Below are 72,089 nucleotides of genomic sequence, written 5' to 3'. Positions count from 1 at the left end.
CCATATACTCTTAAGTGCATTATGAACCTCGCGGTTAAATGCTATCTTTGATTTGGCTTTATCAAAACATGTCGAGTAAGGTGTCATACGAACTGGAATACTAGCCCCTCACCAATTCTGGGGACGGGGTTAGCATTCCACCCTCCTAGGGGGACACGACATGTACAGGACCTGAAACCCGGGTAAAATCAGACATAGCCTCAGCTCCACAAAATGGACGCTGCCACCACTGACACAAGTCTGCCCTCCTGCTGCTGGGAGTCCTTCCTGCTTGGGAGACATGGATAAAGGGTTTCCTGCCAGGGGAGGTGCGAGCACCACCCCAGACAGGATTTTGTGTATTGGTCAGTTAGGGCTTGAAAGGAAACAGACATGCCTGAGGCTCACAAGGAGCCTCGTTGCATATGCCAGTTCAATCCGGTCCTGAGGCACACCAGCCCCAGACCTGGGGCGAGCTGGACAAAGGATTGGGGGTGTAACCACCCCCCTTCCTGGTCCCACCCTTAGGGAGGGACCTAGCAGGTAGTCCGGCCCCTAGAATCCGCTTAAAGGTAGGAGTTGTGTCCAAAGACTTCAGACATCCTGGAATCAACTTGAAACTAAGAAGGAGACAGGAACTTAGACGTACTGCTGCACAGAAGACTGAAGGAAATCTCCCCTATGGTCAGGGAGTGACCATCTTGCTAACGCAAGCACCATCCAGCGAATCGACGTCTGCTTTGCCGCCGCATCCCGCCGGAGCCCGAGCCCAGAGACCAGCAAAAACTGGACCTCCAGACCTCTCACCGCCCGATCCACAGTCCCTGCAAAGAAGGAACCCGTGGAGGCACCGAGACACGTGGAGCCAGCCATCTTGGAAGACACCCGACTAGCTGCAAGCGCGACACCAGAGGCTCCCTCCAAGTTGTGCTTTGGGTCCTGAGAAGCCCAACATCCGAGCAGCATCTGCACCAAAGGTGAGCCCTCCAGCATCTCCACGATCTGCGTGGGGCCCATCTGCACTTCGCAACTCGATGCGCCTAACCGGTTACTGGTCCGTTGACTAGTGGCCATCTTGGCGACCCTCTTGAAAAACTACGATGCTGGTCTGGTTGCTTCAGACTGGCTCCTGCTTCCCTCCAAAGGAGCAGCCCCTCTGACCTTGCTGGTCAGAGCTAACAGCTTTCTTCACTTCCTGCGACTCCTGCTGTTGCCAAGGCTTGTTTGCTTCTTCTGAGTCGCCGACACCGCCGACAGCGAGAGCCTGTGTGGGACAGCTTGAGAACCGACTCCTGGATGTCGTCGACTTTCAGGGATCACGTGGCTGCAGAGACAAGCTACACCTCTTCACCTGTTTGCACCCGACATCGCCTGGTACCTACCTGGTGCCACGCCGGTCACTGGCTAGTGACTGTGAACACTGTCCCCTCTGCTTACAGGTCTTCTACACTTCCGATCCATCCTTGGATCCACCGCATCTCTTCTGGACCGACCGCCTGCAGCATCTTTGTCGTCAGGCTCCATTGAACAGATAGACGAAACCCGACGCACTTCGAGCCCTATGCACCCGCTTCCTGTGGGTGAGGTAAAGCTGGCACTCCGGTGCACAAGTGTAGAGTAACATCTCTAATGTCTAGGTTTGAAGTCTTGAATTCGTAGTCCAACCAGAAGATCCTTCTAGCTGTAACTTTTGAACAATTACGCACCCATTGAAAACCTATGGGCGCCCGCATGTAACTTTCCTTACTGCACACGCGACCCGTGGACCTCCTGGTCACTAACTAAAGTTAGCTCCTTGTAGGCCCAGCGATTCTAGAGGCCCTAGGCCTTCTCCCTTTCCTGTTCGTGGTACTTATACCACTATTTTAGTATATGGTTTGAGCGGCCACCAGGGCCTATCCATATAAAGTGCAACTTTCGTATATTGTGATACTTTCTTGTTTAACGATTTGTGCTCCTGTGCTCATAAAGAGTCTAGGGGATACTTTGAGTAATAAATACATATATATTTTGGATATATATCTGTGTGGTGTCCTTTCATTGGTAAAAAGGGGGGTTACATATGGTAAAACAGCTTGCTTACCATGCCTAAACCAGTTTAGCCTCAAAGACTGCTTAGCCTACGCTACCACTAGGGCAGCTGGTCCGAAAAGGTTGACTTACAACCACACCATAAGGGTTGCTTGGCATGGTACAAGGTGGTCACTTTAATTAGTGAACATCATATACCAGGCCAACTTCTCACATCAGGAGCCAAGAGCACGGGCGCCGTGCACATGGCAGTTTTCAGGGTGTCAAAAGCCTTCTGACAGGTGTCAGTCCATATCACTTTTCTGGGCTGCTTCTTCGAAGTCAGCTCTGTCAAGGGGGCAACGATGCTGCCATACCCCTTGACAAACTTCCTGTAGTACCCTGTGAGTCCTAAAAAGGCCCTCACCTCCGTCTGGGTCTTTGGGGGCTCCTAAGCCAGGATGGTTTCGATCTTGGGTTGTAGGGGCGACACCTGGCCGCTCCCTACTTGGTGTCCCAAGTACACCACGGAACCCTGCCCGATCTGACACTTGCTTGCCTTGATCGTGAGGCCTGCCTTGCGCAGCGCCATCAACACTTCCCAGAGATGTCGCAGGTGTTCTTCCCATGTGCCACTGAACACTGCGATGTCATCCAGGTATGCTGCGCTGAACTCGGACAGCCCAGCCAACACCTGGTTGACCAACCTCTGGAAGGTGGCAGGGGCATTCTTCATCCCAAATGGCATAACCCGGAACTGGAAATGCCCATCTGGTGTGGAGAAAGCGGACCTCTCTTTGGCCCCATCAGTCAAGGCGATCTGCCAGTACCCAGACGTTAAATCAAACGTGCTGAGGTACCGTGCAGCCCCTAACCGATCGATGAGCTCATCAGCTCTGGGGATGGGGTGCGCGTCAGTCTTTGTGACCGAATTGAGTCCTCTGTAGTCCACACAGAACCGGAGTTCGGGTGTGGCACCCGGCGAGGCAGCCTTTGGGACCAAGACCACTGGGCTGGCCCAAGGACTGCTGGAGGACTCAACCACCCCTAGAGCAAGCATCTTTGAGACCTCCTCTTTGATGCAGGCTCTGACCCTGTCAGTTACCCTGTAAGCCTTGTGCTTCACAGGTAAGCTGTCTCCTGTATCCACATCATGGATGCACCAATCTGTGATACCAGGAACCAGGGAGAACAGGTCATGAAACAGCCCCAGCAGCTGGCGGCAGTTATCCTGTTGCTCAGGGGTCAGGGTGGGTGAGAGGTTAACGCCATCCACTGACCCGTCTCGCTCTGAGGCTACCAGGAGGTCAGGAAGAGGCTCAGACTCCTCCTCCGTCCCATCATCTGTGGCCAAGAGCATGCCCACTTCGGACCTCTCCAAGTGGGGCTTCAGTCGATTGACATGGAGGACCCTCAAGGGGTTCCTCAGAGACTGCAAGTCCACCAAGTAGGTGACAGAACTCTTGCGCTCCACAATCTCAAAGGGTCCTGTCCACTTGTCCTGGAGTGCACAGGGCTCCACAGGGGCCAGGACCCACACCTTTTGACCAGGTTGAAGCTCAACCAGTGTGGCATTCTGGTCGTACCACCGCTTCATTTCCTCCTGGCTGGCTTCCAGGTTTGCCTCAGCAAGTTGCCTGAAACGCGTAGTCTGGTTCCGGAAAGCCAGCATGCAACTGTATACATTCTGGGGAGGTTTCCTGGGAGATTGCTCCCAGCCTTCTTTGACCAGACTAAGAGGTCCTCGTACTGGGTGGCCATACAAAAGCTCAAAGGGACTGGACCCCAGAGACTTTTGTGGCACCTCACGGTACGCAAAGAGAAGGCATGGTAAGAGGACGTCCCACTTACGCCTCATGGGTTCCTCAAGACCCATAATCATGCCTTTTAGGGTTCGGTTGAAGCGCTCAATCAACCCGTTTCCATGGGGATGGTAAGGGGTGGTGAACTTGTACGTCACACCACACTCTTGCCAAAGGGATTTCATATATATCGATATGAAATTGGTCCCCCTGTCAGACACCACCTCTAGAGGGAATCCCACTCGTGAGAAAATTCCCATCAGTGCCCGTCCCACCACGGGGGGCCTCACTGTCCTTAGAGGGATGGCTTCAGGGTACCGGGTGGCATGGTCCACCAAGACCAGGATAAACCTGTTGCCCATGGCTGTCTTGGGGTCCAGTGGCCCCACAATGTCAATCCCCACTCGCTGGAATGGGGTACTGACCACAGGGAAAGGTTGGAGTGGAGCTCTCAGCTTCCTTCCACTCTTACCACTTGCCTGGCAAGTCTGGCATGTCCTGCAGTGAGTGTCAGAGCTCCTGCGCATTTGAGGCCAATAAAAGTGGGTGACAAGCCTTTTGAAGGTCTTGTCCTGCCCCAAATGCCCTGCTAACGGAACGTCGTGAGCCAGCCCCAGTAGGAAGGCTCTGAATTTCTGGGGTACCACCAGCGCACGAGCTGACCCAGGTTCAGCAACCTTAGGCTCTGAGTACAGGAGGTCGTTCTCCCAGTAGATCAAGTGAGTACCGGACTGATCACCGTTGGCCTGGGCTGCAGCCTGCTGCCCCATACCCACTAGAGAGGGGCACTCATTCTGCTCACTGAAGAATTCCTCCCTGGTGGGGCCTCCTTCTTGCTGCCAATGGGTCAGCTCAGGCAGGTCCCCCAGTTCGGCTATCTGTTCCCCGGTAGGCTCCAGGGCATCCCCCTCAAGGTCTGCTTCCTCCTGTGCCGTGGGAACTTCAGGAGCCGGATTCCCGTGCCTCCTGTGCCCTCTCCCTAAGGCCGGTTCCTGGGCCTCTCCGTCAGGCTCCAGGGTCCCTTCAACACCCCTACTGGCTGCCATCGACCGGGTGGTCACGCACGCCCAATCAGGTAAACCCACCATCCTCAGGTGAGTTGTCTTCTCCATCTTTTCCCAAGGGGAGCTCTCCAAATCGTTACCTAGGAGACAATCAACAGGCATGGCCTCTCACACAGCCACTTGCAGAGTACCAGAGACCCCCCCACTCAAAGGGAACCTGAGCCATTGGACACTGACTCTCTGTGTTGTCGGCGTTGACAACACGGAAGAATGCGTGTGGGACAACCTGCTCTTGAGACACCAGGTGTTGCTTGACAGCAGTCACACTGGCTCCTGTATCTCTAAGAGCCCCCACCCTTTGGCCATTTATGGTCACCCACTGCCCATACTTCTGAGTATTGGGGGGCAGTTGGGCCTCAGCGACCATCTCACTGTCTCCCAATGAGAAAAGGGTCATCTGTACGGGAACCCCCTCCCCGTGGACATCTACCTCCCTCCCAAAGGCTACACTAGCCACCTGCTTGGGGGGTGGAGCACCAGAGGGTACTGGTTTACCATACATGGGGCACTTGGGATCCATGGAATAGTGCCCCAGGTTGTTACACTTGTAACATCTGGGGGGCCCTCTTTGAACAGGGTTGCCTGTCGGGCCCCGGTCTGCTTCGGGGGTGGTGGAGGCTGAGAACTCTTCCCTTGGTTCCACTGGGAATTACTTTGGGGCCCTCTGTAGAACTCCCTCTGTTTACCCTTGTCCCCCCACTCTTCTGCTGGGGACCCTGAACACCTTTGGCGGGGCCTCCCATGGGACCCTTGTGGACCCTGGTGCTGATCCAGCGGTCCGCCTCCTCAGCAAGCTTCCTATGGTTAGTCAGCTTGCTATCGATCAGGTGCTGGCGTAGCTCAGGAAAACAATTATCAGACAAGTGCTCCCATGCAATTAAATCAAACAGCCCTTGGTAATCATTCACTTTGCTACCCTTCACCCAACCATCTAGCGCTCTGGAAAAAAAAGTCACATATTCTACATAAGTGGTACCCGGTTTCTTGGTGCAATCCCTAAACCTCTGCCTGTACAATTCAGGAGTTAACCCATACCTTGTCATCAGAGCTTCCTTCATGTGGGGATAGGATGTGTTGACATCAGAGGAGAGATCCAGCAGTGTGTCCCGCCCCTCACTCAGGAACCTTCCCCACAACCCCGCTCTCCAATCTTTCTCAGGGACCCGGTGGGAGGATATGGCTACTTCATAGGCCCTGAACCATTGCCCAATATCATCCTGCTTATAATACTCTTTCACTACATCTTTAGGAATGTGCACCCTTGACTCTGTTAAATTGCTGCCACCAGAGGGAGAGCGGTCTAAACTCTAAGCCTTGAGATCCAACTCCATCATTTTTACCTCATGCTCCATGGCCAGCCTTTGTCTTTCCATTTCCATTTGCAGTTTTGCCATCTCCACTTCATGTGCTTTTACAGCAATCCTGTCGGCCATCTCCTCTGGCGACAGGCCTCTGCTAGGCTCAGAAACACCTTTTGGGGGTATCACCTCCAGTGCATTCTCTGGGAACTTGGATTCGTACCAGGCCCTCAGCGCCTTTGTGTACTGTTCCTTGTTTTTCAATCCAGTTTGGTTAATTCTGTACTTGGAGAGGTATCCTTTCAAGACTTCCTTTGTGCACTTCATCAGTGCCTCCTCCTCCCAATCTATGTCATCAACCCCAGAGAATATAGAGGATGCTCCGCCTCCATTGACTGAGCTAGGCATGGTTTCTTAAAGTGGAGATTCTTCAGCAAAACAAAAATCAATACTGTGTGGCTGCGTTATTGGTCTGAACTCACTACGTGGCGTTCACTCAATCACTGTACATGAATCACAAATGCAAATTCAAATCCTCACCGCTGACCACCAATGTTAGAATTGGGAATCTCTAGATGGCACAGGTATGCACTTGCGACAAGCAGGGACTCTCAATTCTAAGTCAGGATAAGGGGATCACCCTTTTAAATAACCCCTGCTCACCCTTTAGGTAGTGTGGCGCAAGCAGTCAAGACTATTCTCAGGGTGTCATAGGTTAAGCATTTGTGAACACATACAGTAATACAATGACACACCACAAATGGACACCAGTCAAGGTTATATCAAAAATAGGTTTCTTTATATAAGGCTTAGCACAAGACCAGAATAACGTTTAGAAATGACCACAGTATTATTTCAAAGTTCAATGTTCTTGTAAAAAGGCTTAAAATACAAAAATAGGCTTCTTTTACTCAATACTTTTCAGGCTTTGTACGGTTCGTACCTGGGTGTGCGACTCGTCCGCATTAAAAACAAAGAAAGTACGAGTCAAACAATCGGTGCGGACTCCGGGGTCCGTGACACGCACGCTGCGGTGCGAACAGAACAAAGTACCTTAAGTTCGTGGGGTCCGCGACGGACAGTGCGGGACAAGTTGATGGGTCCGGGTCGTAGTTCGAAGGGTATTCAGGTGCTGGTCGGGTCGCGGCGTCGGGACGCGGCATTGGTACGCAATCTTCAGGGATACGTGCGGATGGCCCGGATCAGCTTGCAGAGTCCGTGGCGTTCGGCGTTCGAGCCGTACCTTCGGTGCGGATAGGCGGCGACACTTCTCGGCGCCGTACAGCGTACGGGGAGGATCAGCGTACTGCAGCTTCTTGGCTCTGAGTACGGCACGGTGCGGTACGTTTGCTGCGTACGGACTGTACCTGCGGGATGATGGAACTTGGGTCTGGCGTACAGGGTTCGGCAGCCAGTGATGTATGTCTCGAATCGGCGGGGGAGGTTAGGTGCAATGCGGCCGGGAGGGATACGGCGCGTACTAACGCTTTTGGATCAGTGTAGACGCACGGTGCCGGGCGGCAAAGACACGGCTTCGCGGCGGATGGGGTACGAGGCGTACTGGGGCCAAATCCAGCGGGAAACAAGCACAAATTGTCCAGGCAACTCAATTTTGGAAGGCAGATGAGTCCAATGGTCCTGGGACTCAGTTCAGGGGGCAAGCTCTTCTTCCAAGCCCTTGGAGATAGTTGAAAAACAAAGTGCAAAATTTCTTTCAGTCTTTTCCTCTCCTTTCTCAGCAAGGCACCAACTGCAGGCCAATCCCCCAGGTCAGGGAAAGTTACTCCTCCTTCAGCTTCTTCCAGGTCCTTCTAGTCAGGCAGAGTTCCTTCGTGGTTCAATCAGGATCTGATTTCTTAGGAGCAGGGCTCCTACATTTATACCAAGTTTCTTTTGTCTTTACAGGCCAGGGGGGCCTTTGCATAATCCCAGTCCAGTTCTTTTCAGTGAGGAGCACTTTGTTGTTGGGACTCTGGCTTCTTCTTTCAGCAGGCAGGGCAGAGACATCAGACGCTCCCCAGGGGGTGGAGCCAGCATTGTGGCGGCAGAGCACTGCCCTCTTCAGAGTCAAGGTGCACTCCTCTCACCCATCCTGGTGTAATCTTTCTATTCACCACCTGGCAGCCCCAGCCTGTCTCCTGGAACTTCCCAGCCCTGTCACTCAAGCTACACACAAAGAAGACAGCCCTCCCCTCCAGAGGCGGACTGAAATGGTTAGGCACGCAAAGGCTAACTTTCTAAAAGTAGCATTTGCAAACCCAGGATATTAAAATAACCTTTACTAAAAGATGTATTTTATTATTCTGAGTCCAAACATACTAAACATGAATTTCTACCATGCTTCCTGAGCCTGCTAGGATTATGGAGTGTTATAATCTAGCAGCCCATTCTGGCCTATGGAGAGCAGGTAGCCTTACAATAGTGAAAAACGAAAATGGCTGTAATTCATTATTAGGACATGGCACACACCTCAGGGCATGTCCTACCTTATCCTTACAATGCACACTGCCCTAGGGCCTACCATAGGGGTGACTAATATGAAGGTAAGGGAAGGTTTAGGGACTGGCAAGTGGAGACACTTGCCCAGCCAGCATGACAGTACCAGACTGCATGCAGGTTTTGCAATGGCAGACCTTAGACACATTTTACCCCGCTGCTTCTGTGGGTGGCACAACCAGTGCTGCAAGCCCACTAGCAGCATTTGGATATACAAGCCCTTGGCACCCCTGGTGCACTCTACTAGGGACTGATAGTAAACCAAATAAGCCAAACATGGAAGTCAATTCACATAATACATTTTACCATAGGGAGAGCATATGCACCTTAGCACTGATCAGCAGTGGTAAGGTGCCCAGAGTCATAAATCAGCCAACAACAGGTCAGGAAAAATACAGGAGGAAGGCAAAAAGTTTAGGGATGACCCTGCAAAAAGGGCCAAGTCCAACACAACCCCCTTCCAGCCAAAACGCAGGGTAGACCAATCACCACCGTGATGGTCTTCCCTGCTTGGGGCGAAAGAACAAGTACCTGGCCCGCAACTGCAGGGGCAGACTCCATTTCTACGCAAATCTGAACCTATTGGAATCCCTCTGTCCATACTCTCAGGGCCCACCAAGCCAATCCCTGGGGAACCCTTCTCCTCACCTGTGGACACCACCTGTGCAGCACCTAACCTTAACTGGCCCACAGGTGTGTCCCAACAGACAGACAGCAAAATGCTACCGTGGCCACTGACAGTAGTCAGGGATGAGACCCAGGCCGTATGCCTCTCAGGGCTCTCAAACCTCTGTGGCGCCAGAAAGCGGGGGGCAGTAGCCCCAGGTGCTTGGCACCCTTTGTCCATTCTCTCCCGTGTCAGGTCAGGTATGACATCCTGGCACTGACCCACCAGCCCCAGGACTGTACCCGGCGGCTGGACTAAAGACTGGGGTGGCCTCTCCCACACCCGGTCCTCCCTCTTGGGGCTCTGTACCCTCCCACCTGGAATGGTACCCCTTTCCAGAATTGCCAGGGCACCTGGGGCAGGTGTCCTGCGCAATTCGCCCACCAGTTCAGGTGTTCTATCCTGCAACTGGGCGTCCAGGTCAGGGGGGACACCCTGAACCCGGCCCTCCAACCTAGGGTCTAAACCCTTCAGTTGAGCCGGGGTCAGAGGCGAGGACTCCCTCCCTCTGCACCCCCTTCCAGAGTACTGCCCACTCCCAACTGGCGTGGTACCCCTAGAAGCAACATGGGTCAGGACACTGCTTACAGTGGTCCCACCCTCCAAGTCAGATAACACCTGAACCTGGCTTCCCAACCCTGGGACCATCCCATGCGGTTGAACGCTTGCCTGGCGCACCAGGACTTCCCGAGGAGCACGCATGCCCCCCCTGAGGGTGACACATAACTCATGTGTCGTGTGACAGTCTGCCTGGCGCTGATCTCCCGACCCCTGTCCACCTGACAGTGCGCGAAGATCCCCCAGGACAGAAGTGGTGTCACCTTGGTCATTCACTGGGGACGCAGCCCGTCTGGCTGGACCCTGACCCACTGGTTTTTCCACTGGAGACTCTTTCCCCCTCTCACCCCTCAATCTGGACTTCTGCACCCTCCCAACTGGAGCGGTACTGCCAGGCACCAGAACTGATGGAGGTTTGATTACAGACACTCCCAGCTCACCAGACACTAGGGGATCCCCCTCAACGGGCGGCCCATCAGGACAGCCTAGGCTCCCCGCCTGGTGTTCCCTTAAAGAACCATCCAAGCTCGGAGACTGGGTTTCGGGCACCTGGGGGCACGCAGCCCCACACTCACTCCTTCTCCACTGAGACCGGACGTGAGCCCCTACACCCCTACCATGGGACCTAGCTGGGCTACTTTGCACCATTTCTACCACTCTGGGTTGGAAGATACCTGAGCCACTCCCCACGGGGTCACTCCCCAATGCCTCTCCAGACCCTCTGGAATCCACCAAAAGGTCTGCCTCCAAGGTGAGCTCCCTGCGGTCAGAGAACTCACTCTCCAACAGGTGTTGGCATAGCTCTGGAAAACAGGGACTTGAAATATGCTCTCCCACAATTGGATCACACAGCCCCCTAGCAGGGTTAACCAAACTATCCTTCACCTGACCATCCAGTGCCTCGCACACATACTCCACACCCCTCTCTTGAGACTGGCAAGACAGTATCTGACTGTCTCTGTCACACAACCCACACTCTTCTTGGCGGTCTTCACACTCACCTACCAGGACTTCAACTTTGGGGGAACCCCTCTCCCTGCACCCCTCATCTAGAGTCAGTAGAGTGTCCCTCCCACCACTAGGACCATGAACCCCTACGCCAGTTACCCTATTCCCTTCAGGGTCAGGGATACTGCGCACTACTGGAGCTACCTCATGCCCTTGAACCTCCTGGTGTATGTTAACCCCCTCCTTCAAGTCAGGCGCCACATCTCTGGGTGTGCGTACTACTCTCTCAGCACTAGAAAATTCAATACTGCTGCCACCAGAGGGAGAGTTGTCTAAACTCTTGGCCTCGAGATCCAACTCCCTCATTCTTACTTCATGCTCCATGGCCAGCCTTTGTCTTTCCAGTTCCATTCGAAGCTTTGCCATCGCAACTTCATGTGCTCTTGCAGCAATCCTGTCGGCCATCTCCTCTGGCGACAGGCCTCTGCCAGGCTCAGGAGCACCTTCTGGGGGGATCACCTCCAGCACATTCTCTGGGAACTTGGGTTCGCACCAGGCCCTCAGCGCCTTTGTGTACTGTTCCTTGTTTTTCAATCCAGTTTGGTTAATTCTGTACTTGGAGAGGTATCCTTTCAAGACTTCCTTTGTGCTCTTCAGCAGTGCCCCCTCCTCCCAATCTATGTCATCAACCCCAGAGAATATAGAGGACGCTCCGCCTCCATTGACTGAGCTAGGCATGGTTTCTTAAAGTGGAGATTCTTCAGCAATACAAAAATCAATACTGTGTGGCTGCGTTATCGGTCTGAACTCACTACGTGGCGTTCACTCAATCACTGTACATGAATCACAAATGCAAATTCAAATCCTCACCGCTGCCCACCAATGTTAGAATTGGGAATCTCTAGTTGGCACAGGTATGCACTTGCGACAAGCAGGGACTCTCTATTCTAAGTCAGGATAAGGGGATCACCCTTTCAAATAACCCCTGCTCACCCTTTAGGTAGTGTGGCGCAAGCAGTCAAGACTATTCTCAGGGTGTCATAGGTTAAGCATTTGTGAACACATACAGTAATACAATGACACACCACAAATGGACACCAGTCAAGGTTGTATCAAAAATAGGTTTCTTTATATAAGGCTTAGCACAAGACCAGAATAACGATTAAAATGACCACAGTATTATTTCAAAGTTCAATGTTCTTGTAAAAAGGCTTAAAATGCAAAAAATAGGCTTCTTTTAGTCAATTCTGCTTCTTTTCAGGCTTTGTACGGTTTGTACCTGGGTGTGCGACTCGTCCGCATTAAAAACAAGGAAAGTACGAGTCAAACATTCGGTGCGGACTCCGGGGTCCGTAACATGCACGCTGCGGTGCGAACAGAACAAAGTACCTTAAGTTCGTGGGGTCCGCGACAGACAGTGCGGGTCAAGTTGATGGGTCCGGGTCGTAGTTCGGCAGCGTATTCAGATGCTGGTCGGGTCGCGGCGTCAGTACGTGGCGTTGGTACGGGACCTTCAGGGATACGTGCGGATGGCCCGGATCAGCTTGCAGAGTCCGTGGCATTCGGCGTTCGAGCCGCACCTTCGGTGCGGATAGGCGGCGACACTTCTCGGCGCCGTACAGCGTACGGGGAAGATCAGCGTACTGCGGCTTCTCGGCTCTGAGTACGGCACGGTGCAGTACGTTAGCAGCGTACGGACCATACCTGCGGGTCGATGGAGCTTGGGTCCGGTGTACAGGGTTCGGCAGCCAGTGTTGTACGTCTCGAATCGGCGGGGAAGGTTAGGTGCGATGCAGCCGAGAGGGATACGGCGCGTACTAATGCTTTTGGATCAGCGTAGACGCACGGTGCCGGGCGGCAACGACACGGCTTCGCGGCGGTTGGGGTACGAGGCGTACTGGGGCCAAATCCAGCGGGAAACAAGCACAAATCGTCCAGGCAACTCAATTTTGGAAGGCAGATGAGTCCAATGGTCCTGGGACTCAGTTCAGGGGGCAAGCTCTTCTTCCAAGCCCTTGGAGATAGTTGAAAATAAAGTGCAAAGTCTCTTTCAGTCTTTTCCTCTCCTTTCTCAGCAAGGCACCAACTGCAGGCCAATCCCCCAGGTCAGGGAAAGTTACTCCTCCTTCAGCTTCTTCCAGGTCCTTCTAGTCAGGCAGAGTTCCTTCGTGGTTCAATCAGGATCTGATTTCTTAGGAGCAGGGCTCCTACATTTATACCAAGTTTCTTTTGTCTTTACAGGCCAGGGGGGCTTTTGCATAATCCCAGTCCAGCTCTTTTCAGTGAGGAGCACTTTGTTGTTGGGACTCTGGCTTCTTCTTTCAGCAGGCAGGGCAGAGACATCAGACGCTCCCCAGGGGGTGAAGCCAGCATTGTGGTGGCAGAGCACTGCCCTATTCAGAGTCAAGGTGCACTCCTCCCACCCATCCTGGTGTAATCTCTCTATTCACCACCTGGCAGCCCCAGCCTGTCTCCTGGAACTTCCCAGCCGTGTCACTCAAGCTACACACAAAGAAGATAGCCCTCCCCTCCAGAGGCGGACTGAAATGGTTAGGCATGCAAAGGCTAACTTTCTAAAAGTAGCATTTGCAAACCCAGGAGGTTAAAATAACCTTTGCTAAAAGATGTATTTTATTATTCTGAGTTCAGGCATACTAAACATGAATTTCTACCATGCTTCCTGAGCCTGCTAGGATTATAGGGTGTTATAATCTAGCAGCCCATTCTGGCCTATGGAGAGCAGGTAGCCTTACAATAGTGAAAAACGAAAATGGCTGTAATTCACTATTAGGACATGCCACACACCTCAGGGCATGTCCTACCTTATCCTTACAATGCACCCTGCCCTAGGGCCTACCATAGGGGTGACTAATATGGAGGTAAGGGAAGGTTTAGGGACGGGCAAGTGGGGACACTTGCCCAGTCAGCATGACAGTACCAGACTGCATGCAGGTTCTGCAATGGCAGACCTTAGACACATTTTACCCCGCTGCTTCTGTGGGTGGCACAACCAGTGCTGCAAGCCCACTAGCAGCATTTGGATATACAAGCCCCTGGCACCCCTGGTGCACTCTACTAGGGACTGATAGTAAACCAAATAAGCCAAACATGGAAGTCAATTCACATAATTCATTTTACCATAGGGAGAGCATATGCACCTTAGCACTGATCAGCAGTGGTATGGTGCCCAGAGCCATAAATCAGCCAACAACAGGTCAGGAAAAATACAGGAGGAAGGCAAAATTTTTTAGGGATGACCCTGCAAAAAGGGCCAAGTGCAACACAACCCCCTTCCAGCCAAAACGCAGGATAGACCAATCACCACTGTGATGGTCTTCCCTGCTTGGGGCGATAGAACAAGGACCTGGCCCGCAACTGCAGGGGCAGACTCCAGTTCTACGCCAATCTGAACCTATTGGAATCTGTTGGACCTGTCAGCCCTAGGGTGGTCTCCCCTTCTATTTTTGATCGTGCCTCATTTTTTCCACCCTCATTTTTATGTTGGACTAGGTCTCCGGGTGCCTTTACATTGCCAATCAGTGTTAAGGTGCAGGTGTTCCCTTCTCCCAAGATGGCTGCCACAGACCCTTGCTACTGCAGAGTGCTCTTTCATTGTAGCACCCTAACTGCCAGGAGCTGGCTGGGACCCCACAACAATGTTGCGACACCAGCCCGCCTTTTTGTCCCATAGGTAGAATGGGGAAGCTCCTGGAATGTGCTGGAACCTTCTAGAAGGGAGGTGTGGTTTTACTTTTGCCGCCTTGGCTAGAGGTCACCTGACCTAGGGCTACTTAAGTGAGGGAGGGAACTTTTTTTAGTTAGTTGGCCAGTAGGGTAAAGCAGAGCTGGAGAATCCACGCAGGAGTGTAGGCGGTAGGGCCTAGCCAGGGACTTATGCCTCTGAGAGTGACAGGATTTAGGTGCTGCCTCTTAAGTGAGTGAGGGACCCTGTGAAACTCACTGATCTTGCCCAGCAGTAGGAGGACCCAGGACACCTCTGCCCAGCCTGACTAGGAAGGACCTAGTCGCCAACTCACTCCCTACCCCCCTGTAACAGAACCCCTTAAGGGCGCCAGATCCATCTGTGCCATCAAGATTCGCTAATGCAACTGATTGCAAGAACTGAGTGCTGAGACTGCGTGTCCAGACTGAACCCTGAAACCATATGCCAAGCGCTGAGACTGCGTGTCCAGACTGAACACTGAAACCCTATGCCAAGCAGATTGTTGAATCGCCGGGGATCGACCAGGTATTAGCGCTGTTACCCCTGCGCTCCCTGACCTGGCCTGGGACCCCCGGCAGCATGCTCCGTTGAGCGCGGAGCTCCCCTGCTTAACTTGAGCCCCCCCCTGTGGCGCGGAGACCAGAGCGCGATCACCGCGGCGGCCCGGAAGCCGGAAGAGTGCTCCCTCATCGTGGCGAGGCCCGCAGAGAAGCCCGGGGTCCCGCCGCTGCCGTCGCAGCTGCTGGAGAAGGTGCGCGAGGCCGTGGACGATTTCCCCCGTCGCCGCCGGAGCGGACGCCTTCCGACGTCGAGAGCAAGGTAAGCCCGGAGGCTGGGATTGACCCCGGTGCGCCCCCTGCAGGCTGGGAGCCACACAGCACCCTGGGCCCGGGTTCCCTCTCCGTGGGAGTCCCCCGTTCACCACGACGTGGACACCCCTCCGAGGGATTTGCCCCCCTTTCCCCAGACTGTTCGGAAGCTTGGTGCGCCACGAACTGCACCGAAGGAACACTGGAAGCTTGCTCGCTCCGAATAGTGTGGCCCCCTCGAACCGCACTTAAACAGTCTCTGCTTTGAATGCTATACGCTGTGCTAATTACGAGTAATGCCACATTTGCAGGTTCTGCTTTGAATGCTATACGCTGTGCTAATTACGAGTAATGCCACATTTGCAGGTTCTGCTTTGAATGCTATACGCTGTGCTAATTACGAGTAATGCCACATTTGCCAGTTCTGCTTTGAATGTTATACGCGTTGCTGATTACGAGTAATGCCACATTTGCAGGTTCTGCTCTGAATGTTATACGCGTTGCTGATTACGAGTAATGCCACATTTGCTGGTTCTGCTCTGAATGTTATATGCTTTGGTGATTACGAGTAATGCCACATTTGCAGGTTCTGCTCTGAATGTTATACGCGTTGCTGATTACGAGTAATGCCGCATTTGCAGGTTCTGCTCTGAATGTTATATGCTTTGCCGATTACGAGTAATGCCATACTTGCAGGTTCTGCTCTAAATGTTATACGCTTTGCTGATTACGAGTAAGGCCATAATTGCAGGTTCTGCTCCGAACGATATATGCTGTGGGTGATTACGAGGAACGCTTTGCTTGCAGGCGCTGAGTGGAATTGTTACAGGCTTCCTTATTACGAGTACCGCTATGGTGATAGGCTCCGCTCACCGGAGTTCCCTACGCCCTTACCACGAGTAGCGCTATGTCTCATGAGCTGCATGTACAATCCCTAAACTGCATATGTCTCGTAAACTGCATGCACAATTCGTAAACTGCATTTGAACCCCATGAGCTGCATGTACAAATCCTGAACTGCATTGATCTTGAACTGTTGGATAAACTTGAGGATTTACATAAAATATACAGTGTGGTGTCCCTTATTGTGTGTGTTCCCCGTTCCATGAGAGGTGCGTATTGTATGGTTGCTTTACACACAGGCCTTTGGGTGCCCAGCCGCTCGTGTCACGTTACCGCCTTAGGGACTGGTTACCCCGGTTTCCTACATTGTTGGCGAGCGGTGGGATTTTAGGACCTGTGAACATACAGCACCCTTCCGTGAAGCGGAGGGCGCCACAATTAAAGGCCTATTGTTTTTTTTCAAAAAGCTCTGCAACCATTATTTGCTGCATTTATTGATTCCACTGTCCAGGCTGAGAGTGTAAGAGAATCCTGGTTAGCTGGTTACTGTGAGAAGTTGGCCTGGTATATGATGTTCACTAATTAAAGTGACCACCTTGTACCACGCCAAGCAACCCTTATGGTGTGGTTGTAAGTCAACCTTTTCGGACCAGCTGCCCTAGTGGTAGCGTAGGCTAAGCAGTCTTTGAGGCTAAACTCGTTTAGGCATGTTAAGCAAGCTGTTTTACCATGTGTAAACCCCCTTTCTACCAATGAAAGGACACCACACAGATATATATTCAAAATAGATATGTATTTATTACTCAAAGTATCCCCTAGACTCTTTATGAGCACAGGAGCACAAATCGTTAAACAAGAAAGTATTACAATATACGAAAGTTGCACTTTATATGGATAGGCCCTGGTGGCCGCTCAAACCATATCCTAAAATAGTGGTATAAGTACCACGAACAGGAAGGGGAGAAGGCCTAGGGCCTCTAGAATCGCTGGGCCTACAAGGAGCTAACTTTAGTTAGTGACCAGGAGGTCCACGGGTCGCGTGTGCAGTGAGGAAAGTTACACGCGGGCACCCATAGGTTTTCAATGGGTGCGTAATTGTTCAAAAGTTACTGCTAGAAGGGTCTTCTGGTTGGACTACGAATTCAAGACTTCAAACCTAGACATTAGAGATGTTACTCTACACTTGTGCACCGGAGTGCCAGCTTTACCTCACCCACAGGAAGCGGGTGCATAGGGCTCGAAGTGCGTCGGGTTTCGTCTATCTGTTCAATGGAGCCTGACGACAAAGATGCTGCAGGCGGTCGGTCCAGAAGAGATGCGGTGGATCCAAGGATGGATCGGAAGTGTAGAAGACCTGTAAGCAGAGGGGACAGTGTTCACAGTCACTAGCCAGTGACCGGCGTGGCACCAGGTAGGTACCAGGCGATGTTGGGTACCAACAGGTGAAGAGGTGTAGCTTGTCTCTGCAGCCAGGTGGTCCCTGAAGGTCGACAACGTCCAGGAGTCAGTTCACGAGCTGTCCAACGCAGGCTCTCTCTGTCGGCGGTGTCGGCGACTCAGGAGAAGCAAACAAGCCTTGGCAAAAGCAGGAGTCGCAGGAAGTGAAGAAAGCTGTTAGCTCTGACCAGCAAGGTCAGAGGGGCTGCTCCTTTGGAGAGAAGCAGGGGCCAGTCTGGAGCAACCAGACCAGCATCGTAGTTTTTCAAGATGGTTGCCAAGATGGCCACTAGTCAACGGACCAGTAAATAGTTAGGCGCGTCGAGTCGCGAAGTGCAGAGGGGCCCCACGCAGATCGTGGAGATGCTGGAGGGCTCACCTTTGGTGCAGATGCTGCTTGGATGTTGGGCTTCTCAGGACCCAAAGCACAACTTGGAGGGAGCCTCTGGTATCGCGCTTTCAGCTAGTCGAGTGTCTTTCAAGATGGCTGGCTCCACGGGTCTCGGTGCCTCCACGGGTTCCTTCTTTTCAGGGACTGTGGATCGGGCGGTGAGAGGTCTGGAGGTCCAGTCCTTGTTGGTCTCTGGGCTCGGGCTCCGGCGGGAGGCGGCGGCAAAGCAGATGTCGATTCGCTGGATGGTGCTTGCGTTAGCAAGATGGTCACTCCCTGACCATAGGGGAGATTTCCTTCAGTCTTCTGTGCAGCAGAACGTCGAAGTTCCCGTCTTCTTCTTAGTTTCAAGTTGATTCCAGGATGTCTGAAGTCTTTGGACACAGCTCCTACCTTTAAGCGGATTCTAGGGGCCGGACTACCTGCTAGGTCCGTCCCTAAGGGTGGGACCAGGAAGGGGGGTGGTTACACCCCCAATCCTTTGTCCAGCTCGCCCCAGGTCTGGGGCTGGTGTGCCCCAGGACCGGTTTGAACTGGCATATGCACCGAGGCTCCTTGTGAGCCTCAGGCATGTCTGTTTCCTTTCAAGCCCTACCTGACCAATACACAAAATCCTGTCTGGGGTGGTGCTCGCACCTCCCATGGCAGGAAACCCTTTGTCCACGTCTCCCAAGCTGGAAGGACTTCCAGCAGCAGGAGGGCAGACTTGTGTCGGTGGTGGCAGCGTCCATTTTGTGGAGCTGAGGCTATGTCTGATTTTACCCGGGTTTCAGGTTTTGTACATGTCGTGTCCCCCTGGGAGGGTGGAATGCTAACCCCGTCGCCAGAATTGGCAAGGGGTTAGTATTCCAATTCGTATGACACCTTACTCTACATGTTTTGTTAAAGCCAAACCAAAGATAGCATTTAACCGCGAGGTTCATAATGCACTTAAGAGTATATGGTATGGCGATATCTGGAAACGGTAGAAGGAAGTTGTTCCGACCACTGCAGACAGGCTCAGCTCATGCCAGAGCACCATCTCACATGAAACCAAGCACTCTGCCTTCAGGATTGTTAAGGCCTGCCATAGGAGTGACTTATAGGTTAACATGTGTCCCATTTAAGGTTAGGTATAGGCATACTACACCTAAGTAAGAGGTGGATACACCAACTTACCCCAGCTGAGTGATCAGCCAGTTGTGTCAAATTGCTAGGCCAGGCCAGGGGTGGCACAATACATGCTTCAGCCCCTGGTAGGCCTCAGACACACCAATGCCCTGAGTACCTAGGGTACACTAGTACAGGGGCTCACAGGGTGATCCAGTTCCAATGGGTCATGCACCTAAAGTGCATAGTGTCAATTTAGCAGAGAGAACAGCAGGCTGGGGGTCTGATTAGCAGTCCCACAGCCTCAATACGTCAAAAACCAGTGAAGCAAAAAGCAAAAATTTGGGGTGACCATAGGATAGCACTACTCTCCTACACAACCCCCCCCCAAACGCAGGGACATTAAACTAGCCTGGACCAGTCGTGTCTTCATGTCCTAAGTGGAAGTACCTGGAGAGACCATCTGCAGTCCCATGGTCTGTACCTGGCTGGTGCTCCACTGTAAAGTCCATCCCCTGTAGGGAAATGGACCACCTAAGCAGTTTGGGGTTTTCACCCTTCATCTGATTTAGCCACAAGAGGGGCTTATGGTCGGTCTGAATCTTGAAGTGAGTGCCAAACAAGTATGGCCTCAGCTTCTTCAGGGCCCACACCACAGCAAAGGCCTCCCTCTCAATAGCTGACCAATTCTTCTCTCTGGGGGTCAACCTTCTGCTAATAAAAGCAATGGGTTGGTCTTGACCATCTACATTAAGTTGTGACAGCACAGCTCCCACACCCAACTCAGAAGCATCTGTTTGGACAATAAACTATTTGGAGTAGTCAGGACTTTTCAGGATAGGTGCAGAGCACATGGCCTCCTTCAGGTCATCAAATGCCTTTTGACAGCTTACTGTCCACTGCACCTTTTTGGGCATCTTTTTGGATGTCAGATCATTAAGAGGAGTCACAATGGACCCATAGTTCTTAACAAACTTCCTGTAGTACCCAGTCAAGCCCAAGGAAGCTCGGACCTGAGTCTGGGTGGTGGGAGGAGACCAGTCCTTGATGGATTGTATCTTACTCTCCAGTGGTTGAACTTGGCCTTCACCAACAAGATGGCCCAAGTACACAACCTTACTCTGCCCTATCTGGCACTTAGTAGCCTTGATAGTGAGGCCTGCCTTTTGCAGAGCCTCAAGTACCTTCTTCAGGTGGATCAGGTGATCCTCCCAGGTGGAGCTAAAGACAGCAATGTCATCAAGATATGCTGCACTAAAGTCATCCAACCCAGTAAGGACTTGATTCACCAACCTTTGGAAGGTGGCAGGTGCGTTTTTCAGACCAAAGGGCATCACCACAAATTGGTAGTGACCTCCTGGGGTTGAAAATGCTGTTTTGGCCTTAGACTCCTCAGCTAACCTGATTTGCCAATAGCCAGCTGTCAAATCAAATGTGCTCAAAAACTTAGCAGAAGCTAGTTTATCTATGAGCTCATCTGCCCTTGGAATAGGATGTGCGTCTGTCCTAGTGACAGCATTGAGTCCTCTGTAATCCACACAGAACCTCATCTCTCTCTTGCCATCTTTGGTGTGAGGTTTGGGGACCAGAACCACTGGGCTAGCCCAGGGGCTCTCTGAGGGCTCAATGACACCCAACTCCAGCATCTTGTGTACCTCAGTCTTTATACAGTCCCTGACATGGTCAGGTTGCCTGTAAAGTTTGTTCTTCACAGGAAGACTGTCACCGGTGTCCACCACATGGGTACACCAGTCAGTTTGACTAGGTATCAGTGAGAACATATGCTGAAATGATTGTAGAACTTGTCTACATTCAATTTGCTGATGCTCAGTGAGGTTGCCTCCCAGGGTCACTCCTTCAACTGAGCCATCTTCAGGGTTCTGAGACAACAGGTCTGGGAGAGGGTCACTCTCCTCCTCCTGTCCCTCATCTGTAGCCATGAGCAAGCCCATGTCTGCCCTGTCAACATATGCTTTTAACCTGTTAACATGGAGTACCCTGTGGGGACTCCTGGGAGTGCCTAGGTCCACCAAGTAGGTAACCTCTCCCTTCTTTTCCAGGATTGTATGGGGTCCAGACCATTTGTCTTGGAGTGCTGCTGGGGCCACTGGCTCCAACACCCATACCTTCTGTCCTGGCTGAAACTCAACCAAGACAGCCTTTTGGTCATGCCAAGCTTTCTGTAAGGCCTGGCTTGCCTCAAGGTTTTTGGATGCCATCCTGGAGCGGAGACCAAGTACATAGTCCACTATGTCTTGCTTAGGCTTTTTGAGAGGCAACTCCCATCCTTCCCTCACCAGACATAGGGGTCCTCTTACAGGGTGCCCAAATAACAATTCAAAGGGGCTGTAGCCAACTCCTTTTTGTGGGACCTCTCTGTAAGCAAACAGAAGGCAGGGTAGAAGGATGTCCCATCTTCGCCTGAGCTTTTCAGGTAATCCTTTGATCATACCCTTAGGGTCTTGTTGAATCTCTCAACAAGCCCATTGCATTGTGGGTGATAAGGAGTGGTGAACTTGTAGTTGACACCACATTCCTTCCACATAGCTGTCAAGTATCCTGACATGAAGTTGGCACCTCTGTCAGAAACTACCTCCTTAGGAAACCCCACTCTGGAGAAGACTCCCAGTAAGGCCCTGGCCACAACAGGAGCTGTTGTGGTCCTAAGGGGAATTGCCTCTGGATACCTGGTGGCATGATCCTCTACCACCAGTATAAATCTGTGCCCAGATGCAGTGGGGGGATCCATGGGACCCACAATATCAATCCCCACTCTTTCAAAGGGAACCCCCACCACTGGTAGTGGTATTAGGGGGGCCTTTGTTGTGCCACCTGATTTGCCACTGGCTTGGCAGGTCACACAGGAGCGACAAAACTCCTTGGTATCTTCATTCATGTGAGGCCAGTGAAAGTGAGGGACAAGCCTGTCCCAAGTCTTGTTCTGGCCTAAGTGTCCTGCTAGAGGAATATCATGGGCCAAGGTAAGAAGGAAGCCCCTAAATTGCAGAGGTATAACCAACCTCCTGGTTGCACCAGGTTTTGGGTCTCTAGCCTCTGAATAAAGGAGCCCATCATCCCAATATACTTTATGGGTACCTTGAGCATTCCCAGCAGCCTCAGCAGCAGCCAGCTGTCTGAGGGGTTCAAGAGATGGACAGGATAACTGAGCCTGCCCCAAGTCAGCCCTAGAAGGTCCCCCTGTCCCCAGAAACTCAAACTGGTCAGGTTCAAGCTCTTTAGGGACAGTTCCTTCAAGGTTCTTGAGATCATCCTCCTAGGAAGACTGATCATCACTTGGAGGCAGGGGGGAAGGCACAGCCTTAACCCTCCTGTTCTTCTTCTTGGAAGGTGCTTGGTCCATTGTTCCAGGATCCAAGACCTGAGGTTCAGTAAGGCACTTTTTGGCCTGTGACCTGGTCACAGCAAGGACATGTGGTGATATACCTAACATCTCTGCATGTGTCCTGTACTACACTTCTGACCATAGAGAACTCTCTAGGTCATTGCCCAACAAACATTCTACTGGGAGGTCTGCACAAACCACAACCCTTTTGAGGCCAGTTACCCCTCCCCACGAGAAGTTAACAATAGCCACACTATGTGAAGTAGTGGTATTGCTGGCATTGGTCACCAGGTAATTCTCACCTGGTATGTACTGTCCAGGATCCACAAAGCCTGGTGTCACCATAGTGACACTGGCACATGTGTCCCTGTAGGCTTGAGCCACTTTTGTATTAATCAATGGAGTCTGTCTGTACTTGTCCAGATTACTGGGGCTCACAGTCAGGGACAAATCCATGTCCCCATCACAGATCAAGACTGCCTGTGTAAGGGTTCTGTCTAGGTCAGAATTTCCTTCAGTTCCCATAGTGATTCCCACTACACCCTTTGTCTGGGGACCAACACTGCTAACAGTACTACTGGGAGCAGGTGCCTTAGGGGCAACAGTGTTGGGGGCTCCACCCTTCTTACAATCACTAGTCCAGTGAGTTGTATTCTTGCAAGATTTGCACCAGGGTTTCTTTGGACCTTCTTTCTTCTTTCCTTTAGATTGTTGGGACCCACCCTCATTAGTACTAGTTTGGGGCCCTGTTGAAGACTTCTGGTCTTTGGATTTCTGGTCATTACCCTTTTGGTCTGTTTTCTTCTGATCACCCCCTTGGCCCTGGTTCTGGTTCTTTGGCTTAACCCTGGTTCTGACCCATTTGTCTGCCTTCTTTCCCAATTCTTGGGGAGAGGTCAGATCCGAGTCAAACAAGTGTTGATGCAGTTGCTGGTTTTGACAGTTATTTAAAATCTGTTCTCTCATCATCAAATTGTACAATCCTGTATAATCTGAAACCTTACTTCCCAGCAACCAACCCTCCAAAGCCTTAGTGGCAAATTCAACATATTCAGACCACTCCTGAGTCTGTGCCTTCTGGGTATCTCTGAACATTAACCTGTACTGCTCAGTGGTTAAGCCTAACCCATCAACCAGGACACTCTTCAGGGCTCTGTAGTTTCTGACATCCTCCTCTCTAACAGTGAGGAGTCTATCTCTGCCTCTACCTTCAAAGGAGAGCCATAAGATTGCTGCCCACTGGTCCTCAGGAACCTGCTGTACTTTGCAGGCTCTCTCAAGAGCAGTCATCCATTTGTGGATATCATCCCCACTTTTGTAGGGGGGCACAACCTTGGACAGGTTCCTATTATCAAAGACCCTAACTTTGTCCCTAGGGACAATGCTGCCACCAGTGGGTATAGACCCACTCTCTCTAGGTTGCCTAGCCTTGTTCAGTTTCTCTTCCATCAGGGCTACTTCTAGCTCCTGTTTCCTGATCCTCAGCTGAGCTTCCTGCATTCTGGCCTCATGCTCCCTCCTCTGAGGGCTGGTCACTCTTCTTCTGGACTGACCCTGAGAGCCTCTAGAGGCATGAGAGGCATTAGAATCACCTGAGTGATTCCTCTGTCTCCCAAACCCCTGGTTAAGTCCACTGGGGAAACTCGATGGGGGGAACCCATTGTCATTCCCAAATAGTCTTACGTTAGCTGGGCAAAGTATAATACCTGGCACTGGGCTATTTCTCCCATCAGAATCACTACTATTATCAGACTCATCCCCCTTGTCATTCTCGTCCCTATGCTGATCCTCATCCTCTGTAGTCTGATTCTCACCTAAGGGGTGACTGTTAGGAAGGGGTGCTTCAGTAGCATCTTCAGAAGGAGGGCCTCCTGTTCCAGTCCCTGAGGGGCCTAACTGGGAGGCTTTCTTGAGAGCTCTCTGATCTTCATCAGTTTGCAAGAGTTCTCTGAGTTCAGCAGAGGTAGGGTTCTTGGGCTGTTTAAGGCCCCTAGAATTAGCCAACTGCCTGAGCTCGTTCTGGTTTAGGGTAGCAAAGATGGATGCTGCCCTCTGGGGGTCACTCTCGACAGAGATGGGTACCTTGGACCCCTCTGCCCCAGCCATTGCTCTTAAGTGTGGGTGGAAGTGTTGCAACTACCTACACTTGGGTTTTCCTACTAAACCTATCTAGTAGTTGTAGTCAGGGTGTGCTACTCCCTTTTCTCTACAACAACTAAGTTCAGTAGAACTTAAGTATATAACTAACTTGTTTTATATGTACCTAAAGGTACCTGTATGATCTTTCAATTGGTAACAAAGAGATTACAGAGGTAAAACAACAGCAAGCTCAAATCCCAACCGCTGCTCACCAATGTGAGAAGTTAGCCTGGTATATGATGTTCACTAATTAAAGTGACCACCTTGTACCATGCCAAGCAACCCTTATGGTGTGGTTGTAAGTCAACCTTTTCGGACCAGCTGCCCTAGTGGTAGCGTAGGCTAAGCAGTCTTTGAGGCTAAACTCGTTTAGGCATGTTAAGCAAGCTGTTTTACCATATGTAACCCCCCTTTATACCAATGAAAGGACACCACACAGATATATATTCAAAATATATATGTATTTATTACTCAAAGTATCCCCTAGACTCTTTATGAGCACAGGAGCACAAATCGTTAAACAAGAAAGTATTACAATATACGAAAGTTGCACTTTATATGGATAGGCCCTGGTGGCCGCTCAAACCATATACTAAAATAGTGGTATAAGTACCACGAACAGGAAGGGGAGAAGGCCTAGGGCCTCTAGAATCGCTGGGCCTACAAGGAGCTAACTTTAGTTAGTGACCAGGAGGTCCACGGGTCGCGTGTGCAGTGAGGAAAGTTACACGCGGGCGCCCATAGGTTTTCAATGGGTGCGTAATTGTTCAAAAGTTACTGCTAGATGGGTCTTCTGGTTGGACTACGAATTCAAGACTTCAAACCTAGACATTAGAGATGTTACTCTACACTTGTGCACCAGAGTGCCAGCTTTACCTCACCCACAGGAAGCGGGTGCATAGGGCTCGAAGTGCGTCGGGTTTCGTTTATCTGTTCAATGGAGCCTGACGACAAAGATGCTGCAGGCGGTCGGTCCAGAAGAGATGCGGTGGATCCAAGGATGGATCGGAAGTGTAGAAGACCTGTAAGCAGAGGGGACAGTGTTCACAGTCACTAGCCAGTGACCGGCGTGGCACCAGGTAGGTACCAGGCGATGTTGGGTGCAAACAGGTGAAGAGGTGTAGCTTGTCTCTGCAGCCACGTGGTCCCTGAAGGTTGACGATGTCCAGGAGTCGGTTCACGAGCTGTCCAACGCAGGCTCTCGCTGTCGGCGGTGTCGGCGACTCAGAAGAAGCAAACAAGCCTTGGCAAAAGCAGGAGTCGCAGGAAGTGAAGAAAGCTGTTAGCTCTGACCAGCAAGGTCAGAGGGGCTATTCCTTTGGAGGGAAGCAGGGGCCAGTCTGGAGCAACCAGACCAGCATCGTGATTTTTTAAGGTGGTCGCCAAGATGGCCACTAGTCAACGGACCAGTAACCGGTTAGGCGCGTCGAGTCACGAAGTGCAGAGGGGCTCCACGCAGATTGTGGAGATGCTGGAGGGCTCACCTTTGGTGAAGATGCTGCTCGGATGTTGGGCTTCTCAGGACCCAAAGCACAACTTGGAGGGAGCCTCTGTTGTTGCGCTTTCAGCTAGTCGAGTGTCTTTCAAGATGGCTGGCTCCACGGGTCTCGGTGCCTCCACGGGTTCCTTCTTTTCAGGGACTGTGAATCGGGCGGTGAGAGGTCTGGAGGTCCAGTCCTTGTCAGTCTCTGGGCTCGGGCTCCGGCGGGAGGCGGCGGCAAAGCAGACGTCGATTCGCTGGATGGTGCTTGCGTTAGCAAGATGGTCACTCCCTGACCATAGGGGAGATTTCCTTCAGTCTTAAGTGCAGCAGAACGTCAAAGATCCCGTCTTCTTCTTAGTTTCAAGTTGATTCCAGGATGTCTGAAGTCTTTGGACACAGCTCCTACCTTTAAGCGGATTCTAGGGGCCGGACTACCTGCTAGGTCCCTCCCTAAGGGTGGGACCAGGAAGGGGGGTGGTTACACCCCCAATCTTTTGTCCAGCTCGCCCCAGGTCTGGGGCTGGTGTGCCCCAGGACCGGTTTGAACTGGCATACGCACCGAGGCTCCTTGTGAGCCTCAGGCATGTCTGTTTCCTTTCAAGCCCTACCTGACCAATACAAAAAATCCTGTCTGGGGTGGTGCTCGCACCTCCCTTGGCAGGAAACCCTTTGTCCATGTCTCCCAAGCTGGAAGGACTCCCAGCAGCAGGAGGGAAGACTTGTGTCGGTGGTGGCAGCGTCCATTTTGTGGAGATGAGGCTATGTCTGATTTTACCCGGGTTTCAGGTTCTGTACATGTCGTGTCCCCCTAGGAGGGTGGAATGCTAACCCCGTCGCCAGAATTGGCGAGGGGTTAGTATTCCAATTCGTATGACACCTTACTCGACATGTTTTGATAAAGCCAAACCAAAGATAGCATTTAACCGCGAGGTTCATAATGCACTTAAGAGTATATGGTATGGCGATATCTGGAAACGGTAGAAGGAAGTTGTTCCGACCACTGCAGACAGGCTCAGCTCATGCCAGAGCACCATCTCACATGAAACCAAGCACTCTGCCTTCAGGATTGTTAAGGCCTGCCATAGGAGTGACTTATAGGTTAACATGTGTCCCATTTAAGGTTAGGTATAGGCATACTACACCTAAGTAAGAGGTGGATACACCAACTTACCCCAGCTGAGTGATCAGCCAGTTGTGTCAAATTGCTAGGCCAGGCCAGGGGTGGCACAATACATGCTTCAGCCCCTGGTAGGCCTCAGACACACCAATGTCCTGAGTACCTAGGGTACACTAGTACATGGGCTCACAGGGTGATCCAGTACCAATGGGTCATGCACCTAAAGTGCATAGTGTCAATTTAGCAGAGAGAACAGCAGGCTGGGGTTCTGATTAGCAGGCTCACGGCCTCAATACGTCAAAAACCAGTGAAGCAAAAAGCAAAAATTTGGGGTGACCATAGGATAGCAGACCCTACTCTCCTACAGTTACTGTCACCCATATCCTAGGAATTTCCTCCTTAGTATCTAGGTCCCCACCTGTCACGATGGAATTCCAGTTAGCTGACCTCGAGGGGTACACTGTAAAGCAACTGAGAGAGTTCGGGCAGGGGATGGGGGTGCCTGGGGTGCGGAAGGCCAAAGGACCGGAACTCCGTACAGCCATTAGGGCATGGGTAGAGGCCCACCCAGAAGGGAGAGAGGATGAGGGACAGGAGGCGCCAGATGCACCTCAGGAGGAGAGCACCCAAGAAGTACTAGACATACTTAATGTGGATATATCTGAAAATGTGCCCCCAGGGAGATGTTCTGGGGCCAGTAGTAGGACAGGGTCTAGGAGGAGCGCGTCTCCAGAGGAGTACGAGGACAGAAGGAAAGAAAGGCAGTTAAAGTGGGAGCTGGCCAAGTTGGAACAAGAAAGAAAATGGGAACTGGCCAAATTGGAACATGAAAGAGAAAGAGTGAGAGAGAACAAGAAATGGGCAATGGAGGAAAAGAAGCTGGCGCACAAGCTTCAGCTGAAAGAGTTGGAGCTGCGCGCCCTCCAATTTAATGCGTCCAATAAGGACAATGGTCGCAGCATACCTAAGGAGTCTCACGAGTCAAAATTCTACCTACCTAAGGAAGTCATTGCCAATTACACAGTGGGGAACGACATTGCTAAATGGTTGGAGGCATACGAGGTAGCCTTGACTGCCCATGGGGTACCCAAGAGTAATTGGGGAGGTGGTTTATATCGGTATATACCTCCCAATGTCAGGGACACCCTGCTATATTTGGCCAAGGCGGATCAGGTCAGGTATGCCCCCATGAAAGAGGCTTTACTGAAAAAGTTTGGTCTTAACCCAGAGAGGTACAGGCAGAAGTTCCGTGACAGCCATAAGCTGTCCACACAGACATGGGTGGATTTTTTTGATTATGCGAGAAAGGCACTAGATGGTTGGGTGCATGGCAGCGAGGTGCAGGTCTACCAAGGGGTGTACAATCTTTTTTTACGGGAGCACCTCTTGGATAAGTGCTTTCCGGAGCTGCGCCAACATCTGGTGGACCGCAAGTTGATGGATCCCCGTGAGCTTGCAGAAGAGGCAGATATTTGGGTGAGCACCCGGGTGTCTCACAAGGGCCCCGGGGGAGATGGCTCGAAAGGCGGACAGGGTTTCCCCCAGAAGAAAGAGGGGGGAAATAAAAAGGTGGAGTTCTCTAAAGGCCCCCAAAATAAGTTTGGGAAGGGAGTAGGAACCCCACCCCCGTCCAATTCCACAAGACCCACTTACCCTGACAGGAGTCAGCAGCCAAGGATTGTGTGGTGCTACGAATGTGGGGAGATTGGACACTACAAGGGAGATCCCAAGTGTCGCAAGCGACCCCCAGCCCCAATGGGTGGGAAAAGTCCCGGGGTGAGTAGTATAGCGCTTGGGGCGGAGCTGCACTTAGATAGGGAAGGAGAGTGGACAAGCCTGACGCTGGGTTCATTCGGGGATAGAGAGGTGGTTCCCGTAGTGTCCTTGCCCCCGAACACTGCTAAATATCAGCAGAGGGTGAGAGTTAACGGGGAGGAGGTGGATGCTCTGAGGGACACAGGGGCCAGCATGACCACTGTCGTGCGGTGGCTGGTGTCCCCAGACCAAGTAGTCCCCGAAGAGTTCCATCTCGCCGTATTGGCTGACGGCAGTCTGAGTCACTATACAGTGGCTCGTGTTCCATTTGAGTGGGGAGGAGTCAAAGGCCTACTGAGAGTTGCTGTGAGCCCTGCCTTGCCTGTGGGGTGCTTGCTAGGGAACGACCTGGAGCACACCAAGTGGAAAGATGTCGAGTTTCGAGCTCACACTGAGATGCTGGGATTACCAGGGTGGACTTGCGTAGTCACGCGGTCCATGGCTGCCCAGCATGGAACTCACCCTAGGTTGGAGCCTGGGATAATGGCCCAACCCAACACCAGAAGAGGAAAGAAGAAGGTGGTAGAGGACACACCCCGTGAGATGGATGGGGAGGCCGCAGAGGTGCCCCCGGAGTCCGTGGAGGTGGATGTCGTTCCCGTGGAGGACTTGCCGACCCTTGCTGACTGGCATGTAGGAGGAATTTTGTCAGGCACAAAGGGCGTGCCCCGCGCTTGAAGGCACTATTGATTTGACATCCGGATATTGGCAGATTGCCATGGACGATGGAGCAAGGGAGAAGACAGCATTCTCCACCCCCGAGGGCCACTACCAGTTTCGAGTGATGCCCTTTGGGCTCAAAAATGCTCCGGCCACATTCCAGCGGTTAGTGAATCAGGTACTATCTGGCCTGGTGTCCTTCTCAGCGGCCTACCTGGATGACATAGCTGTCTTCAGTAGCACCTGGGAGGACCATCTGCAGCACCTCCAGGAGGTATTGCAGGCGCTGCAACGGGCTGGCTTAACAATTAAAGCCAGCAAGTGCCAGATTGGACAGGGATCTGTCATGTACCTGGGACACCTGGTGGGCGGAGGTAAGGTGCAACCCCTCCAGGCCAAAATAGAAACCATCTTGGCTTGGGAGCCCCCCAAGACCCAAACAGAGGTCCGAGCTTTCCTCGGCCTCACTGGGTATTACCGCCGGTTCGTCAAGGGATATGGTACCATCGTAACGCCCTTAACGGAATTGACCTAAAGAAGCAACCTCGCAAGGTCATATGGACAGCTGCATGCCAAGAAGCCTTTGACACGCTGAAACATGCAATGTGTACCGCTCCAGTACTAGCAACACCAGATTTCAGCAAGGAATTTATTGTGCAGACAGACGCCTCAGAGCACGGCATAGGTGCGGTGCTCTCGCAACTCAACACAGAGGGCCAAGATCAACCAGTGGCCTTCATATCCAGGAGACTCCTCCCTCGGGAATGGCGATGGAGCACCATTGAGAGAGAAGCCTTCGCGGTCGTCTGGGCTCTGAAGAAGTTGAGGCCATACCTCTTTGGAACTCACTTCCTCATTCAGACCGACCACCGCCCCTTCGCTGGCTCATGCAGATGAGAGGCGAAAACCCCAAGTTGTTGAGGTGGTCCATTTCCCTACAGGGGATGGACTTTCGGGTGGAACATCGGCGCGGAGTTGACCACGCCAATGCTGACGGTCTCTCCAGGTTTTTCCGCCTTAGCGATGAGAACTCCCTAGAGGTTGGGTAGCTCTCCCCTCTTTCGGCTGCGGGGGACGCGTGTTGGACCTGTCAGCCCTAGGGTGGTCTCCCCTTCTATTTTTGATCATGCCTCATTTTTTCCACCCTCATTTTTATGTTGGACTAGGTCTCCGGGCGCCTTTACACTGCCAATCAGTGTTAAGGTGCAGGTGTTCCCTTCTCCCAAGATGGCTGCCACAGACCCCTGCTACTGCAGAGTGGTCTTTCATAGTAGCACCCTAGCTGCCAGGAGCTGGCTGGGACCCCACAACAATGTTGCGACACCAGCCCGCCTTTTTGTCCCATAGGTAGAATGGGGAAGCTCCTGGAATGTGCTGGAACCTTCTAGAATGGAGGTGTGGTTTTACTTTTGCCGCCTTGGCTAGAGGTCACCTGACTTAGGGCTACTTAAGTGAGGGAGGGAACTTTTTTTAGTTAGTTGGCCAGTGGGGTAAAGCAGAGTTGGAGAATCCACGCAGGAGTGTAGGCGGTAGGGCCTAGCCAGGGACTTATGCCTCTGAGAGTGACAGGATTTAGGTGCTGCCTCTTAAGTGAGTGAGGGACCCTGTGAAACCCACTGATCTTGCCCAGCAGTAGGAGGACCCAGGACACCTCTGCCCAGCCTGACTAGGAAGGACCTAGTCGCCAACTCACTCCCTACCCCCCTGTAACAGAACCCCTTAAGGGCGCCAGATCTATCTGCGCCATCAAGATTCGCTTGTGCAACTGATTGCAAGAACTGAATGCTGAGACTGCTTGTCCAGACTGAACCCTGAAACCATATGCCAAGTGCTGAGACTGCGTGTCCAGACTGAACACTGAAACCCTATGCAAACCAGATTGTTGGATCGCCCCTTTCCCCAGACTGTTCGGAAGCTTGGTGCGCCACGAACTGCACCGAAGGAACACTGGAAGCTTGCTCGCTCCGAGTAGCGTGGCCCCCTCGAACCGCACTGAAACAGTCTCTGCTTTGAATGCTATACGCTGTGCTAATTACGAGTAATGCCACATTTGCAGGTTCTGCTTTGAATGCTATACGCTGTGCTAATTACGAGTAATGCCACATTTGCAGGTTCTGCTTTGAATGCTATACGCTGTGCTAATTACGAGTAATGCCACATTTGCAGGTTCTGCTTTGAATGCTATACGCGTTGCTGATTACGAGTAATGCCACATTTGCAGGTTCTGCTCTGAATGTTATATGCGTTGCTGATTACGAGTAATGCCACATTTGCAGGTTCTGCTCTGAATGTTAAATGCTTTGGTGATGACGAGTAATGCCACATTTGCAGGTTCTGCTCTGAATGTTATACGCGTTGCTGATTATGAGTAATGCCGCATTTGCAGGTTCTGCTCTGAATGTTATATGCTTTGCCGATTACGAGTAATGCCATACTTGCAGGTTCTGCTCTAAATGTTATACGCTTTGCTGATTACGAGTAAGGCCATAATTGCAGGTTCTGCTCCGAACAATAAATGCTGTGGGTGATTACGAGGAACGCTTTGCTTGCAGGCGCTGAGTGGAATTGTTACAGGCTTCTTTATTACGAGTACCGCTATGGTGATAGGCTCTGCTCACCGGAGTTCCCTACGCCCTTACCACGAGTAGCGCTATGTCTCATGAGCTGCATGTACAATCCCTAAACTGCATATGTCTCGTAAACTGCATGTACAACTGCATTTGAACCCCATGAGCTGCATGTACAAATCCTGAACTGCATTGATCTTGAACTGTTGGATAAACTTGAGGATTTGCATAAAATATACAGTGTGGTGTCCCTTGTTGTGTGTGTTCCCCGTTCCATGAAAGGTGCGTGTTGTATGGTTGCTTTACACACAGACTTTTGGGTGCCCAGCCGCTCGTGTTACGCTACCGCCTTAGGGACTGGTTACCCCGGTTTCCTACAGAATCCCTCTGTCCATACTCTCAGGGCCCACCAAGCCAATCCCTGGGGAACCCTTCTCCTCACCTGTGGACACCACCTGTGCAGAACCTAACCTTACCTGGCCCACAGGTGTGTCCCAACAGACAGACAGCAAAATGCTACCGTGGCCACTGACAGTAGTCAGGGATGAGACCCAGGCCGTATGCCTCTCAGGGCTCTCAAACCTCTGTGGCGCCAGGGAGCGGGGGGCAGTAGCCCCAGGTGCTTGGCACCCTTTGTCCATTCTCCCCCGTGTCAGGTCAGGTATGACATCCTGGCACTGACCCACCAGCCTCAGGACTGTACCCGGCGGCTGGACTAAAGACTGGGGTGGCCTCTCCCACACCCAGTCCTCCCTCTTGGGGCTCTGTACCCTCCCACCTGGAATGGTACCCCCTTCCAGAATTGCCAGGGCACCTGGGGCAGGTGTCCTGCTCAATTCGCCCACCAGCTCAGGGGTTCTATCCTGCAACTGGGCGTCCAGGTCAGGGGGGACACCCTGAACCTGGCCCTCCAACCTAGGGTCTAAACCCTTCAGTTGAGCCGGGGTCAGAGGCGAGGACTCCCTCCCTCTGCACCCCCTTCCAGAGTACTGCCCACTCCCAACTGGCGTGGTACCCCTAGAAGCAACATGGGTCAGGACACTGCTTACAGTGGTCTCACCCTCCAAGTCAGATAACACCTGAACCTGGCTTCCCAGCCCTGGGACCAGCCCATGCGGTTGAACGCTTGCCTGGCGCACCAGGACTTCCCGGGGAGCACGCATGCCCCCCCTGAGGGTGACACATAACTCATGTGTCGTGTGACAGTCTGCCTGGTGCTGATCTCCTGACCCCTGTCCACCTGACAGTGCTCGAAGATCCCCCAGGACAGAATTGGTGTCACCCTGGTCATTCACTGGGGACGCAGCCCGTCTGGCTGGCCCCTGACCCACTGGTTTTTCCACTGGGGACTCTTTCCCCCTCTCACCCCTCAATCTGGACTTCTGCACCCTCCCAACTGGAGCGGTACTGCCAGACACCAGAACTGATGGAGGTCCGATTACAGACACTCCCAGCTCACCAGACACTAGGGGATCCCCCCTCAACGAGCGGCCCATCAGGACAGCCTAGGCTCCCCACCTGGTGTTCCCTTAAAGAACCATCCAAGCTCGGAGACTGGGTTTCGGGCACCTGGGGGCACGCAGCCCCACACTCACTCCTTCTCCACTGAGACCGGACGTGAGCCCCTACACCCCTACCATGGGACCTAGCTGGGCTACTCTGCACCACTTCTACCACTCTGGGTTGGAAGATACCGGAGCCACTTCCCACGGGGTCACTCCCCAATGCCTCTCCAGACCCTCTGGAATCCACCAAAAGGTCTGCCTCCAAGGTGAGCTCCCTGCGGTCAGAGAACTCACTCTCCAACAGGTGTTGGCATAGCTCTGATAAACAGGGACTTGAAATATGCTCTCCCACAATTGGATCACACAGCCCCCTAGCAGGGTTAACCAAACTATCCTTCACCTGACCATCCAGTGCCTCGCACACATACTCCACACCACTCTCTTGAGACTGGCAAGACAGTATCTGACTGTCTCTGTCAGACAACCCACACTCTTCGGGGCTTTCTTCACACTCACCTACCAGGACTTCAACTTTGGGGGAACCCCTCTCCCTGCACCCCTCATCTAGAGTCAGTAGAGTGTCCCTCCCACCACTAGGACCATGAACCCCTACGCCAGTTACCCTATTCCCTTCAGGGTCAGGGATACTGCGCACTACTGGAGCTACCTCATGCCCTTGAACCTCCTGGTGTATGTTAACCCCCTCCTTCAAGTCAGGCGCCACATCTCTGGGTGTGCGTACTACTCTCTCAGCACTAGAAAATTCAATACTGCTGCCACCAGAGGGAGAGTTGTCTAAACTCTTGGCCTCGAGATCCAACTCCCTCATTCGTACTTCATGCTCCATGGCCAGCCTTTGTCTTTCCAGTTCCATTCGAAGCTTTGCCATCTCCACTTCATGTGCTCTTGCAGCAATCCTGTCGGCCATCTCCTCTGGCGACAGGCCTCTGCCAGGCTCAGGAGCTCCTTCTGGGGGGATCACCTCCAGCACATTCTCTGGGAACTTGGGTTCGTACCAGGCCCTCAGCGCCTTTGTGTACTGTTCCTTGTTTTTCAATCCAGTTTGGTTAATTCTGTACTTGGAGAGGTATCCTTTCAAGACTTCCTTTGTGCACTTCAGCAGTGCCCCCTCCTCCCAATCTATGTCATCAACCCCAGAGAATATAGAGAACGCTCCGCCTCCATTGACTGAGCTAGGCCTGGTTTCTTAACCCCTTCAGCGCGGCGCGGATTTCCGCGCCATGCTGAAGGTTCCGTGCGCGGGCGGGGCCATGACGGAACGGTTCCGTCATGCGCACAGCGCAACCGACGTGCATGACGGAACTGTTCCGTCATGCGCGTCGAAGGAGTTAAAGTGGAGATTCTTCAGCAAAACAAAAATCAATACTGTGTGGCTGCGTTATCGGTCTGAACTCACTATGTGGCATTCACTCAATCACTGTACATGAATCACAAATGAAAATTCAAATCCTCACCGCTGCCCACCAATGTTAGAATTGGGAATCTCTAGTTGGCACAGGTATGCACTTGCGACAAGTAGGGACTCTCAATTCTAAGTCAGGATAAGGGGATCACCCTTTCAAATAACCCCTGCTCACCCTTTAGGTAGTGTGGCGCAAGCAGTCAAGACTATTCTCAGGGCGTCATAGGTTAAGCATTTCTCAGCCCCATGCTGTTTAACGTTTATCTAACACCTCTAGCCGATATCATCAGGTCTTATGGTTTTGACATACTATCATATGACGATGATACCCAGCTGCTAGTGACCTGTGACCCTGACCATTCTGACGTTCAAACTCGTTTTAAGAGCTGCCTGATCCGGATCAATGACTGGATGAATCTAAATAGGCTCCAATTGAACAGTGGGAAGACGGAGGTTATTCTATTTGGGAAAGCCAAACAGCTCTGGACCTGTGCCTGGTGGCCATCAGAGCTGGGCACCTGTCCCTCGCCCAAGCTAGCAGTCCGCAATCTGGGCATCACAATTGATAACTCTCTGTCCTTGAAGACCCATATAAACCAAGTGCTTGGGACGTGTTTTGGGATTATGCGTATGCTACGTAAGATCTTTAAATGGCTACCCAAAGAAGCAAGGAAACCTTTGGTCCAGGGTCTTATAATTAGTCGCCTGGACTATGGTAATGCCCTGTTCACTGCACTCAACCAGGATCTACTCTCCAAACTTCAAATCCTCCAGAATACGGCCGCCAGACTTGTTCTGAATCTCCCTTCTCGCACTCCCTCTGCCCCCACCCTAAAAACCTTGCAGTGGCTTTCGATTCGCCAAAGAGGGCGTTTTAAAATCTTAAGTCTCACGCATAAGATAATGCATGGCACTGGTCCACTATATCTGGCGAAAAAACTTCAATGGTATGTTCCAGGACGCTCTTTGCGGTCCAGCTCTAGTCTTTTTCTTGTCCAACCTCGTATTCGGACAGCCCGTAATGGAGGTCGATCCTTTTCATACTTAGCTCCTTTGCTATGGAATAAACTTCCACTGGATCTGCTCTCTATAACGGACCATCTACTCTTTCGTAGAAAGCTGAAGACCTGGCTTTTTTCTCAAAAAATGTAGATACATGAGCATTTTCTGTCACTCCCCGGTTTCTTTGTCTTGGTTGTTAGCGCCCTGAGACCTTTGGTGATTTGTGCGCTTTACAAAAATCTTTGACATTTGACATTTGACATAACACATACAGTAATACAATGACACACCACAAATGGACACCAGTCAAGGTTGTATCAAAAATAGGTTTCTTTATATAAGGCTTAGCACAAGACCAGAATAACGATTAAAATGACCACAGTATTATTTCAAAGTTCAATGTTCTTGTAAAAAGGCTTAAAATGCAAAAAATAGGCTTCTTTTAGTCAATTCTGCTTCTTTTCAGGCTTTGTACGGTTCGTACCTGAGTGTGCGACTCGTCCGCATTAAAAACAAGGAAAGTACGAGTCAAACAATCGGTGAGGATTCCAAAGTCCGTAACATGCATGCTGCGGTGCGAACAGAACAAAGTACCTTAAGTTCGTGGGGTCCGCGACGGACAGTGCGGGACAAGTTGATGGGTCCGGGTCGTAGTTCGGCAGCGTGTTCAGATGCTGGTCGGGTCGCGGCGTCAGTACGCGGCTTTGGTACGGGACCTTCAGGGATACGTGCGGATGGCCCGGATCAGCTTGCAGAGTCCGTGACGTTCGGCGTTCGAGCCGTACCTTCGGTGCGGATAGGCGGCGACACTTCTCGGCGCCGTACAGCGTACGGGGAGGATCAGCGTACTGCGGCTTCTCGGCTCTGAGTACGGCACGGTGCAGTACGTTAGCAGCGTACAGACCGTACCTGCGGGTCGATGGAGCTTGGGTCCGGCGTACAGGGTTCGGCAGCCAGTGTTGTACGTCTCGAATCGGCGGGGAAGGTTAGGTGCGATGCAGCCGGGAGGGATACGGCGTGTACTAATGCTTTTGGATCAGCGTAGACGCACGGTGCCGGGCGGCAAAGACACGGCTTCGCGGCAGATGGCGTACGAGGCGTACTGGGGCCAAATCCAGCGGGAAACAAGCACAAATCGTCCAGGCAACTCAATTTTGGAAGGCAGATGAGTCCAATGGTCCTGGGACTCAGTTCAGGGGGCAAGCTCTTCTTCCAAGCCCTTGGAGATAGTTGAAAACAAAGTGCAAAGTCTCTTTCAGTCTTTTCCTCTCCTTTCTCAGCAAGGCACCAACTGCAGGCCAATCCCCCAGGTCAGGGAAAGTTACTCCTCCTTCAGCTTCTTCCAGGTCCTTCTAGTCAGGCAGAGTTCCTTCGTGGTTCAATCAGGATGTGATTTCTTAGGAGCAGGGCTCCTACATTTATACCAAGTTTCTTTTGTCTTTACAGGCCAGGGGGGCCTTTGCATAATCCCAGACCAGCTCTTTTCAGTGAGGAGCACTTTGTTGCTGGGACTCTGGCTTCTTCTTTCAGCAGGCAGGGCAGAGACATCAGACGCTCCCCAGGGGGTGGAGCCAGCATTGTGGTGGCAGAGCACTGCCCTATTCAGAGTCAAGGTGCACTCCTCCCACCCATCCTGGTGTAATCTCTCTATTCACCACCTGGCAGCCCCAGCCTGTCTCCTGGAACTTCCCAGCCCTGTCACTCAAGCTACACACAAAGAAGATAGCCCTCCCCTCCAGAGGCGGACTGAAATGGTTCGGCACGCAAAGGCTAACTTTCTAAAAGTAGCATTTGCAAACCCAGGAGATTAAAATAACCTTTGCTAAAAGATGTTTTTTATTATTCTGAGTTCAGGCATATTAAACATGAATTTCTACCATGCTTCCTGAGCCTGCTAGGATTATAGAGTGTTATAATCTAGCAGCCCATTCTGGCCTATGGAGAGCAGGTAGCCTTACAATAGTGAAAAACGAAAATGGCTGTAATTCACTATTAGGACATGCCACACACCTCAGGGAATGTCCTACCTTATCCTTACAATGCACCCTGCCCTAGGGCCTACCATAGGGGTGACTAAAATGAAGGTAAGGGAAGGTTTAGGGACGGGCAAGTGGGGACACTTGCCCAGTCAACATGACAGTACCAGACTGCATGCAGGTTCTGCAATGGCAGACCTTAGACACATTTTACCCCGCTGCTTCTGTGGGTGGCACAACCAGTGCTGCAAGCCCACTAGCAGCATTTGGATATACAAGCCCCTGGTACCCCTGGTGCACTCTACTAGGGACTGATAGTAAACCAAATAAGCCAAACATGGAAGTCAATTCACATAATACATTTTACCATAGGGAGAGTATATGCACCTTAGCACTGATCAGCAGTGGTAAGGTGCCCAGAGTCATAAATCAGCCAACAACAGGTCAGGAAAAATACAGGAGGAAGGCAAAATTTTTAGGGAAGACCCTGCAAAAAGGGCCAAGTCCAACACAACCCCCTTCCAGCCAAAACGCAGGGTAGACCAATCACCACCGTGATGGTCTTCCCTGCTTGGGGCGATAGAACAAGGACCTGGCCCGCAACTGCAGGGGCAGAATCCAGTTCTATGCCAATCTGAACCTATTGGAATCCCTCTGTCCATACTCTCAGGGCCCACCAAGCCAATCCCTGGGGAACCCTTCTCCTCACCTCTGGATACCACCTGTGCAGCACCTAACCTTAACTGGCCCACAGGTGTGTCCCAACAGACAGACAGCAAAATGCTACCGTGGCCACTGACAATAGTCAGGGATGAGACCCAGGCCGTATGCCTCTCAGGGCTCTCAAACCTCTGTGGCGCCAGGGAGCGGGGGGCAGTAGCCCCAGGTGCTTGGCACCCTTTGTCCATTCTCCCCCGTGTCAGGTCAGGTATGACATCCTGGCACTGACCCACCAGCCTCAGGACTGTACCCGGCGACTGGACTAAAGACTGGGGTGGCCTCTCCCACACCCGGTCCTCCCTCTTGGGGCTCTGTACCCTCCCACCTGGAATGGTACCCCCTTCCAGAATTGCCAGGGCACCTGGGGCAGGTGTCCTGCGCAATTCGCCCACCAGTTCAGGGGTTCTATCCTGCAACTGGGCGTCCAGGTCAGGGGGGACACCCTGAACCTGGCCCTCCAACCCAGGGTCTAAACCCTTCAGTTGAGCTGGGGTCAGAGGCGAGGACTCCCTCCCTCTGCATCCCCTTCCAGAGTACTTCCCACTCCCAACTGGCGTGGTACCCGTAGAAGCAACATGGGTCAGGACACTGCTTACAGTGGTCCCACCCTCCAAGTCAGATAACACCTGAACCTGGCTTCCCAACCCTGGGACCAACCCATGCGGTTGAACGCTTGCCTGGTGCACCAGGACTTCCCGGGGAGCACGCATGCCCCCCCTGAGGGTGACACATAACTCATGTGTCATGTGACAGTCTGCCTGGCGCTGATCTCCCGACCCCTGTCCACCTGACAGTGCGCGAAGATCCCCCAGGACAGAAGTGGTGTCACCCTGGTCATTCACTGGGGACGCAGCCCGTCTGGCTGGCCCCTGACCCACTGGTTTTTCCACTGGGGACTCTTTTCCCCTCTCACCCATCAATCTGGACTTCTGCACCCTCCCAACTGGAGCGGTACTGCCAGACACCAGAACTGATGGAGGTCCGATTACAGACACTCCCAGCTCACCAGACACTTGGGGATCCCCCTCAACGGGCGACCCATCAGGACAGCCTAGGCTCTCCGCCTGGTGTTCCCTTAAAGAACCATCCAAGCTCGGAGACTGGGTTTCGGGCACCTGGGGGCACGCAGCCCCACACTCACTCCCTCTCCACTGAGACCGGACGTGAGCCCCTCCACCCCTACCATGGGACCTAGCTGGGCTACTCTGCACCACTTCTACCACTCTGGGTTGGAAGATACCTGAGCCACTCCCCATGGGGTCACTCCCCAATGCCTCTCCAGACCCTCTGGAATTCACCAAAAGGTCTGCCTCCAAGGTGAGCTCCCTGCGATCAGAGAACTCACTCTCTAACAGGTGTTGGCATAGCTCTGGAAAACAGGGACTTGAAATATGCTCTCCCACAATTGGATCACACAGCCCCCTAGCAGGGTTAACCAAACTATCCTTCACCTGACCATCCAGTGCCTCGCACACATACTCCACACCACTCTCTTGAGACTAGCAAGACAGTATCTGACTGTCTCTGTCACACAACCCACACTCTTCTGGGCGGTCTTCACACTCACCTACCAGGACTTCAACTTTGGGGGAACCCCTCTCCCTGCACCCCTCATCTAGAGTCAGTAGAGTGTCCCTCCCATTACTAGGACCATGAACCCCTACGCCAGTTACCCTATTCCCTTCAGGGTCAGGGATTCTGCGCACTACTGGAGCTACCTCATGCCCTTGAACCTCCTGGTGTATGTTAACCCCCTCCAATGCAGGCGCCACATCTCTGGGTGTGCGTACTACTCTCTCAGCACTAGAAAATTCAATACTGCTGCCACCAGAGGGAGAGTTGTCTAAACTCTTGGCCTCGAGATCCAACTCCCTCATTCTTACTTCATGCTCCATGGCCAGCCTTTGTCTTTCCAGTTCCATTCGAAGCTTTGCCATCTCCACTTCATGTGCTCTTGCAGCAATCCTGTCGGCCATCTCCTCTGGCGACAGGCCTCTGCCAGGCTCAGGAGCACCTTCTGGGGGGATCACCTCCAGCACATTCTCTGGGAACTTGGATTCGTACCAGGCCCTCAGCGCCTTTGTGTACTGTTCCTTGTTTTTCAATCCAGTTTGTTTAATTCTGTACTTGTAGAGGTATCCTTTCAAGACTTCCTTTGTGCACTTCATCAGTGCCTCCTCCTCCCAATCTATGTCATCAACCCCAGAGAATATAGAGGACGCTCCGCCTCCATTGACTGAGCTATGCATGGTTTCTTAAAGTGGAGATTCTTCAGCAAAACAAAAATCAATACTGTGTGGCTGCGTTATTGGTCTGAACTCACTACGTGGCGTTCACTCAATCACTGTACATGAATCACAAATGCAAATTCAAATCCTCACCGCTGCCCACCAATGTTAGAATTGGGAATCTCTAGTTGGCACAGGTATGCACTTGCGACAAGCAGGGACTCTCAATTATAAGTCAGGATAAGGGGATCACCCTTTCAAATAACCCCTGCTCACCCTTTAGGTAGTGTGGCGCAAGCAGTCAAGACTATTCTCAGGGCGTCATAGGTTAAGCATTTCTCAGCCCCATGCTGTTTAACGTTTATCTAACACCTCTAGCCGATATCATCAGGTCTTATGGTTTTGACATACTATCATATGCCGATGATACCCAGCTGCTAGTGACCTGTGACCCTGACCAGTCTGACGTTCAAACTCGTTTTAAGAGCTGCCTGATCCGGATCAGGATAAGGGGATCACCCCTTCAAATAACCCCTGCTCACCCTTTAGGTAGTGTGGCGCAAGCAGTCAAGACTATTCTCAGGGCGTCATAGGTTAAGCATTTGTGAACACATACAGTAATACAATGACACACCACAAATGGACACCACTCAAGGTTGTATCAAAAATAGGTTTCTTTATATAAGGCTTAGCACAAGACCAGAATAACGATTAGAATGACCACAGTATTATTTCAAAGTTCAATGTTCTTGTAAAAAGGCTTAAAATGCAAAAAATAGGCTTCTTTTAGTCAATTCTGCTTCTTTTCAGGCTTTGTACGGTTCGTACCTGGGTGTGCGACTCGTACGCATTAAAAACAAGGAAAGTAAGAGTCAAACAATCGGTGCGGACTCCGGGGTCCGAAACATGCACGCTGCGGTGCGAACAGAACAAAGTACCTTAAGTTCGTGGGGTCCGCGACGGACAGTGCGGGACAAGTTGATGGGTCCGGGTCGTAGTTCGGCAGCGTATTCAGATGCTGGTCGGGTCGCGGCGTCAGTACGCGGCGTTGGTACGGGACCTTCAGGGATATGTGCGGATGGCCCGGATCAGCTTGCAGAGTCCGTGGCGTTCGGCGTTCGAGCCGTACCTTCGGTGCGGATAGGCGGCGACACTTCTCGGCGCCGTACAGCGTACGAGGAGGATCACCGTACTGCGGCTCCTCGGCTCTGAGTACGGCACGGTGCAGTACGTTAGCAGCGTACGGACCGTACCTGCGGGTCGATGGAGCTTGGGTCCGGCGTACAGGGTTCGGCAGCCAGTGTTGTACGTCTCGAATCGGCGGGGAAGGTTAGGTGCGATGCAGCCGGGAGGGATACGGCGCGTACTAATGCTTTTGGATCAGCGTAGACGCACGGTGCCGGGCAGCAAAGACACGGCTTTGCGACGGATGGGGTACGAGGCGTACTGGGGCCAAATCCAGCGGGAAACACATTTTACCCCGCTGCTTCTGTGGGTGGCACAACCAGTGCTGCAAGCCCACTAGCAGCATTTGGATATAGAAGCCCCTGGCACCCCTGGTGCACTCTACTAGGGACTGATAGTAAACCAAATAGGCCAAACATGGAAGTCAATTCACATAATACATTTTACCATAGGGAGAGCATATGCACCTTAGCACTGATCAGCAGTGGTAAGGTGCCCAGAGTCATAAATCAGCCAACAACAGGTCAGGAAAAATACAGGAGGAAGGCAAAAAGTTTAGGGATGACCCTGCAAAAAGGGCCAAGTCCAACAGGAAACGTAGCAAACCTATACATTTTTGAAAGCTAGACACCCAGGGAAATTCAGGATGGGGTGACTTGACTGCCTCCCACCAGGGTCTGTTACCCAGAATCCCTTGCAAACCTAAAAATTTGAAAAAAAACCCATATTTTCTCCACATTTCTGTGGTGGAAAGTTCCGGAATCTGCGTGGATCCACAAATTTCCACCAACCCTGCGTTCCCCAAAGTCTTACGAGAAAAATGGTACCTCACTTGTGCGGGTCGACCCAGTGCCCGCGGCAGGAAACGGTCCAAAACGCAACGTGGTCACACCTCAATATCGCAGTGAAAAATGACACTTTTTTGGCAAAGTGCCTAGCTCTAGTTGTTTAACCCTAGCTCTGCGTGCACCTTGGGAAACCTAGCAAACCTATACATTTTTGAAAACTAGACACCCAGGGCAATCCAGGATGGGGTGACTTGACTGCCTCCCACCTGGGTCTGTTACCCAGAATCCCTTGCAAACCTATAAAATTGTCCAAAAAAACACATTTTCCCCACATTTCTGTGGTGGAAAGTTCCGGAATCTGTGTGGATCCACAAATTTAAACCCACCCTGCGTTCCCCAAAGTCTTAAGAGAAAAACGGTACCTCACTTTTGCGGGTTGGCCTAGTGCCCGCGACAGGAAACAGCGCAAAACGCGACGTGGTCACACCTCAATATCGCAGTGGAAAATGACCCTTTTTGGCAAAGTGCCTATCTCTAGTTTTTGAACCCTAGCTCTGCAGGCACCTTTGGAAAAATAGCAAACCTATACATTTTTGAAAACTAGACACCCAGGGGAATCTAGGATGGGGTGACTTGACGGCCTCCCACCAGGGTCTGTTACCCAGAATCCCTTGCAAACCTAATAAATTGTCAAAAAATCAAATTTTCTCCACATTTCTGTGGTGGAAAGTCCCAGAATCTGTGTGGATACATAAATTTCCACCCACCCCGCGTTCCCCAAAGTCTTCTGAGAAAAATGGTATCTCACTTGTGTGGGTCGGCCTATGGCCTGCGTTAGGAAACGGCACAAAATGCAACATGGTCACCCCTCAATTTCGCAGTGAAAAATGACCCTTTTTTGGCAAAGTGCCTAGCTGTAGTTTTTTAACCCTAGCTCTGCGGGCTCCTTGGGAAACCTAGCAAACCTATACATTTTTGAAAACTAGACACCCATGGGAATCCAGGATGGTGTGGCTTGACTGCCTCCCACCAGGGTCTGTTACCCAGAATCCCTTGCACACCTAAAAAATTGACAAAAAAAACATATTTTCTCCACATTTCTGTGGTGGAAAGTTCCGGAATCTGTGTGGATCCACAAATTTACACCCACCCCGCATTCCCCAAAGTCTTACGAGAAAAACAGTACCTCACTTGTGCGGGTTGGCCTAGTGCCCGCGACAGGAAACAGCGCAAAACGCAACGTGGTCACACGTCAATATCGCAGTGAAAAATGACCCTTTTTTGGCAAAGTGCCTAGCTCTAGTTTTTGAACCCTAGCTCTGCGGGCACCTTGGGAAAAATAGCAAACCTATACATTTTTGAAAATTAGACACCCAGGGGAATCCAGGATGGGGGGACTTGACTGCCTCCCACCAGGGTCTGTTACCCAGAATCCCTTGCAAACCTAAAAAAATTACAAAAAAAACATATTTTCTCCACATTTCTGTGGTGGATAGTTCCAGAATCTGCCTGGATACACCAATTTCCACCCACCCCGCGTTCCCCAAAGACTTCTGGGAAAAATGGTACCTCACTTGTGCGGGTCGGCCTAGTGCCCGCAACAGGAAACGGCGCAAAACGCAACGTGGTCACACCTCAATTTCGCAGTGAAAAATGTACCTTTTTTGGCAAAGTGCCTAGCTGTAGTTCTTGAACCCTAGCTCTGTGGGCACCTTGGGAAACCTAGAAAACATATACATTTTTGAAAACTAGACACCCAGGGGAATCCAGGATGTGGTGACTTGACTGCCTCCCACCAGGGTCTGTTACCCAGAATCCCTTGCAAATCTAAATAATTGTCAAAAAAAACCAATTTTCCCCACATTTCTGTGGTGGAAAGTTCCGGAATCAGCATGGATCCACAAATTTCCACCGACCCCGCATTCCCAAAAGTCTTACGAGAAAAACGGCACCTCAGTTGTGTGGGTCGGCATAGTGCCCGCGACAAGAAATGGCGCAAAACGCAACGTGGTCACACCTCAATTTCGCAGTGAAAATGTCCCTTTTTTGGCAAAGTGCCTAGCTCTAGTTTTTGAACCCTAGCTCTGCGGGCACCTTGGGAAACCTAGCAAACCTATACATTTTTGAAAACTAGACACCCAGGGGAATCTAGGATGGGGTGACTTGACTGCCTCCCACCAGGGTCTGTTACCCAGAATCCCTTGCAAACCTAATAAATTGTCAAAAAATCATATTTTCTCCACATTTCTGTGGTGGAAAGTTCCAGAACCTGTGTGGATACACAAATTTACACCCACCCAGCGTTCCCCAAAGTCTTATGAGAAAAACGGTACCTCACTTGTGTGGGTTGGCCTAGTGCCCGCGACAGGAAACAGCGCAAAACGCAACGTGGTCACACCTCAATATCGCAGTGAAAAATGACCCTTTTTTGGCAAAGTGCCTAGCTCTAGTTTTTGAACCCTAGCTCTGCGGGCACCTTGGGAAAAATAGCAAACCTATACATTTTTGAAAACTAGACACCCAGGGGAATCCAGGATGGGGTGACTTGACTGCCTCCCACCAGGGTCTGTTACCCAGAATCCCTTGCAAACCTAAAATTGTCCAAAAAAACACATTTTCCCCATATTTCTGTGGTGGAAAGTTACGGAATCTTCGTGGATCCACAAATTTCCACCCACCCCACGTCCCCCAAAGTCTTTCGAGAAAAACGGTACCTCACTTGTGCGGGTCGGCCTAATGCCCGCAACAGGAAATGGCGCAAAACGCAACGTGGTCACACCTCAATTTCGCAGTGAAAAACTGTCCCTTTTTTGGCAAAGTGCCTAGCTCTAGTTTTTGAACCCTAGCTCTGCGGGCACCTTGGGAAAAATAGCAAACCTATACATTTTTGAAAATTAGACACCCAGGGGAATCCAGGATGGGGGGACTTGACTGCCTCCCACCAGGGTCTGTTACCCAGAATCCCTTGCAAACCTAAAAAAATTACAAAAAAAACATATTTTCTCCACATTTCTGTGGTGGATAGTTCCAGAATCCGCCTGGATACACCAATTTCCACCCACCCCGCGTTCCCCAAAGACTTCTGGGAAAAACGGTACCTCACTTGTGCGGGTCGGCCTAGTGCCCGCAACAGGAAACGGCGCAAAACGCAACGTGGTCACACCTCAATTTCGCAGTGAAAAATGTACCTTTTTTGGCAAAGTGCCTAGCTGTAGTTCTTGAACCCTAGCTCTGTGGGCACCTTGGGAAACCTAGAAAACTTATACATTTTTGAAAACTAGACACCCAGGGAAATTCAGGATGGGGTGACTTGACTGCCTCCTACCAGAGTCTGTTACCCAGAATCCCTTGCAAACCTAGAAAATTGTCCAAGAAACCACATTTTCCCCACATTTCTGTGATGGAAAGTTCTGGAATCTGCATGGATCCACAAATTTCCACCTACCCCGCGTTCCCCAAAGTCTTACAAGAAAAACGGTACCTCAGTTGTGCGGGTCGGCCTAGTGCCCGCAACAGGAAACGGCACAAAACGCAACGTGGTCACACTTCAATTTTGCAGTGAAAAATGACCCTTTTTTGGCAAAGTGCCTAGCTGTAGTTCTTGAACCCTAGCTCTGTGGGCACCTTGGGAAACCTAGCAAACCTATACATTTTTTTAAACTAGACACCCAGGGGAATCCAGGATGTGGTGACTTGACTGCCTCCCACCAGGGTCTGTTACCCAGAATCCCTTGCAAACCTAAATAATTGTAAAAAAAAACACATTTTCCCCACATTTCTGTGGTGGAAAGTTCCGGAATCAGCATGGATCCACAAATTTCCACCGACCCCGCATTCCCAAAAGTCTTACGAGAAAAACGGCACCTCAGTTGTGTGGGTCGGCATAATGCCCGCGACAAGAAATGGCGCAAAACGCAACGTGGTCACACCTCAATTTCGCAGTGAAAATGTCCCTTTTTTGGCAAAGTGCCTAGCTCTAGTTTTTGAACCCTAGCTCTGCGGGCACCTTGGGAAACCTAGCAAACCTATACATTTTTGAAAACTAGACACCCAGGGGAATCTAGGATGGGGTGACTTGACTGCCTCCCACCAGGGTCTGTTACCCAGAATCCCTTGCAAACCTAATAAATTGTCAAAAAATCATATTTTCTCCACATTTCTGTGATGGAAAGTTCCAGAATCTGTGTGGATACACAAATTTACACCCACCCAGCGTTCCCCAAAGTCTTATGAGAAAAACGGTACCTCACTTGTGCGGGTTGGCCTAGTGCCCGCGACAGGAAACAGCGCAAAACGCAACGTGGTCACACCTCAATATCGCAGTGAAAAATGACCCTTTTTTGGCAAAGTGCCTAGCTCTAGTTCTTGAACCCTAGCTCTGCGGGCACCTTGGGAAAAATAGCAAACCTATACATTTTTGAAAACTAGACACCCAGGGGAATCCAGGATGGGGTGACTTGACTGCCTCCCACCAGGGTCTGTTACCCAGAATCCCTTGCAAACCTAAAATTGTCCAAAAAAACATATTTTCCCCGTATTTCTGTGGTGGAAAGTTACGGAATCTTCGTGGATCCACAAATTTACACCCACCCCGCGTTCCCCAAAGTCTTACGAGAAAAACGGTACCTCACTTGTGCGGGTTGGCCTAGTGCCCGCGACAGGAAACAGCGCAAAACGCAACGTGGTCACACCTCAATATCGCAGTGAAAAATGACCCTTTTTTGGCAAAGTGTCTAGCTCTAGTTTTTGAACCCTAGCTCTGCGGGCACCTTTGGAAAAATAGCAAACCCATACATTTTTGAAAACTAGACACACAGGGGAATCCAGTATGGGGGGACTTGACTGCCTCCCACCAGGGTCTGTTACCCAGAATCCCTTGCAAACCTAAAACAAATTACAAAAAAAAACATATTTTCTCCCCATTTCTGTGGTGGAAAGTTCCAGAATCTGCGTGGATACACCAATTTCCACCCACCCCGCGTTCCCCAAAGACTTCTGGGAAAAACAGTTCCTCACTTGTGCGGGTCGGCCTAGTGCCCGCAACAGGAAACGGCGCAAAACGCAATATGGTCACACCTCAATTTCGCAGTGAAAAATGACCCTTTTTTGGCAAAGTGCCTAGCTGTAGTTCTTGAACCCTAGCTCTGTGGGCACCTTGGGAAACCTAGCAAACCTATACATTTTTGAAAACTAGACACCCAGGGAAATTCAGGATGGGGTGACTTGACTGCCTCCTACCAGGGTCTGTTACCCAGAATCCCTTGCAAACCTAATGAATTGTCCAAGAAACCACATTTTCCCCACATTTCTGTGATGGAAAGTTCTGGAATCTGCATGGATCCACAAGTTTCCACCTACCCCGCGTTCCCCAAAGTCTTACGAGAAAAATGGTACCTCACTTGTGCTGGTCGGCCTAGTGCTCGCGACAGGAAACTGCGCAAAACGCAACGTGGTCACACCTCAATTTCACAGTGAAAAATGACCCTTTTTTGGCAAAGTGCCTAGCTCTAGTCTTTGAACCCTAGCTCTGCGGGCACCTTGGGAAACCTAGCAAACCTATACATTTTTGAAAACTAGACACCCAGGGGAATCTAGGATGGGGTGACTTGACTGCCTCCCACCAGGGTCTGTTAACCAGAATCCCTTGCAAACCTAATAAATTGTCAAAAAATCAATTTTTTTCCACATTTCTGTGGTGGAAAGTCCCAGAATCTGTGTGGATACATACATTTCCACCCACCCCGCGTTCCCCAAAGTCTTCTGAGAAATATGGTATCTCACTTGTGCGGGTCGGCCTATGGCCTGCGTTATGAAATGGCACAAAATGCAACATGGTCACGCCTCAATTTCGCAGTGAAAAATGACCCTTTTTTGGCAAAGTGCCTAGCTGTAGTTTTTGAACCCTAGCTCTGTGGGCTCCTTGGGAAACCTAGCAAACCTATACATTTTTTAAAACTAGACACCCATGGGAATCCAGGATGGTGTGGCTTGACTGCCTCCCACCAGGGTCTGTTACCCAGAATCCCTTGCACACTTAAAGAATTGACAAAAAAATCATATTTTCTCCACATTTCTGTGGTGGAAAGTTCCGGAATCTGTGTGGATCCACAAATTTACACCCACCCCGCGTTCCCCAAAGTCTTACGAGAAAAACGGTACCTCACTTGTGCGGGTTGGCCTAGTGCCCGCGACAGGAAACAGCGCAAAACGCAACGTGGTCACACCTCAATATCGCAGTGAAAAATGACCCTTTTTTGGCAAAGTGTCTAGCTCTAGTTTTTGAACCCTAGCTCTGCGGGCACCTTTGGAAAAATAGCAAACCCATACATTTTTGAAAACTAGACACACAGGGGAATCCAGTATGGGGGGACTTGACTGCCTCCCACCAGGGTCTGTTACCCAGAATCCCTTGCAAACCTAAAACAAATTACAAAAAAAAACATATTTTCTCCCCATTTTTGTGGTGGAAAGTTCCAGAATCTGCGTGGATACACCAATTTCCACCCACCCCGCGTTCCCCAAAGACTTCTGGGAAAAACAGTACCTCACTTGTGCGGGTCGGCCTAGTGCCCGCAACAGGAAACGGCGCAAAACGCAATGTGGTCACACCTCAATTTCGCAGTGAAAAATGACCCTTTTTTGGCAAAGTGCCTAGCTGTAGTTCTTGAACCCTAGCTCTGTGGGCACCTTGGGAAACCTAGCAAACCTATACATTTTTGAAAACTAGACACCCAGGGAAATTCAGGATGGGGTGACTTGACTGCCTCCTACCAGGGTCTGTTACTCAGAATCCCTTGCAAACCTAATAAATTGTCCAAGAAACCACATTTTCCCCACATTTCTGTGATGGAAAGTTCTGGAATCTGCATGGATCCACAAATTTCCACCTACCCCGCGTTCCCCAAAGTCTTACGAGAAAAATGGTACCTCACTTGTGCTGGTCGGCCTAGTGCTCGCGACAGGAAACTGCGCAAAACGCAATGTGGTCACACCTCAATTTCACAGTGAAAAATGACCCTTTTTTGGCAAAGTGCCTAGCTCTAGTCTTTGAACCCTAGCTCTGCGGGCACCTTGGTAAACCTAGCAAACCTAAACGTTTTTGAAAACTAGACACACAGGGGAATCTAGGATGGGGTGACTTGACTCCCTCCCACCAGGTTCTGTTACCCAAAATCCCTTGCAAACCTAAAAAATTATCCAAAAAAACACATTTTCCCCACATTTCTGTGATGGAAAGTTCTGGAATCTGCATGGATCCACAAATTTCTACCCACCCCGCGTTCCCCAAATTCTTACAAGAAAAACGGTACCTCACTTGTGCGGGTAGGCCTAGTGCCCGCAACAGGAAACGGCACAAAACGCAACGTGGTCACACCTCAATTTCGCAGTGAAAAATGACCCTTTTTTGGAAAAGTGCCTAGCTGTATTTCTTGAACCCTAGCTCTGTGGGCACCTTGGGAAACCTAGCAAACCTATACATTTTTTTAAACTAGACACCCAGGGGAATCCAGGATGTGGTGACTTGACTGCCTCCCACCAGGGTCTGTTACCCAGAATCCTTTGCAAACCTAAAACATTGTAAAAAAAAAACACATTTTCCCCACATTTCTGTGGTGGAAAGTTCTGGAATCAGCATGGATCCACAAATTTCCACCCACCCCGCGTTCCCCAAAGTCTTACAAGAAAAACGGTACCTCACTTGTGCGGGTCGGCCTAGTGCCCGCAACAGGAAACGGCACAAAACGCAACGTGGTCACACCTCAATTTCGCAGTGAAAAATGACCCTTTTTTGGCAAAGTGCCTGGCTGTAGTTCTTGAACCCTAGCTCTGTGGGCACCTTGGGAAACCTAGCAAACCTATACATTTTTTTAAACTAGACACGTAGGGGAATCCAGGATGTGGTGACTTGACTGCCTCCCACCAGGGTCTGTTACCCAGAATCCCTTGCAAACCTAAAAAATTGTCAAAAAAACACATTTTCCCCACATTTCTGTGGTGGAAAATTCCGGAATCAGCATGGATCCACAAATTTCCACCCACCCCGCATTCCCAAAAGTCTTACGAGAAAAACGGCACCTCAGTTGTGCGGGTCGGCATAGTGCCCGCGACAAGAAATGGCGCAAAACGCAACGTGGTCACACCTCAATTTCGCAGTGAAAATGTCCCTTTTTTGGCAAAGTGCCTAGCTCTAGTTTTTGAACCCTAGCTCTGCGGGCACCTTGGGAAACCTAGCAAACCTATACATTTTTTTAAACTAGACACCCAGGGGAATCCAGGATGTGGTGACTTGACTGCCTCCCACCAGGGTGTGTTACCCAGAATCCCTTGCAAACCTAAAAAATTGTCCAAAAAAACACATTTTCACCACATTTCTGTGGTGGAAAGTTCCGGAATCAGCATGGATCCACAAATTTCCACCCACCCAGCGTTCCCCAAAGTCTTATGAGAAAAACGGTACCTCACTTGTGCGGGTTGGCCTAGTGCCCGCGACAGGAAACAGCGCAAAACGCAACGTGGTCACACCTCAATATCGCAGTGAAAAATGACCCTTTTTTGGCAAAGTGCCTAGCTCTAGTTTTTGAACCCTAGCTCTGCGGGCACCTTGGGAAAAATAGCAAACCTATACATTTTTGAAAACTAGACACCCAGGGGAATCCAGGATGGGGTGACTTGACTGCCTCACACCAGGGTCTGTTACCCAGAATCCCTTGCAAACCTAAAATTGTCCAAAAAAACACATTTTCCCCACATTTCTGTGGTGGAAAGTTACGGAATCTGCGTGGATCCACAAATTTCCACCCACCCCGCGTTCCCCAAAGTCTTACAAGAAAAACGGTACCTCACTTGTGCGGGTCGGCCTAGTGCCCGCAACAGGAAACGGCACAAAACGCAACGTGGTCACACCTCAATTTCGCAGTGAAAAATGACCCTTTTTTGGCAAAGTGCCTAGCTGTAGTTCTTGAACCCTAGCTCTGTGGGCACCTTGGGAAACCTAGCAAACCTATACATTTTTTTAAACTAGACACGAAGGGGAATCCAGGATGTGGTGACTTGACTGCCTCCCACCAGGGTCTGTTACACAGAATCCCTTGCAAACCTAAAAAATTGTCAAAAAAACACATTTTCCCCACATTTCTGTGGTGGAAAGTTCCGAAATCAGCATGGATCCACAAATTTCCACCCACCCCGCATTCCCAAAAGTCTTACGAGAAAAACGGCACCTCAGTTGTGCGGGTCGGCATAGTGCCCGCGACAAGAAATTGCGCAAAACGCAACGTGGTCACACCTCAATTTCGCAGTGAAAATGTCCCTTTTTTGGCAAAGTGCCTAGCTCTTGTTTTTGAACCCTAGCTCTGCGGGCACCTTGGGAAACCTAGCAAACCTATACATTTTTTTAAACTAGACACCCAGGGGAATCCAGGATGTGGTGACTTGACTGCCTCCCACCAGGGTGTGTTACCCAGAATCCCTTGCAAACCTAAAAAATTGTCCAAAAAAACACATTTTCCCCACATTTCTGTGGTGGAAAGTTCCGGAATCAGCATGGATCCACAAATTTCCACCCACCCAGCGTTCCCCAAAGTCTTATGAGAAAAACGGTACCTCACTTGTGCGGGTTGGCCTAGTGCCCGCGACAGGAAACAGCGCAAAACGCAACGTGGTCACACCTCAATATCGCAGTGAAAAATGACCCTTTTTTGGCAAAGTGCCTAGCTCTAGTTTTTGAACCCTAGCTCTGCGGGCACCTTGGGAAAAATAGCAAACCTATACATTTTTGAAAACTAGACACCCAGGGGAATCCAGGATGGGGTGACTTGACTGCCTCCCACCAGGGTCTGTTACCCAGAATCCCTTGCAAACCTAAAATTGTCCAAAAAAACACATTTTCACCACATTTCTGTGGTGGAAAGTTACGGAATCTGCGTGGATCCACAAATTTCCACCCACCCCGCGTTCCCCAAAGTCTTACAAGAAAAACGGTACCTCACTTGTGCGGGTCGGCCTAGTGCCCGCAACAGGAAACGGCACAAAACGCAACGTGGTCACACCTCAATTTCGCAGTGAAAAATGACCCTTTTTTGGCAAAGTGCCTAGCTGTAGTTCTTGAACCCTAGCTCTGTGGGCACCTTGGGAAACCTAGCAAACCTATACATTTTTTTAAACTAGACACGAAGGGGAATCCAGGATGTGGTGACTTGACTGCCTCCCACCAGGGTCTGTTACCCAGAATCCCTTTGTAAACCTAAAAAATTGTCAAAAAAACACATTTTCCCCACATTTCTGTGGTGGAAAGTTCCGAAATCAGCATGGATCCACAAATTTCCACCCACCCCGCATTCCCAAAAGTCTTACGAGAAAAACGGCACCTCAGTTGTGCGGGTCGGCATAGTGCCCGCGACAAGAAATGGCGCAAAACGCAACGTGGTCACACCTCAATTTCGCAGTGAAAATGTCCCTTTTTTGGCAAAGTGCCTAGCTCTTGTTTTTGAACCCTAGCTCTGCGGGCACCTTGGGAAACCTAGCAAACCTATACATTTTTTTAAACTAGACACCCAGGGGAATCCAGGATGTGGTGACTTGACTGCCTCCCACCAGGGTCTGTTACCCAGAATCCCTTGCAAACCTAAAAAATTGTCCAAAAAAACACATTTTCCCCACATTTCTGTGGTGGAAAGTTCCGGAATCAGCATGGATCCACAAATTTCCACCCACCCAGCGTTCCCCAAAGTCTTATGAGAAAAACGGTACCTCACTTGTGCGGGTTGGCCTAGTGCCCGCGACAGGAAACAGCGCAAAACGCAACGTGGTCACACCTCAATATCGCAGTGAAAAATGACCCTTTTTTGGCAAAGTGCCTAGCTCTAGTTTTTGAACCCTAGCTCTGCGGGCACCTTGGGAAAAATAGCAAACCTATACATTTTTGAAAACTAGACACCCAGGGGAATCCAGGATGGGGTGACTTGACTTCCTCCCACCAGGGTCTGTGACCCAGAATCCCTTGCAAACCTAAAATTGTCCAAAAAAACACATTTTCCCCATATTTCTGTGGTGGAAAGTTACGGAATCTGCGTGGATCCACAAATTTCCACAGACCCCACGTTCCCCAAAGTCTTTCAAGAAAAACGGTACCTCACTTGTGTGGATCGGCCTAATGCCCGCAACAGGAAACGGCGCAAAACGCAACGTGGTCACACCTCAATTTCGCAGTGAAAAATGACCCTTTTTTGGCAAAGTGCCTGGCTGTAGTTCTTGAACCCTAGCTCTGTGGGCACCTTGGGAAACCTAGCAAACCTATACATTTTTTTAAACTAGACACGCAGGGGAATCCAGGATGTGGTGACTTGACTGCCTCCCACCAGGGTCTGTTACCCAGAATCCCTTGCAAACCTAAAAAATTGTCAAAAAAACACATTTTCCCCACATTTCTGTGGTGGAAAGTTCCGGAATCAGCATGGATCCACAAATTTCCACCCACCCCGCATTCCCAAAAGTCTTACGAGAAAAACGGCACCTCAGTTGTGTGGGTCGGCATAGTGCCCGCGACAAGAAATGGCGCAAAACGCAACGTGGTCACACCTCAATTTCACAGTGAAAATGTCCCTTTTTTGGCAAAGTGCCTAGCTCTAGTTTTTGAACCCTAGCTCTGCGGGCACCTTGGGAAACCTAGCAAACCTATACATTTTTTTAAACTAGACACCCAGGGGAATCCAGGATGTGGTGACTTGACTGCCTCCCACCAGGGTGTGTTACCCAGAATCCCTTGCAAACCTAAAAAATTGTCCAAAAAAACACATTTTCCCCACATTTCTGTGGTGGAAAGTTCCGGAATCAGCATGGATCCACAAATTTCCACCCACCCAGCGTTCCCCAAAGTCTTATGAGAAAAACGGTACCTCACTTGTGCGGGTTGGCCTAGTGCCCGCGACAGGAAACAGCGCAAAACGCAACGTGGTCACACCTCAATATCGCAGTGAAAAATGACCCTTTTTTGGCAAAGTGCCTAGCTCTAGTTTTTGAACCCTAGCTCTGCGGGCACCTTGGGAAAAATAGCAAACCTATACATTTTTGAAAACTAGACACCCAGGGGAATCCAGGATGGGGTGACTTGACTGCCTCCCACCAGGGTCTGTTACCCAGAATCCCTTGCAAACCTAAAATTGTCCAAAAAAATACATTTTCCCCACATTTCTGTGGTGGAAAGTTACGGAATCTGCGTGGATCCACAAATTTCCACCCACCCCGCGTTCCCCAAAGTCTTACAAGAAAAACGGTACCTCACTTGTGCGGGTCGGCCTAGTGCCCGCAACAGGAAACGGCACAAAACGCAACGTGGTCACACCTCAATTTCGCAGTGAAAAATGACCCTTTTTTGGCAAAGTGCCTAGCTGTAGTTCTTGAACCCTAGCTCTGTGGGCACCTTGGGAAACCTAGCAAACCTATACATTTTTTTAAACTAGACACGCAGGGGAATCCAGGATGTGGTGACTTGACTGCCTCCCACCAGGGTCTGTTACCCAGAATCCCTTGCAAACCTAAAAAATTGTCCAAAAAACACATTTTCCCCACATTTCTGTGGTGGAAAGTTCCGAAATCAGCATGGATCCACAAATTTCCACCCACCCCGCATTCCCAAAAGTCTTACGAGAAAAACGGCACCTCAGTTGTGCGGGTCGGCATAGTGCCCGCGACAAGAAATGGCGCAAAACGCAACGTGGTCACACCTCAATTTCGCAGTGAAAATGTCCCTTTTTTGGCAAAGTGCCTAGCTCTAGTTTTTGAACCCTAGCTCTGCGGGCACCTTGGGAAACCTAGCAAACCTATACATTTTTTTAAACTAGACACCCAGGGGAATCCAGGATGTGGTGACTTGACTGCCTCCCACCAGGGTCTGTTACCCAGAATCCCTTGCAAACCTAAAAAATTGTCCAAAAAAACACATTTTCCCCACATTTCTGTGGTGGAAAGTTCCGGAATCAGCATGGATCCACAAATTTCCACCCACCCAGCGTTCCCCAAAGTCTTATGAGAAAAACGGTACCTCACTTGTGCGGGTTGGCCTAGTGCCCGCGACAGGAAACAGCGCAAAACGCAACGTGGTCACACCTCAATATCGCAGTGAAAAATGACCCTTTTTTGGCAAAGTGCCTAGCTCTAGTTTTTGAACCCTAGCTCTGCGGGCACCTTGGGAAAAATAGCAAACCTATACATTTTTGAAAACTAGACACCCAGGGGAATCCAGGATGGGGTGACTTGACTGCCTCCCACCAGGGTCTGTTACCCAGAATCCCTTGCAAACCTAAAATTGTCCAAAAAAACACATTTTCCCCATATTTCTGTGGTGGAAAGTTACGGAATCTGCGTGGATCCACAAATTTCCACTCACCCCACGTCCCCCAAAGTCTTTCGAGAAAAACGGTACCTCACTTGTGCTGGTCGGCCTAGTGCTCGCAACAGGAAACTGCGCAAAACGCAACGTGGTCACACCTCAATTTCACAGTGAAAAATGACCCTTTTTTGGCAAAGTGCCTAGCTCTAGTCTTTGAACCCTAGCTCTGCGGGCACCTTGGGAAACCTAGCAAACCTAAACGTTTTTGAAAACTAGACACACAGGGGAATCCAGGATGGGGTGACTTGACTCCCTCCCACCAGGTTCTGTTACCCAAAATCCCTTGCAAACCTAAAAAATTATCCAAAAAAACAAATTTTCCCCACATTTCTGTGGTGGAAAGATACGGAATCTGCGTGGATCCACAAATTTCCACCCACCCCGCGTTCCCCAAATTCTTACAAGAAAAACGTTACCTCACTTGTGCGGGTCGGCCTAGTGCCCGCAACAGGAAACGGCACAAAACGCAACGTGGTCACACCTCAATTTCGCAGTGAAAAATGACCCTTTTTTGGAAAAGTGCCTAGCTGTATTTCTTGAACCCTAGCTCTGTGGGCACCTTGGGAAACCTAGCAAACCTATACATTTTTTTAAACTAGACACCCAGGGGAATCCAGGATGTGGTGACTTGACTGCCTCCCACCAGGGTCTGTTACCCAGAATCCTTTGCAAACCTAAAACATTGTCAAAAAAAACACATTTTCCCCACATTTCTGTGGTGGAAAGTTCCGGAATCAGCATGGATCCACAAATTTCCATCCACCCCGCATTCCCAAAAGTCTTATGAGAAAAACAGCACCTCAGTTGTGTGGGTCGGCATAGTGCCCGCGACAAGAAATGGCGCAAAACGCAACATAGTCACACCTCAATTTCGCAGTGAAAATGTCCCTTTTTTGGCAAAGTGCCTAGCTCTAGTTTTTGAACCCTAGCTCTGCGGGCACCTTGGGAAACCTAGCAAACCTATACATTTTTGAAAACTAGACACCCAGGGGAATCTAGGATGGGGTGACTTGACTGCCTCCCACCAGGGTCTGTTACCCAGAATCCCTTGCAAACCTAAAATTGTCCAAAAAAACACATTTTCCCCACATTTCTGTGGTGGAAAGTTACGGAATCTGCGTGGATCCACAAATTTCCACCCACCCCGCGTTCCCCAAAGTCTTACAAGAAAAACGGTACCTCATTTGTGCGGGTCGGCCTAGTGCCCGCAACAGGAAACGGCACAAAACGCAACGTGGTCACACCTCAATTTCGCAGTGAAAAATGACCCTTTTTTGGCAAAGTGCCTAGCTGTAGTTCTTGAACCCTAGCTCTGTGGGCACCTTGGGAAACCTAGCAAACCTATACATTTTTTTAAACTAGACACGCAGGGGAATCCAGGATGTGGTGACTTGACTGCCTCCCACCAGGGTCTGTTACCCAGAATCCCTTGCAAACCTAAAAAATTGTCAAAAAAACACATTTTCCCCACATTTCTGTGGTGGAAAGTTCCGGAATCAGCATGGATCCACAAATTTCCACCCACCCCGCATTCCCAAAAGTCTTACGAGAAAAACGGCACCTCAGTTGTGCGGGTCGGCATAGTGCCCGCGACAAGAAATGGCACAAAACGCAACGTGGTCACACCTCAATTTCGCAGTGAAAATGTCCCTTTTTTGGCAAAGTGCCTAGCTCTAGTTTTTGAACCCTAGCTCTGCGGGCACCTTGGGAAACCTAGCAAACCTATACATTTTTTTAAACTAGACACCCAGGGGAATCCAGGATGTGGTGACTTGACTGCCTCCCACCAGGGTCTGTTACCCAGAATCCCTTGCAAACCTAAAAAATTGTCCAAAAAAACACATTTTCCCCACATTTCTGTGGTGGAAAGTTCCGGAATCAGCATGGATCCACAAATTTCCACCCACCCAGCGTTCCCCAAAGTCTTATGAGAAAAACGGTACCTCACTTGTGCGGGTTGGCCTAGTGCCCGCGACAGGAAACAGCGCAAAACGCAACGTGGTCACACCTCAATATCGCAGTGAAAAATGACCCTTTTTTGGCAAAGTGCCTAGCTGTAGTTTTTGAACCCTAGCTCTGCGGGCACCTTGGGAAAAATAGCAAACCTATACATTTTTGAAAACTAGACACCCAGGGGAATCCAGGATGGGGTGACTTGACTGCCTCCCACCAGGGTCTGTTACCCAGAATCCCTTGCAAACCTAAAATTGTCCAAAAAAACAAATTTTCCCCATATTTCTGTGGTGGAAAGTTACGGAATCTGCGTGGATCCACAAATTTCCACCCACCCCACGTCCCCCAAAGTCTTCTGAGAAAAATGGTATCTCACTTGTGCGGGTCGGCCTATGGCCTGCTTTAGGAAATGGCACAAAATACAACATGGTCACGCCTCAATTTCGCAGTGAAAAATGACCCTTTTTTGGCAAAGTGCCTAGCTGTAGTTTTTGAACCCTAGCTCTGCGGGCTCCTTGGGAAACCTAGCAAACCTATACATTTTTTAAAACTAGACACTCATGGGAATCCAGGATGGTGTGGCTTGACTGCCTCCCACCAGGGTCTGTTACCCAGAATCCCTTGCACACCTAAAGATTTGACAAAAAAAACATATTTTCTCCACATTTCTGTGGTGGAAAGTTCCGGAATCTGTGTGGATCCACAAATGTACACCCACCCCGCGTTCCCCAAAGTCTTACGAGAAAAACGGTACCTCACTTGTGCGGGTTGGCCTAGTGCCTGCGACAGGAAACAGCGCAAAACGCAACGTGGTCACACCTCAATATCGCAGTGAAAAATTACCCTTTTTTGGCAAAGTGCCTAGCTGTAGTTCTTGAACCCTAGCTCTGTGGGCACCTTGGGAAACCTAGCAAACCTATACATTTTTGAAAACTAGACACCCAGGGAAATTCAGGATGGGGTGACTTGACTGCCTCCTACCAGGGTCTGTTACCCAGAATCCCTTGCAAACCTAATAAATTGTCAAAGAAACCACATTTTCCCCACATTTCTGTGATGGAAAGTTCTGGAATCTGCATGGATCCACAAATTTCCACCTACCCCGCGTTCCCCAAAGTCTTATGAGAAAAATGGTACCTCACTTGTGCTGGTCGGCCTAGTGCCCGCAACAGGAAACGGCACAAAACGCAACGTGCTCACACCTCAATTTCGCAGTGAAAAATGACCCTTTTTTGGAAAAGTGCCTAGCTGTATTTCTTGAACCCTAGCTCTGTGGGCACCTTGGGAAACCTAGCAAACCTATACATTTTTTTAAACTAGACACCCAGGGGAATCCAGGATGTGGTGACTTGACTGCCTCCCACCAGGGTCTGTTACCCAGAATCCTTTGCAATCCTAAAACATTGTCAAAAAAAACACATTTTCCCCACATTTCTGTGGTGGAAAGTTCCGGAATCAGCATGGATCCACAAATTTCCATCCACCCCGCATTCCCAAAAGTCTTACGAGAAAAACAGTACCTCAGTTGTGTGGGTCGGCATAGTGCCCGCGACAAGAAATGGCGCAAAACGCAACATAGTCACACCTCAATTTCGCAGTGAAAATGTCCCTTTTTTGGCAAAGTGCCTAGCTCTAGTTTTTGAACCCTAGCTCTGCGGGCACCTTGGGAAACCTAGCAAACCTATAAATTTTTGAAAACTAGACACCCAGGGGAATCTAGGATGGGGTGACTTGACTGCCTCCCACCAGGGTCTGTTACCCAGAATCCCTTGCAAACCTAAAATTGTCCAAAAAAACACATTTTCCCCACATTTCTGTGGTGGAAAGTTACGGAATCTGCGTGGATCCACAAATTTCCACCCACCCCGCGTTCCCCAAAGTCTTACAAGAAAAACGGTACCTCACTTGTGCGGGTCGGCCTCGTACCTGCAACAGGAAACGGCACAAAACGCAACGTGGTCACACCTCAATTTCGCAGTGAAAAATGACCCTTTTTTGGCAAAGTGCCTAGCTGTAGTTCTTGAACCCTAGCTCTGTGGGCACCTTGGGAAACCTAGCAAACCTATACATTTTTTTAAACTAGACAAGCAGGGGAATCCAGGATCTGGTGACTTGACTGCCTCCCACCAGGGTCTGTTACCCAGAATCCCTTGCAAACCTAAAAAATTGTCAAAAAAACAAATTTTCCCCACATTTCTGTGGTGGAAAGTTCCGGAATCGCATGGATCCACAAATTTCCACCCACCCCGCATTCCCAAAAGTCTTACGAGAAAAACGGCACCTCAGTTGTGCGGGTCGGCATAGTGCCCGCGACAAGAAATGGCACAAAACGCAACGTGGTCACACCTCAATTTCGCAGTGAAAATGTCCCTTTTTTGGCAAAGTGCCTAGCTCTAGTTTTTGAACCCTAGCTCTGGGGGCACCTTGGGAAAAACTAGCAAACCTATACATTTTTGAAAACTAGACACCCAGGGGAATCCAGGATGGGGTGACTTGACTGCCTCCCACCAGGGTCTGTTACCCAGAATCCCTTGCAAACCTAAAATTGTCCAAAAAAACACATTTTCCCCATATTTCTGTGGTGGAAAGTTACGGAATCTGCGTGGATCCACAAATTTCCACCCACCCAGCGTTCCCCAAAGTCTTATGAGAAAAATGGTACCTCACTTGTGCGGGTTGGCCTAGTGCCCGCGACAGGAAACAGCGCAAAACGCAACGTGGTCACACCTCAATTTCGCAGTGAAAATGACCCTTTTTTGGCAAAGTGCCTAGCTCTAGTTTGGAACCGTAGCTCTGCGGGCACCTTTGGAAACCTAGCAACCCTATATATTTTTGAAAACTAGACACACAGGGGAATCCAGGATGTGGTGACTTGACTGCCTCTTACCAGGGTCTGCTACCCAGAATCCCTTGCAAACTTAAAAAATTGTCAAAAAAACTACATTTTCCCCACTTTTCTGTGGTGGAAAGTTACGGAATCTGCATGGATCCACAAATTTCTACCCACCCCGCGTTCCCCAAAGTCTTACAAGAAAAATGGTACCTCACTTGTGCGGGTCGGCCTAGTGCCTGCGACAGGAAACAGCACAAAATGCAATGTTATCACACCTCAATTTCGCATTGAAAATGACCATTTTTTGGTAAAGTGCCTAGCACTAGTTTTTGAACCCTAGCTCTGCAGGCACCTTGGGAAACCTAGCAAACCTATAAAATTTTTGAAAATTAGACAACCAGGGGAATCCAAGATTGTGTGGCTTGACTGCCTCCCACCAGGGTCTGTTACCCAGAATCCCTTGCAAACCTAAAAAATTGACAAAAAAACCCATATTTTTTCTACATTTCTGTGGTGGAAAGTTCCGGAATCTCCGTGGATCCACAAATTTCCACCCACCTCGTGTTACCCAAAGTCTTCTGAGAAAAATGGTATCTCACTTGTGCGGGTCGGCCTATGGCCTGCGTTAGGAAATGGCACAAAATGCAACATGGTCACGCCTCAATTTCGCAGTGAAAAATGACCCTTTTTTGGCAAAGTGCCTAGCTGTAGTTTTTGAACCCTAGCTCTGTGGGCTCCTTGGGAAACCTAGCAAACCTATACATTTTTGAAAACTAGACACCCATGGGAATCCAGGATGGTGTGGCTTGACTGCCTCCCACCAGGGTCTGTTACCCAGAATCCCTTGCACACCTAAAGAATTGACCAAAAAAACATATTTTCTCCACATTTCTGTGGTGGAAAGTTACGGAATCTGCGTGGATCCACAAATTTCCACCCACCCCGCGTTCCCCAAAGTCTTACAAGAAAAACGGTACCTCACTTGTGCGGGTCGGCCTAGTGCCCGCAACAGGAAACGGCGCAAAACGCAATGTGGTCAAACCTCAATTTCGCAGTGAAAAATGACCCTTTTTTGGCAAAGTGCCTAGCTGTAGTTCTTGAACCCTAGCTCTGTGGGCACCTTGGGAAACCTAGCAAACCTATACATTTTTGAAAACTAGACACCCAGGGAAATTCAGGATGGGGTGACTTGACTGCCTCCTACCAGGGTCTGTTACCCAGAATCCCTTGCAAACCTAATAAATTGTCCAAGAAACCACATTTTCCCCACATTTCTGTGATGGAAAGTTCTGGAATCTGCATGGATCCACAAATTTCCACCTCCCCGCATTCCCCAAAGTCTCACGAGAAAAATGGTACCTCACTTGTGCTGGTCGGCCTAGTGCTCGCGACAGGAAACTGCGCAAAACGCAACGTGGTCACACCTCAATTTCACAGTGAAAAATGATCCTTTTTTGGCAAAGTGCCTAGCTCTAGTTTTTGAACCCTAGCTCTGCGGGCACCTTGGGAAACCTAGCAAACCTAAACGTTTTTGAAAACTAGACACACAGGGGAATCCAGGATGGGGTGACTTGACTCCCTCCCACCAGGTTCTGTTACCCAAAATCCCTTGCAAACCTAAAAAATTATCCAAAAAAACAAATTTTCCCCACATTTCTGTGGTGGAAAGTTACGGAATCTGCGTGGATCCACAAATTTCCACCCACCCCGCGTTCCCCAAATTCTTACAAGAAAAACGGTACCTCACTTGTGCGGGTCGGCCTAGTGCCCGCAACAGGAAACGGCAAAAAACGCAACATGGTCACACCTCAATTTCGGAGTGAAAAATGACCCTTTTTTGGAAAAGTGCCTAGCTGTATTTCTTGAACCCTAGCTCTGTGGGCACCTTGGGAAACCTAGCAAACCTATATATTTTTTAAACTAGACACCCAGGGGAATCCAGGATGTGGTGACTTGACTGACTCCCACCAGGGTCTGTTACCCAGAATCCTTTGCAAACCTAAAAAATTGTCAAAAAAAACACATTTTCCCCACATTTCTGTTGTGGAAAGTTCCGGAATCAGCATGGTTCCACAAATTTCCATCCACCCCGCATTCCCAAAAGTCTTACGAGAAAAACGGCACCTCAGTTGTGTGGGTTGGCATAGTGCCCGCAACAGGAAACGGCACAAAACGCAACGTGGTCACACCTCAATTTCGCAGTGAAAAATTACCCTTTTTTGGCAAAGTGCATAGCTGTAGTTCTTGAACCCTAGTTCTGTGGGCACCTTGGGAAACCTAGCAAACCTATACATTTTTTTAAACTAGACACCCAGGGGAATCCAGGATGTGGTGACTTGACTGCCTCCCACCAGGGTCTGTTACCCAGAATCCCTTGCAAACCTAAAAAATTGTCAAAAAAAAACACATTTTCCCCACATTTCTGTGGTGGAAAGTTCCGGAATCAGCATGGATCCACAAATTTCCACCCACCCCGCATTCCCAAAAGTCTTACGAGAAAAACTGCACCTCAGTTGTGCGGGTTGGCATAGTGCCCGCGACAAGAAATGGCGCAAAACGCAACGTGGTCACACCTCAATTTCGCAGTGAAAATGTCCCTTTTTTGGCAAAGTGCCTAGCTCTAGTTTATGAACCCTAGCTCTGCGGGCACCTTGGGAAACCTAGCAAACCTATACATTTTTGAAAACTAGACACCCAGGGGAATCTAGGATGGGGTGACTTGACTGCCTCCCACCAGGGTCTGTTACCCAGAATCCCTTGCAAACCTAATAAATTGTCAAAAAATCATATTTTCTCCACATTTCTGTGGTGGAAAGTTCCAGAATCTGTGTGGATACACAAATTTACACCCACCCAGCGTTCCCCAAAGTCTTATGAGAAAAACGGTACCTCACTTGTGCGGGTTGGCCTAGTGCCCGCGACAGGAAACAGCGCAAAACGCAACGTGATCACACCTCAATATCGCAGTGAAAAATGACCCTTTTTTGGCAAAGTGCCTAGCTCTAGTTTTTGAACCCTAGCTCTGCGGGCACCTTGGGAAAAATAGCAAACCTATACATTTTTGAAAACTAGACACCCAGGGGAATCTAGGATGGGGTGACTTGACGGCCTCCCACCAGGGTCTGTTACCCAGAATCCCTTGCAAACCTAATAAATTGTCAAAAAATCAAATTTTCTCCACATTTCTGTGGTGGAAAGTCCCAGAATCTGTGTGGATACACAAATTTACACCCACCCAGCGTTCCCCAAAGTCTTATGAGAAAAACGGTACCTCACTTGTGCGGGTTGGCCTAGTGCCCGCGACAGGAAACAGCGCAAAACGCAACGTGGTCACACCTCAATTTCGCAGTGAAAAATGACCCTTTTTTGGCAAAGTGCCTAGCTGTAGTTCTTGAACCCTAGCTCTGTGGGCACCTTGGGAAACCTAGAAAACCTATACATTTTTTTAAACTAGACACGCAGGGGAATCCAGGATGTGGTGACTTGACTGCCTCCCACCAGGGTCTGTTACCCAGAATCCCTTGCAAACCTAAAAAATTGTCAAAAAAACACATTTTCCCCACATTTCTATGGTGGAAAGTTCCGGAATCAGCATGGATCCACAAATTTCCATCCACCCCGCATTCCCAAAAGTCTTAAGAGAAAAACGGCACCTCAGTTGTGTGGGTCGGCATAGTGCCCGCGACAAGAAATGGCGCAAAACGCAACATAGTCACACCTCAATTTCGCAGTGAAAATGTCCCTTTTTTGGCAAAGTGCCTAGCTCTAGTTTTTGAACCCTAGCTCTGCGGGCACCTTGGGAAACCTAGCAAACCTATACATTTTTTTAAACTAGACACCCAGGGGAATCTAGGATGGGGTGACTTGACTGCCTCCCACCAGGGTCTGTTACCCAGAATCCCTTGCAAACCTAAAATTGTCCAAAAAAACACATTTTCCCCACATTTCTGTGGTGGAAAGTTACGGAATCTGCGTGGATCCACAAATTTCCACCCACCCCGCGTTCCCCAAAGTCTTACAAGAAAAACGGTACCTCACTTGTGCGGGTCAGCCTCGTGCCCGCAACAGGAAACGGCACAAAACGCAACGTGGTCACACCTCAATTTCGCAGTGAAAAATGACCCTTTTTTGGCAAAGTGCCTAGCTGTAGTTCTTGAACCCTAGCTCTGTGGGCACCTTGGGAAACCTAGCAAACCTATACATTTTTTTAAACTAGACACGCAGGGGAATCCAGGATCTGGTGACTTGACTGCCTCCCACCAGGGTCTGTTACCCAGAATCCCTTGCAAACCTAAAAAATTGTCAAAAAAACAAATTTTCCCCACATTTCTGTGGTGGAAAGTTCCGGAATCGCATGGATCCACAAATTTCCACCCACCCCGCATTCCCAAAAGTCTTACGAGAAAAACGGCACCTCAGTTGTGCGGGTCGGCATAGTGCCCGCGACAAGAAATGGCACAAAACGCAACGTGGTCACACCTCAATTTCGCAGTGAAAATGTCCCTTTTTTGGCAAAGTGCCTAGCTCTAGTTTTTGAACCCTAGCTCTGGGGGCACCTTGGGAAAAACTAGCAAACCTATACATTTTTGAAAACTAGACACCCAGGGGAATCCAGGATGGGGTGACTTGACTGCCTCCCACCAGGGTCTGTTACCCAGAATCCCTTGCAAACCTAAAATTGTCCAAAAAAACACATTTTCCCCATATTTCTGTGGTGGAAAGTTACGGAATCTGCGTGGATCCACAAATTTCCACCCACCCAGCGTTCCCCAAAGTCTTATGAGAAAAATGGTACCTCACTTGTGCGGGTTGGCCTAGTGCCCGCGACAGGAAACAGCGCAAAACGCAACGTGGTCACACCTCAATTTCGCAGTGAAAATGACCCTTTTTTGGCAAAGTGCCTAGCTCTAGTTTGGAACCGTAGCTCTGCGGGCACCTTTGGAAACCTAGCAACCCTATATATTTTTGAAAACTAGACACACAGGGGAATCCAGGATGTGGTGACTTGACTGCCTCTTACCAGGGTCTGCTACCCAGAATCCCTTGCAAACTTAAAAAATTGTCAAAAAAACTACATTTTCCCCACTTTTCTGTGGTGGAAAGTTACGGAATCTGCATGGATCCACAAATTTCTACCCACCCCGCGTTCCCCAAAGTCTTACAAGAAAAATGGTACCTCACTTGTGCGGGTCGGCCTAGTGCCTGCGACAGGAAACAGCACAAAATGCAATGTTATCACACCTCAATTTCGCATTGAAAATGACCATTTTTTGGTAAAGTGCCTAGCACTAGTTTTTGAACCCTAGCTCTGCAGGCACCTTGGGAAACCTAGCAAACCTATAAAATTTTTGAAAATTAGACAACCAGGGGAATCCAAGATTGTGTGGCTTGACTGCCTCCCACCAGGGTCTGTTACCCAGAATCCCTTGCAAACCTAAAAAATTGACAAAAAAACCCATATTTTTTCTACATTTCTGTGGTGGAAAGTTCCGGAATCTCCGTGGATCCACAAATTTCCACCCACCTCGTGTTACCCAAAGTCTTCTGAGAAAAATGGTATCTCACTTGTGCGGGTCGGCCTATGGCCTGCGTTAGGAAATGGCACAAAATGCAACATGGTCACGCCTCAATTTCGCAGTGAAAAATGACCCTTTTTTGGCAAAGTGCCTAGCTGTAGTTTTTGAACCCTAGCTCTGTGGGCTCCTTGGGAAACCTAGCAAACCTATACATTTTTGAAAACTAGACACCCATGGGAATCCAGGATGGTGTGGCTTGACTGCCTCCCACCAGGGTCTGTTACCCAGAATCCCTTGCACACCTAAAGAATTGACAAAAAAAACATATTTTCTCCACATTTCTGTGGTGGAAAGTTACGGAATCTGCGTGGATCCACAAATTTCCACCCACCCCGCGTTCCCCAAAGTCTTACAAGAAAAACGGTACCTCACTTGTGCGGGTCGGCCTAGTGCCCGCAACAGGAAACGGCGCAAAACGCAATGTGGTCAAACCTCAATTTCGCAGTGAAAAATGACCCTTTTTTGGCAAAGTGCCTAGCTGTAGTTCTTGAACCCTAGCTCTGTGGGCACCTTGGGAAACCTAGCAAACCTATACATTTTTGAAAACTAGACACCCAGGGAAATTCAGGATGGGGTGACTTGACTGCCTCCTACCAGGGTCTGTTACCCAGAATCCCTTGCAAACCTAATAAATTGTCCAAGAAACCACATTTTCCCCACATTTCTGTGATGGAAAGTTCTGGAATCTGCATGGATCCACAAATTTCCACCTCCCCGCATTCCCCAAAGTCTCACGAGAAAAATGGTACCTCACTTGTGCTGGTCGGCCTAGTGCTCGCGACAGGAAACTGCGCAAAACGCAACGTGGTCACACCTCAATTTCACAGTGAAAAATGATCCTTTTTTGGCAAAGTGCCTAGCTCTAGTTTTTGAACCCTAGCTCTGCGGGCACCTTGGGAAACCTAGCAAACCTAAACGTTTTTGAAAACTAGACACACAGGGGAATCCAGGATGGGGTGACTTGACTCCCTCCCACCAGGTTCTGTTACCCAAAATCCCTTGCAAACCTAAAAAATTATCCAAAAAAACAAATTTTCCCCACATTTCTGTGGTGGAAAGTTACGGAATCTGCGTGGATCCACAAATTTCCACCCACCCCGCGTTCCCCAAATTCTTACAAGAAAAACGGTACCTCACTTGTGCGGGTCGGCCTAGTGCCCGCAACAGGAAACGGCAAAAAACGCAACATGGTCACACCTCAATTTCGGAGTGAAAAATGACCCTTTTTTGGAAAAGTGCCTAGCTGTATTTCTTGAACCCTAGCTCTGTGGGCACCTTGGGAAACCTAGCAAACCTATATATTTTTTAAACTAGACACCCAGGGGAATCCAGGATGTGGTGACTTGACTGACTCCCACCAGGGTCTGTTACCCAGAATCCTTTGCAAACCTAAAAAATTGTCAAAAAAAACACATTTTCCCCACATTTCTGTTGTGGAAAGTTCCGGAATCAGCATGGTTCCACAAATTTCCATCCACCCCGCATTCCCAAAAGTCTTACGAGAAAAACGGCACCTCAGTTGTGTGGGTCGGCATAGTGCCCGCAACAGGAAACGGCACAAAACGCAACGTGGTCACACCTCAATTTCGCAGTGAAAAATTACCCTTTTTTGGCAAAGTGCCTAGCTGTAGTTCTTGAACCCTAGTTCTGTGGGCACCTTGGGAAACCTAGCAAACCTATAAATTTTTTTAAACTAGACACCCAGGGGAATCCAGGATGTGGTGACTTGACTGCCTCCCACCAGGGTCTGTTACCCAGAATCCCTTGCAAACCTAAAAAATTGTCAAAAAAAACACATTTTCCCAACATTTCTGTGGTGGAAAGTTCCGGAATCAGCATGGATCCACAAATTTCCACCCACCCCGCATTCCCAAAAGTCTTACGAGAAAAACTGCACCTCAGTTGTGCGGGTTGGCATAGTGCCCGCGACAAGAAATGGCGCAAAACGCAACGTGGTCACACCTCAATTTCGCAGTGAAAATGTCCCTTTTTTGGCAAAGTGCCTAGCTCTAGTTTATGAACCCTAGCTCTGCGGGCACCTTGGGAAACCTAGCAAACCTATACATTTTTGAAAACTAGACACCCAGGGGAATCTAGGATGGGGTGACTTGACTGCCTCCCACCAGGGTCTGTTACCCTGAATCCCTTGCAAACCTAATAAATTGTCAAAAAATCATATTTTCTCCACATTTCTGTGGTGGAAAGTTCCAGAATCTGTGTGGATACACAAATTTACACCCACCCAGCGTTCCCCAAAGTCTTATGAGAAAAACGGTACCTCACTTGTGCGGGTTGGCCTAGTGCCCGCGACAGGAAACAGCGCAAAACGCAACGTGATCACACCTCAATATCGCAGTGAAAAATGACCCTTTTTTGGCAAAGTGCCTAGCTCTAGTTTTTGAACCCTAGCTCTGCGGGCACCTTGGGAAAAATAGCAAACCTATACATTTTTGAAAACTAGACACCCAGGGGAATCTAGGATGGGGTGACTTGACGGCCTCCCACCAGGGTCTGTTACCCAGAATCCCTTGCAAACCTAATAAATTGTCAAAAAATCAAATTTTCTCCACATTTCTGTGGTGGAAAGTCCCAGAATCTGTGTGGATACACAAATTTACACCCACCCAGCGTTCCCCAAAGTCTTATGAGAAAAACGGTACCTCACTTGTGCGGGTTGGCCTAGTGCCCGCGACAGGAAACAGCGCAAAACGCAACGTGGTCACACCTCAATTTCGCAGTGAAAAATGACCCTTTTTTGGCAAAGTGCCTAGCTGTAGTTCTTGAACCCTAGCTCTGTGGGCACCTTGGGAAACCTAGAAAACCTATACATTTTTTTAAACTAGACACGCAGGGGAATCCAGGATGTGGTGACTTGACTGCCTCCCACCAGGGTCTGTTACCCAGAATCCCTTGCAAACCTAAAAAATTGTCAAAAAAACACATTTTCCCCACATTTCTATGGTGGAAAGTTCCGGAATCAGCATGGATCCACAAATTTCCATCCACCCCGCATTCCCAAAAGTCTTAAGAGAAAAACGGCACCTCAGTTGTGTGGGTCGGCATAGTGCCCGTGACAAGAAATGGCGCAAAACGCAACGTAGTCACACCTCAATTTCGCAGTGAAAATGTCCCTTTTTTGGCAAAGTGCCTAGCTCTAGTTTTTGAACCCTAGCTCTGCGGGCACCTTGGGAAACCTAGCAAACCTATAAATTTTTGAAAACTAGACACCCAGGGGAATCTAGGATGGGGTGACTTGACTGCCTCCCACCAGGGTCTGTTACCCAGAATCCCTTGCAAACCTAAAATTGTCCAAAAAAACACATTTTCCCCACATTTCTGTGGTGGAAAGTTACAGAATCTGCGTGGATCCACAAATTTCCATCCACCCCGCGTTCCCCAAAGTCTTACAAGAAAAACGGTACCTCACTTGTGCGGGTTGGCCTAGTGCCCGCAACAGGAAACGGCACAAAACGCAACGTGGTCACACCTCAATTTCGCAGTGAAAAATGACCCTTTTTTGGCAAAGTGCCTAGCTGTAGTTCTTGAACCCTAGCTCTGTGGGCACCTTGGGAAACCTAGCAAACCTATACATATTTGAAAACTAGACACCCAGGGGAATCTAGGATGGGGTGACTTGACTGCCTCCCACCAGGGTCTGTTACCCAGAATCCCTTGCAAACCTAAAAAACTGTCAAAATAACACATTTTCCCCACATTTCTGTGGTGGAAAGTTCCGGAATCAGCATGGATCCACAAATTTCCACCCACCCCGCATTCCCAAAAGTCTTACGAGAAAAATGGCACCTCAGTTGTGTGGGTCGGCATAGTGCCCGCGACAAGGAATGGCGCAAAACGCAACGTGGTCACACCTCAATTTCTCAGTGAAAATGTCCCTTTTTTGTCAAAGTGCCTAGCTCTAGTTTTTGAACCCTAGCTCTGCGGGCACCTTGGGAAACCTAGCAAACCTATACATTTTTTTAAACTAGACACCCAGGGGAATTGACTGCGTCCCACCAGGGTCTGTTACCCAGAATCCCTTGCAAACCTAAAAAATTGTCCAAAAAAACACATTTTCCCCACATTTCTGTGGTGGAAAGTTCCGGAATCAGCATGGATCCACAAATTCCCACCCACCCAGCGTTCCCCAAAGTCTTATGAGAAAAACGGTACCTCACTTGTGCGGGTTGGCCTAGTGCCCGCGACAGGAAACAGCGCAAAACGCAACGTGGTCACACTTCAATATCGCAGTGAAAAATGACCCTTTTTTGGCAAAGTGCCTAGCTCTAGTTTTTGAACCCTAGCTCTGTGGGAACCTTGGGAAAAATAGCAAACCTATACATTTTTGAAAACTAGACACCCAGGGGAATCCAGGATGGGGTGACTTGACTGCCTCCCACCAGGGTCTGTTACCCAGAATCCCTTGCAAACCTAAAATTGTCCAAAAAAACACATTTTCCCCATATTTCTGTGGTGGAAAGTTACGGAATCTGCGTGGATCCACAAATTTCCACCCACCCCGCGTTCCCCAAAGTCTTACAAGAAAAACGGTACCTCACTTGTGCGGGTCGGCCTAGTGCCCGCAACAGGAAACGGCGCAAAACGCAATGTGGTCACACCTCAATTTCGCAGTGAAAAATGACCCTTTTTTGGCAAAGTGCCTAGCTGTAGTTCTTGAACCCTAGCTCTGTGGGCACCTTGGGAAACCTAGCAAACCTATACATTTTTGAAAACTAGACACCCAGGGAAATTCAGGATGGGGTGACTTGACTGCCTCCTACCAGGGTCTGTTACCCAGAATCCCTTGCAAACCTAATAAATTGTCAAAGAAACCACATTTTCCCCACATTTCTGTGATGGAAAGTTCTGGAATCTGCATGGATCCACAAATTTCCACCTACCCCGCGTTCCCCAAAGTCTTATGAGAAAAATGGTACCTCACTTGTGCTGGTCGGCCTAGTGCTCGCGACAGGAAACTGCGCAAAACGCAACGTGGTCACACCTCAATTTCACAGTGAAAAATGACCCTTTTTTGGCAAAGTGCCTAGCTCTAGTCTTTGAACCCTAGCTCTGCGGGCACCTTGGGAAACCTAGCAAACCTAAACGTTTTTGAAAACTAGACACACAGGGGAATCCAGGATGGGGTGACTTGACTCCCTCCCACCAGGTTCTGTTACCCAAAATCCCTTGCAAACCTAAAAAATTATCCAAAAAAACAAATTTTCCCCACATTTCTGTGGTGGAAAGATACGGAATCTGCGTGGATCCACAAATTTC

The sequence above is a fragment of the Triturus cristatus genome, chromosome 1_1 (assembly GCF_964204655.1).
Source record: "Triturus cristatus chromosome 1_1, aTriCri1.1, whole genome shotgun sequence".
Taxonomy (NCBI): Eukaryota; Metazoa; Chordata; class Amphibia; order Caudata; family Salamandridae; genus Triturus; species Triturus cristatus.
Note: the sequence above shows the minus strand (reverse complement) of the source record.